Raw genomic sequence first — 72089 nt, 5'->3', positions numbered from 1 at the left:
TCTGCTGGCTGAGACCACATCATACCCCCCTCCATTCTGCTCAGCGTGAACTATTTTCTGTGTTCTCATTGCCAACTTGCCTGGTGATATGCCTAGCCTAACCACCTCTGCCTGTGAGCAAAAACAGACCTTTTCTGGTGAATTTCGAGAATATCTTCTGTTGGTAATGTGTCATTCTCCCAATATTCATGGGTTTTGACAGTCAAGCACTAATTCCAAGGCTTTCATAAAAATAGTCATCTGAGGGTAAAGAAGAGCTTAAATAGATGTGTGTGTCCTCTCTGCCATCTTGGCTCTGCCTTCCACAAATTCTGTTTTTTAAGGAATTATTTTCTTTTTCCATTTCACAAATTTTGTTTTTTAAGAAGTTATTTTCTTTATCTATTTCACAAATTCTGTTTTTCTCAGAGTTGCTTTCTTTTCCCAGTTTATCAAATCTATCTTTTAATGAATTATATACTTTTTCCATTTCACTATGTCTGTTTTGTGTTGCCTTTTCTAAACTCTCTTGCAAGGCTTTTAATTCCTTTCCACATTTTTTCCTAACTTTCTTTTAAGATCATTTTTAAGTTCTTCTAGGACAGCCTTGTGTGATGGGGACTAGGTTATTTCATCTTTTGGAACTTCATCTGGAGACAATCTGCCTTTAGTCTTCTCCAGATTTGAAATATGTTGTTCTCTTTTGCCATAAAAGCTGTCAATTGTTAGAGTCCTCTTTACTTTTTTAATAATTTATTTTAGTTAAATTAAGGTCTGTCTTTAGGATGGGAGAGGTTTCCCAAGCAACTGCAGCTGTACTGGGTCAGTGCTGATTCACTCCTGGTGCTGTCTCTGCCATGTGGAGTTGTCAGCAGTGTTCTGGGGCTCTGTGCTGCCTGCCCTGGTGTTTGTGGTTGTATTCTGCTCAGCCACCCTGAGACTGCAGTACTCTGGGACTCTGAATTGTCTTCGCTGATATTTGTGGTCAGCTGCCCTGGCCTTGTTGTCTGTCTCCCACTTCTTCTTGAAATAGACTTTTTCTGGTCTATTTCCTCCCACAAACTTTCTGCCCCACTGAGGTCTCACCACAACACTGAAACTGTTTTGCCCGAGGGCCCTGCTCTGTCTGCACTGGTGTTTGTGGTCAGCTGTTTGTGCTTTGCTGCCTCTTTCTCATTTCTGATTGAAACAGGTCTTTTCTGGGTCTGTTTCCTCCTGCGAATTTTCTGCCCCAGGACACTAAGCTATCTGCACTGCATTTGTACTGGTTGCCCTGGCTGCCTCCCTCCTGTTTCCAATTGAAACAGACCTTTTTTGACTATCTTTGAAATTATCTTCTGATGATAATTTGTTGCACTCCCAATATTTCTAGGTTCTGCCCATCCAGAGCTAATTTAGAGACTGAATTATTGTCAGGGCTGTAAAGGTCAGAGAGAAACGTGTGTTGTCTCTGCCATCTTGGCTCCACCCCCAGAAGTCCTATTCGGTACAACTTTAAAAGATGATTTGACATAAAACCATGAATTTGGACTGAATATTTTTCCATAAGTTTTTTTTTTTCTGTAAGTATGCTTCTTTACCTCAGTACTTTTCTGTCTGAAGGAGCAGCAAGCATTCTTATGTCTTTACTCTCACCTTTGATGCCTGAACTATGTATTTTCTGACCATAGGAGTTGACTGTGATCTGAAGCTTTCTAAGTATAAGCTGTTTTGGGGGGATATTGCCGGAAAAAACCCTGAGGGGTTATGGTTACATATATTCTCCAACTTTTCCACTCTCACTGCTTTTATCTTTAACCGTATCTCTCAGACTGAATTACCCAAGTTCCTAGTCTAATTTCTGAGAGTTCCTAAAGACTTTCTAAGAAGATGACCTACCCCTTAGGGCACTGTTAATGGGAAATTCAAAAAAGTCTTCACAATTCTCTTTTTTAAATTCTCATAACTCTTACAGAATGCATATTTCATCCTTTATATTATTAGTTATTGCAAGATTTGCCCCCACTCTTCTCTGCTTACTCTCCCCCTTTCTACTAACCTTTTCACAACTTCTCTATTTCCTTTCAAGACTCAGGAATGATCTCATTTATGGGTCCCAATACCTTGTGAAGAATCTCTCCTAAAACACTTCCTTGGCTTGGACTAAAACTAAAGATGTCAAAGGGATGCAGGTCAAATAAGTCATGTTTTGCACAAGGCATTGTGGAACAGGTCAGGGAGGAGGAAAAGGAAGTCAGAAATGAGTTTTTCATAAGCATATTTTCATCAAATTTTTTTAGGAACTATTTTTGGTTGGCTTTCAGTATTCCTTTTTATGGAATTTTCTCCTTTAGGTCATATTTTATTAGTTTTCTTCTATTGTAGAGTAGACTCTCATCACCCTTTTTCCCAGGATTTCCCCCCATCTCATAGTGAAACTAATACTTCTTTTCTCTCCTAATTTTAGTTAATTAATTGATTAATTAATCCTCTTTAAAGATATCTTTGTCTTCCTGATTTAGATAAGAAACTGATTGGATAGGAAGCACCTCTGAATTCCTTTCAGGACGTCTTGAACATATCAGGAACTCTGTAAGTTTAATATATATTTATGAATTCAAGTGCTTGTTTACAATAGCCAGAATGTTACAGCTCAACATAGCTTCTAAGAGAAACTAGTAGTAATAATAAACCTCAAGATAATAGACTATTATGCCTGAATTGAGTTTTACAAGTGCCTTAGAACTATGCTTAGGGTGACTCCTAACATGTTCTCTAATTTCTACGTAGCAACAATTCTTTGGTGAGACCATAATGAAAGGAGACCTAAAGTCACTTCATAGCATGACCTCTGCCTATGAATCATTGGAAATACCATTGATTAAGAAGGTCAGAGAAGAATTTAATCATACATGCTTGAATGGAGAATTAAATAGGGAAATTATTGACCTGAACAAAGCAGAAGAGCTTGGCCAGATAAAGGCAAATATAATAAAAATGTCAGAGTCTCCGTGAAACAAGAATAATTGTCAAGCAATTATGTTACTTAAATAGTAAAAGGGCAAAGCATCACTTGTCCTATAAAAGCCTACATTTTTTAAGATTGCATAATTATTTCTTCTTATTGCTTGTGTATGTTAATCACCAGGTTAGGTATAGTTTATAAAACCACATATCTAGTAATGAGAGCTCCAAAACAAGGGCATTTTAGATTCAACTATTCAAAAAATTTTATTTCACCAAATGGAAAGAAAAAGAAGGCTAGTCATGCAATACAAGTAATTCTTTGCATATAGTATGATATTGTTTTGTCAAATAAATTTCCATTATTAATAATCAGAAGTAAATAAAAAATTAGTTGCTAAATTATGACATTAGTTTTCTAGTATAGGTACCATCCTCTAAGGGTTTCAAGGGAGGGAGGACAGGAATGAGGGGGATGGAAAAAGGCAGCATTGCTACATTGTGGTTAGAACATAAAATCAGTGAGCCCTGGGTTAACATCCTCTTTTATAACATTGCAAAGAATGCAAGTCAAGGGCACAACCAAAGTGAAGTAGCAGAGGCAGCATTCCAACCTAATTCTCTCAACATTCCTCTTCAAACAATTCTAAAATAATGAGTCAAACAAAATTCTGTAGTGGATAGCCAATGAAAGGCTAGGGTGGGGTATTTTTTCAACCCAAGACAATTTATGTGATTGGAAGGAGAGTTCTTTGTGGCAAAGGGGTAGGAGCTGATTAGTCCAGGAGTGGTAGCAACAGTAGCTATAAGCCTTGGAAGAAGTGGCTGTGACAGGAACAGTAGGCAGTTTAGGAGGTCATGTTGCCCAGAGAACAATAAGGGGATTGGACAACAAGTCAGAAAGAGATGATAAGGAATCCCTGTGCTGCCACTTTTTGCAAGTTTGTGTACTTTTTGGCAATTTCATTACACTAGGATAGAAATGGAACAAAGAATTGGGAGTCCTTCTTGGAAAAGAACCAAAATCAGACTAGGGGAAGAGTGACCACATAGCCCCAGGTTATGATAACTTGAAAGCACTGCCAATTTACAGATTCCCAAAATTAACTATAAAAAGAACAACATGAAAATGCTTGGAGTTAAATATAGTGAACACCCCTCTCTCCATAAGTTAATACAACCAACTCTAAAAGAAAGTTCAAATTCCAGAAAAAGGCTATAAAATTAGTAAACAACAGCAAACAAACTTGTCCATGAAAATCTACTTTGTTGAATGGGAAGGTCAACATACAAACTTTAAAAAAATATATTGTCAAAACATCTACAAGTAAAGCCTCAAAGAAAAATGCAAATCATACATAAACCCAATAAGCATTCGTGGAAAGTTAAAAAAAAAAAAAGAAATTAAAAAAAAGCAAATAAATTATTTCACAAATCAAATATAGGTGATAGAGGAAAAATTTGGGAAAAAATAGAGAAATGCAAAAAAAGTATGAAAAGAAAATTAATAATGGTAAAACAATGAGAAAAAATCCTTAAAAATCAGAATCAAGCAAATGGAAAAAGAGAGACAAAATTATAAGTAAAGAAAATAATTTTTAGGAGCAATTAGATGGCACAGTGGCCAATGAATTACTGGTTCTGACATCAAGAAAACCTGAGTTCAAATCCATTATCTAACATGTAATACTAACTGTGATCTTGGGCAAGTCACTTAATTTCAATTGCCTCAGAAATAATAACAATAATTTCTAAAATATTGTTATTAGTTAAGTAGAAGCTAATGACTCCATGAGATATCAAGAAACAATAAAGTCAAAAGGACAGCATTTTTAAAAATATCTTATTTAAAAACACCTAGAAAATAGATTAAGGAGAAAGAAGTTAAAAATTCTAGGATAAAATGAAAGCTGTGATCAAAAAAAGAGTTTAGCCATCATATTTCAAGAAACAATAGAAGAAAACTACCCAAATATCTTTAAACCATAGGACAAAGTAGAAATGGAAAGAATTCATCAATCTCCCCTAAAAGAGATTTCAAAATGAAAACTTCTATTGTTATAGTCACATTCCAGAGTTCCAAGATCAAGAAGAAAATATTTCACAAATCTGAAAAGAAACCATTCAAATATCTGAATGTCACAGCCAAGATCACATGAGGGTTTAGTAGCTAGTACATCAAAAGAGTAGAGGTTTTGGAATATGATATTCTAGAAAGCAAAGGGTAGGATTACAACCAAGAATAGTATACCCATTGAAACTGAGCAAAGTCATTCAGTGGGGAAAATGACATTTCATGAAATAAAAGGACTCCCAAGACCAAAGCTGAAATTAAAAAAAAAGTTACATTCAAACAGAACTAAGAGAAGCTTAAAAGTGTAGGAATTAAAATTATCCTATCTACAATAAGAATGACTCAGATAGAGCTGTAACTTAATGGCACTTTCTTAAAGAGTCCATGATCCCCTCTAATAAAAATGGACCTCAGATCTTCTTCACGATCTGAGAAACCTCCTTCTTCCAGGGCCCTGTTTCTTATAAGGCTGGATGTCCAGATATTCAAGAATAGCTATAACAAATGCAGAATAATTCCATTTATTGACATGTGACAAGTGACCAATCCAGAGGTTCGAAAATATTTTGGGAGTCTTTCCATGTAGCTGTCACTTCTACATCTCTAGGCTTGGTTAACATGGTAAGGGAAACCGAGGGTGGAGGTCTTTAGCTAACTTTCTATAATAAAGCAAATGAACTTAGAATCTACAGCTCACAGCTTTGGAGTCTTATAGACAGAACTTTGATATGATTCTATCAAATTAATTAATACTGATTGGAATAAATTAAGGGTCTGAATGAATTATTTCTAAGAAAATGTAAACATAAAAGGTAATTCATAAAAAAACAAGTTTAAACTGTTCATGGGAATATAATGGGCTATTTATGACCCATAAAAGCTTTATGATTATTAGGACAGTTAGAATCTACTTAGATAATATAAATAGGAGTTGGTTTTGTCGGGATATTGACAGGGTTAAGTAAGAGGGATGCACTGGGAAAAGTTGAAAAGGAAAAGAAGAAAAAAGGAAATTATCACACACTAAAAAGGAGGAGAAAAGAGAAAGGGGAAGGTAATAAAAAAGAAGAAAGGAAAAGACAAATTAATTTAGCTTACAAGTAATTTAACTTTGCTATATTGCAGACACCTATTTAAGATTATAAACTTTAGAAGTGCTGCTTTATATAAACAGTTCTACTCTGGTAAATTCTATTCTGGAATTTCTTCATACTGATGAAATCATAAATGCTAGATCTTTCTTCCACCTTCACCCTCCAAAAGTACAAAAGAACAAGCACCCTTGAATAGTGGATAGATTGGTGGGTTTAGAGTAAAAAAAAAAACTTAGGTTTGAATACTATCTTTGATATTTATTAAATGTGTGACTCTGGGCAACTCATTTAGCCTCTAGTTGACTAAGGGAATTAATTCCCTCACACATTTAAGAAGGCACAAATGGATTCTTTGATCTGTCTTAGTGGAGGTCCTGTCACATGAAGTAGTTCCTATAAGTACATTGTGTAGCCATAATAATAATGATAGCATTTATATCCTGCTCAGACTTAGCAAAGTATTTTGCAAAAAATTACTTTATTTCATCTTTATACAAATCTTGTGAGTAGGTCCTATAATTATTCTCTCATCTTACAGACAGAAAACCTAAAACAACAATTAAGTGCTTTGTCAAGAGTTACATAGCTGGAGTATGCCAGAGGCTAGATTTGAACTTTGTTCTTCCTGCACCCAGGCAAGAGCATTATGTACTATATCATCTTATGAGAGAAGTGGAATTTGTGGGAAAAGCCTAACTGTATTACTTCATTTAGATGGAAAATAAAGTACTATGGTAATTGTAGCTATAGTAGTTGGTGATCTTTACTTGATTGTCTTCTTATAGGTGCCCACAAATGTCTTCTTTAATAATATGATCTATCCTTTTGATTTAGAAGTGTGTAACTGCAAGCTAATGTTGGCTTCCCAAATCAAATTCTAAATTATCAGTGGTAAAATTTTACACCTGAAAAAAAAGCAAATACTACAAATCAGTGTTTAATTTATTATATTGTTGATTGTCCAGATTTAAGTAAATGATAAAAGATGTTAATGATGCAGAATAAAATTTTAAAATGTCATGTACTTTTTTTGGTTCAGGGAGCTGATAAACAATTACAAGCATATCCTTATTGTAGCCTCTTTATTCATTCTCATTGCTTTCAATGAGTCTCTACTTTGTGTTCTGCATTCTTCTATTAATAGAAATCACAGTGGTCAAATTCTCTTTGAACAAATAAATAAAGGTTCATGTGGATCTCAAGGAAGAAGAAAACATAGAAAATAGCAGTCTTTATGAAAACCATTGGCTCCTCACTATTGAGTGTTGCAGTGCATCTGTCCAAGAGCCAGGCACGTGGCTGCCATTAGCTAGATTGAAGCAAATGATTAGTGCCCAAATGCATGAAAAATTAAGAAATATAACTGAGGGTGGGTTTGTATTCCATGTTCTAAGCAACTCAAACTAATTATTACCAGCAGATCCATTTGGCAAATGGCAGATTTCTTTTTTTTTTTTACTTGCCTGAAAGTTAATAGTCTCTTGTTTTTCTCCCACCCTTGAATACTAATGAGGTGTTCCAAACTAGCTACTTCTCACACCTTATTTCTCCTTTTATAAGCTTTGATTTGCTAGTAAATTATATATAAATAAAAAATAGGAATAGAGAGAAGTCAGCCCATAAAAGAACACATTCTTTTGCCTGTTCCCTGTTGTTAGCAATCCAAAAATGTCCACATGTTCACAGCATGCATTGTTTGGCAGCTGCCCTCATCTTTTCTTCTCTTACCACTGAGCTTACAGTGCTGGCAGGGTCAGGATAGCTGAATGCATTTTTCCATAATCACTCGACAATGTTTTCATAAAACCCCTGACTTTTACAAACAAGAGAAGTACCCAAGAGAATTGTCCAGACAACTGAAGGATTGATGCTCACTCAGTTTGAAGAGGTCATAGAAAGAAAAAAGTTGGAAGGATGAAAGAGTAGAATAATGCATATGTACATGTACAAATTTTGGCTAATTCTTACAACTTGGCTCTACATAAGTCACACTGGTTTTCTGTTTTTTTTTTTCCTCCTACTATATGATTAAGGTAACATTGAAAAATCTCAAGAAATCATAAATTCAGAGAATTGATTCATGTAAAGAAAAATGTTCAAGGCTTGGTGAAGGGCAGTAGATTTTTGTTTTTGCTAACATCATGAGAATGGCTATAATAGTAGGAGTCTTTTTTATAGTCTCATTTTCCCCATTTCTTAATGAGAAGTAAAAAAAAATTCATTTAATGCTTAAATTTTACAAAGAAATTTCTACAGCCCTTTATGGTAAAACAAAAACAACAACAATAACAACAAAATGCATTAATTAAACATCAATTGTCATCAGGCACTGTGTTAAGTGGTAGGTAATAAAAAGACAAAAATGAAACAATCAATCCCTGCCCTCACAGAGCTTATAATTCAAGAGAAAATATCTCTTTCTGTCCCTCTAATCTATCACCTTTTTGTCAAGAGGAAAAAGACAAAGCCCCTCATTCTGTCTCTGTATTCCAACATTACTCATATTAGTCTTGGGAAACCACTTTAGATTATTGCCATAAAGTGAATAAGAGACTATTGAGAATGACACAGGTGTCTGATTCCATATGGTACCTGCTTTACAAGGATAATGTTAATAAGATCTAAGGTAGGCCTTTGGAAATTCAAAATCCATAGTAGGGCTTTTCAGGGAAAGAAATAAGTAGATATGTCCACAACCAGCAGCACACTGAAATAAAGCCCGCTATTTAGAAATAACTCTATCATGGCCTACTTCTAGATGTTGAAAATATAGCTGAACGCATGACTGGGAGTACAAATGTTTGTTCCCACCTCTTGAAATGAAAGGCCTCAAAATATGAGAAGACTCTACCCTCTGCACTGAAGGATTCAGATTGAATTAATGATGATAGCTATTCTCACTGAGGAAGCATCTGTGAGGCTAACAAAAGAATGGCAGAGGATAATGTTGGATTGGCATGAAACAATGTTTGTTTAAAGTGAAATGTTTTGTGTACATAGTAAAAGCAGTTGTGATTTGATCAGTTGTGAGTGACTTTGCTATTCTCAGCAATAAAGTGAAGGACTTATGGTGAAAAATATTATCTATATCCAGAGAAAGAACTGTTTGTGTCTGAATATAGACTGAAGTTTTTTTTTTCTTGATTTTTTTTTTTTTGTGAGAGATGACAGCGAGATGTATGTTTTCTTTTGCAACATGACTTTTGGGGAAATATTTTGTAAAATTTTATATGGGATGTGGGGAGAAACGGGGAGAATCTAGAATTTAAAATGTTAAAAGAAAGTGTAAAAATGTTTTACATTAGCTAGGGAAAATAAAAAAATAAAATAAAATAAAATGCTTTTCTAGTGTCATACCATTCTGTATGGTATGTACATCTCCTTATCAAAGTGTCCCAAAAGAGTATAAAAAGACTCTTTTAAGTATGGAATTCAAAGGATATGGCCCTCTTCCTCTTGTAAGATTTGCACTGAGAATATCTATCACAATCATAGTTAAACAATTTGAGGGGAAAATAGATGAGACTCACTTCTATACAGTTGGACATTCTCCTCCTCCTCTTTTATTGGTATTTTTTTAAAGAAAAAACAATAAGAAGAAAATAGAAAACGAAAAGAATTCCTATCACACAAACAGGAATTCAAGTGAAGCTGGACATTGTCCATATATACCAGAAACAGAAGTGTAATCCCAGATGGATCTGATAACTGAGCCAAGCCCCAGTGTAACAGTAGGTCTCTTTTACTATAGTAAACCAAGAAATAAGAGATTTTCATGGGATTCTTTAATTTTGATTCATAGTTTATTTGCCATACAGAACAGCTCATAACTTACGATCAAGACTAATGGAAAATCTAAGATGCTTCATAATTTTAATCAGCTCTGCAGGTAAAACTAATAAAATGATCTCCAATAGAAGGTGTAACAAAGAAGTTTCAAAAAATCTATTTTCATTTTTTAAATAACTTTTTACTTTCAAAATATATGCAAAATATATGCAAAAATATAATTTTCAACATTCATGCTTGCAAAATCTTGTGTTCCAAATTTTTCTCTCTCCCTTCACTCCACACCCTCACATAAACAGCAAGTAATTCAATATATGTTAAACATATGCAATTCTTCTATATATATTTCCATATTTAAGATGCTGCACACAAAAAATCAGATCAAAAGAAAAAAAATTGAGAAAGAAAAAAGTAAGCAAACAATAACAAAAAAGATGAAACTACTATGTTGTGATCTACTTTCTGTCCCCACAGTCTTCTCTCTGGGTGTAGATGGCTCTTTCCATTACAAGTCTATTGGAATTGGTCTGAATCATCTCATTGCTGAAAAGAGCCAAGTCCATCATAATTGATCATTGCATAATCTTCTTGTTGATGTTTACACTGTATTCCTGGTTTTACTCACCTCACTTAACATTAGTTCATATAAGTCCCTTTGGACCTTTCTGAAATCATCCTGCTGGTCATTTCTTATAGAACAGTAATATTTCATAACATTCATATACTATTAATTATTCAGCCATTCTCCAACTGATAGGCATTCCCTCAGTTTCCAGTTTCTTGCCGCTACAAAAAGGTCTGCCACAAACATTTTTGTACATGTGGATCCTTTTCCCTTTTTTATAATCTCTTTACAGGCCCAGTAGAGACACTGCTGTATCAAAGGGTATCCACAGTTTTATAGCCCTTTGGACATAGTATTGGTTGGATCATTTCACAACTCCACCAACAATGTATTAGTGTACCAGTTTTCCCATATCCCTTCCAACATTTATCATTATCTTTCCTATCATCTTAACCAACCTAAGACAACTTCAGAGTTGTCTTAATTTACATTTCTCTAATCAATAATGATTCAGAGCATTTTTTCATATGACTAGAAATGGTTTTAATGTAATCATCTGAAAATTGTCTCTTCATATCCTTTGACCATTTATCAATTGGAGAATTACTTGTAATCTTATAAATCTGAGTCAATTCTCTTTGTATTTTAGAAATGAGGCCTTTATCAGAACCCTCAGATGTAATATTTTTTCTCACATTTTTCTGCTTCCCTTCTGATCTTGTCTGCTTCAGTTTTGTTTGTACAAAAACTTTTTTAATTTAATGTAATCATCATTATCCATTTTGCATTTCATAATGTTCTCTAATTCTTCTATGGCCATAAATTCCTTTCTTCTCCATAGATCTAACGGATAGGCTTGTTCTTCTAATTTCCTTATAGTATTATACTTTGTGCTCAAATCATATACACATTTTGACTTTATTTTGGTATAGGGTGTGAGATGTAGGTCAATGCCTATTTTCTGCCACACTGTTTTCCAATTTTCCCAGCAATTTTAGCAAAATGGTGACTTCTTATCCAAAAGCCGGAGTCTAGATGACTAGATTATAGTTATTGACTATTGTGCCTTGTGAACCTAACCTATTCCACCAATCAACTATTCTATTTCTTAGTCAGTACCAAGTGATTTTCATGACTGCTGCTTGCTAATATGGTTTTAGGTCTGGTACAGCTAGGCTACCTTCACTCACATTTTTTTCCATTAATTCCTTTGAAATTTTTGGCTTTTTTTTTCTTATAGATGAACTTATTATTTTTTCTAGCTCTGTAAAGTATTTTCTTGGTAGTCTGATTGGTATAACATTGTATAAATACATTAATTTAGTTAGAATTTTCATTTTTATTATATTAGCTCAGCCTACCCATGAGTACTTAATATTCTTCCAATTTTTAGATCTAATTTTATTTGAGTGGGAAGTGTTTTGTAATTGTATTCATATAGGTCTCTAGGAACCTATTTTCCTGCCTTGCTTCTCCATAACAATCACATAACAATCAGAGAGTTGCCCACAAATTACAATATGAACACTCTCGATATTCTTGATCCTATCATTGATGGGAGAAGACCCTGGGCATTGTCATAATTAGGTTAGTTTTTCACATAATAGTTACTGACTTTTTGTGGTTTCTAACTAATTTTCAGTTTTGCAAAATGGAGTTTAGAGAGCTTGATGGATTTTGGTCTTGACTAGATCTCCAACTTTATCCCTTATATGGAAAAATTCTGGGAGTCACTACATATTCTGGTTCAGTTCTTGGACATTGTCAGCTATCCTGGGTTCTGAGAACTACATTGGAATGGAGTCATCTTATGAAGTGAAGCCAGAGGACTAGATCCCAAATTCAGTATCTGCACATATCCTGGGGGGAATTACCAGCGTGAGTTAGCAATCTTTGCTCATTGGGTTTCTATTTTCCTCTTGTATTTCTTGAGCTTGACTTGACAATGGAGATCTGTTTTCTTTCTCTTGAGCCAATTTATTAATCCTCATTGGAGTGTTAAACTGGATTTGAGCAGGAGATAATCACAGTTCTTTCTGAAAGTTGCTCAGAGCATCATTTCTGACTACAGAAGCACTTTCAAGAGAATCTATAGAAATAATTTTGCTGGACATTCTGTACCTCCTGGGTTGCAGGATTATCCTGAGGATGCTCCAAAACTAAGACATGGTGCCCAATATCTCATTAGTGGTTTTGCATATAAGGTTCCAGAAGCACTTTGAAATGTATGCTGTAAGAATTTCATGGAATACCCCCTTGTTTTACCCAATTCGGCACAAAGTCTATTTCCCATTTCAATAAGCTGTTGTTTTTGTCAGTTTATGCTAGAGATTTTTCTTCCTGCTTCCTTCAATTTCTTCTGCAGTATTTATATGAAGAAAGCTACTAGAGCCTGGGCCTGATCCCTAACCCTTATTTGGTCCAACTGATTGTTTCAATCTGTGGTTCCTTATTGAGGATTTTTGGTCATCACACTTTCTTTTCCAAGCATCAAAGACTTAGGGATTTGATATTGATTCTTGTTAAAAGTCTGCCCTCCCACTTTCTCTGCAGCACTGAAATGAATCTTTAAGTGGGTTACCTGTTCCTGTAGCCCTGAAATTTCTAAATGTACTTGATTATCTGTGTGGAAAGCTGACCCTACAACTCATCCATGTCCATTGGTTTCTACTGCACTCCTTGAGTTCTGTTACCATGGAATCCAAGAGACTACTTTTGACTTGTAGCTTCTTCAAAGTCATCCCAGTAAAAAGTATATCAGCTAGTGAGGAACCAGAAATTAATGTGGCAGATTTAGCCTTTAGATCATAACATTTGAAGTATCCTTTCCAGTATTGTTAAAATGGGGTTCTTGATCATTTAGGGCCTCTATTTAGTTAGTCATATGTACTACGGCAATAAATAAGTTTGTATTTTGTTTGTGCAGCTTCTGAATCTCACTGAATAGAAAACCTTTACTTCCATTTATTCAGTTACCTATTAGGATTATCTTTATTCTCCTTTTCAGGAAGCAAACCATGCAAACTGAGAATTTGAATTGCATGATCTCTTTCAAAGATTATAGCCTTCAGAACTGTTTTCATGTCACATAACTTCTTCTCTGTCTCAAACCTGGGCAGCAACCTAGTTTCTGATTGTTTTAAGCCCTATATGAAATCTACTTTTTTTTTCACACTGCTCTGTTTCAGCATTTTCACAATAATATTTCCAGTCCAACACCACCTGAGCATTATCACATTCTAGGAACTGTTCCCGTTTCAACACTAGAGACAATTCCTGTTGTACTTTAATGTCCTGTTGAAAACTGGCCAGCTGTGGTGTGAGGTTCCCCTCATCTTCTTGTAGTGTATGGATCTGAAAGCTTCTGGAAATAGTTTCCTTGACTATTTGTGCAATTTGAGCATCCCAAGCAGATTTCATTGCTGCTATATCCTCTTGATGCTTGGCAATAACAATATTCTTCTCTTTTAAAGCATCAACTTGTCTCCACTCAGCCCTTCTCAGTTCCATCTCAAGAGTATCATGATTGGCTTGGTGTTCAAAAACCTCTGACTACTGCAGGTTCTTCATTGCGCCCTTTCATTACAGTTAGCACTGCATCTTTTTCATCTGGCAAAACTATTTAGCTCCTCATGTTTTCTCTAAAATATTTTTTTCTTTTTTTTCCTAATTAGCTATACAGCCTGTAGTTTATTCTCTGTCTTTTAACTAGACATTTTTAACAACTGTCAGATACTTAATTTCCAAGTCTTTGTGTTTTACCTCTTTATCCAGTTCCACATTAGATGAGTCTGCTAACAGAAGGAATTCTGCTGTTTTAATACCAGCCACTTTTAAAGTCTCAGGTTCTTTGGCCAATAACATTACCATGAGCTTGTGGGTCAAGATTATGTTATTCATAACATCAATCTGAAGTCAAAATTCATGCTCTTTTTTTCAGTTAAGGCTCAAATTTTGATAAAAGTTTTTGTTTCTGTAAAGCAAGTTCACCTTCCAATTCCTGGAATTTTCTTTCAAACTGTGACTTCAAATATATTGTTCTTGATGGTGGTCTATTTCACAGTTCTTGTTGCCATGTATCTGTTCCACCTCTAAGCAATGTTTCTGCAGGTGGTGCTGATAGAAATGCTACAGTTCCTCTCACTTCCTGGCTTTCTAGGCAATAGCTTGCTTTATTTTGGGCACTTCTTAACTTGATCTCACTTATTTCTGCCTTTCTGCCTTCCTCCAAGATTATGGTTTGGGCAAAGGCAGCATAATGCTCAATCTCACAGTCCCTTTCCTCTAGAACCTGCAAATAATAGTTGAAGTCCTTTTTGAATCAACTGCAGCTCTCTTTTTACTTCCTGGAGCTGCCACTGGGCATACAATAGGATTGTTTAGTGCAGTGGTGCTTAAAGGGTCGAAAGTGTTTTCCATTCTTTTTTGTTTACAAACCAACAATCCATCAAATTCTTTCTGTTTTAGCAATTTAGAGTTGTGAGCAAAATTTGAGTTCTGTGACCAATCCTTGTTTCAGACAGGCTTAGGGACCAAGCCCAATCTGAATATATTTGATTAATATTTACATCTCAAATCTAGTTGATTTCTGTGTATTTCCACCTAGTCATTTGATTCCTAGCATGCCTCCATGTTTTAAGTTATTATATAGGCATCCGTCATAAAGGAGTTTTTATGGATTAAAATTTTATGTCAAGAGTAGAACAACTTCCTAGACGCAAATTAAATCAGGATTTAGAAACAGACTAAACAGAGCAACTTTGGAACAAATGCCAACTATTTACAGTTGAAGAAAGGCAGAGGGTGGAAGAAACAATTGAAGTTCTTTATTGATTTTCTCAGTCTCTGGAAAAAGAACAAAAATTAGTTGCATCTCAGCCAGGGACTTGAAAAAATAGAGGACACTTGGCAGAGCATAAGTCCCACTAGATGGCACAATGGATAAAGTATTGGGGTTGGAATCAGGAAATCCTGAGTTCAATTCAGTCTTCAAATACTATTTGTATATGTGAAAGTTACTTGTTTGCTTCATTTGCTTTAGCTGTAAATTGGAGATAATAATACCACCAACCTCCAAAATTTGATATGAAGATCAAATGAGATAATTTTTGTAAATGCTTTACACAATGCCTGTCACATTATATAAGTCTTTATTATATAAGCTTAATAAGTGTTTGTTGTCTTCTCCCTTCTTCAGGAAGCTTCCTTTATATCAAAAACTTAGTCACCATTTAAATTGTATGAAATTTGCACCCATGATTTTCTGGTTTACTATTTACCCATAAAAGTTCCCCTTCATTTGCCTCTTGTTAAAACAAAAGCAGAAGTTTTTGAACTCCCAATGCTCACTTAGTTGCTTATTGCAGGTTATCAGAGAGACTTATAAAGGAAAATGATAAATTTTGAAAGGGAAAATAAAGTTATTGATTCACTATAGTGTACCTATGAGCAGATACAAATGTTTTTACAAAGAATTGTACCAAAAGTTATACCTAAAAAGTTACTCAATAAAGTATGTATTTTGTCCCAATCATATACATGACAGATCTATACCTCAAAAAAAGCCCAAAGAACAAGACATGATACTTTATATGCAGAAATGTTTATTGCAGATTCTTTTGACCTATCTATCAGGTAATGAATAGCTGAATACCTTTGTTTTATGAATGTAATTTAATTTTGGAAATATATGATTTTTAAAAAAAAATATAAATTAAAAGGAACATGACAAAAAACTTAAATGAACTGATGCAGGGTGAGGTAAGCAAAATCAAAAGAACAATTTACACCATATCATCAATATTATGAAAATGATCATAATAGGAAACATAAACTGATGAAGAATGAAATGAGGAGAAACAGGAGTATCATTTATACAGTAAAAAATAATTAAAAGGACAAACAGCTTTGTTTTCACTTATTTGTTTGTTTTTGTTTATTTATTTTAAACATGCTTTGTGCTTTTTGAATCATGTTAGGAGATAAAACTCAGAGCAAATCAGAAAAACTATCAGAGAGAAAAAATAAAGAAAAATAATAGAACATAGCATGTGTTGATTTATATTCAGTCTCCTTAGATCTTTTTCTGGATGCAGAAGGCATTTGTTATCCAAAGTCTTTTGGGACTGCTTTGAATCATTGAACTACTGAGAACAATGAAGTTTTTCATCACACATTCTTTCTTTATTGTGTACAATATATTCCTGATTCTGCTTGCTTCACTCAGCATCAGTTCATATAAATATTCTCAGACCTTTCTAAAGGCAACTATGTTTTTTATATTACAATAATATTCCATTAGTTTACATACCATAACTTATTCAGCCATTCCCCTATTGATGGGCATCTACAATTTTCCAATTCTTTGCTGTCACAAAAAAAAAATGCTATAAACATTTGTGCATATGTGGGTCCTTTTCCTTTCTTTATGATACCTTTGGGATACAGACCCAGTAATGGCACTTCTGGGTCAAAGGGTACATACAGTTTTATAACTCTTTGGACATAGTTTAAGGTTGCTTTCCAGAATGGTTGGATCATTTCACAACTCCACCAAAAATGCATTTGAGTCCCAGATTTCCCACATACCCTCCAACATTTTTCATTATCTTTTCCTGTCAACTTAGTCAATCTGAAAGGCCTGACTTGGTATTTAGAGGTATTTTAATTTACATTTCTCTAATCAATAATGATTTATAGCATTTTTTCATATGACCATATGTGGTTTTAATTTTGTCATCTGAAAATTGTTCATATCCTTTAACAATTTATCAATTTGACACAATTCTTTACATATTTTAGAAGTGAGACCTTTATCAGAAATTCTGCCTGTAAGATACACAAAAAAGAAATTCCATTCAAAATAACTTGGGAATCTGTCTGTCAAGGAAAAGTTAGGAACTATATGAACACAACTACAAAACACTTCCCACTTAAAGTCAGATCTAATCAGCTGGAAAAATATCAACTGCTTATGAGTAGGCTGAGCAAATATAATAAAAATGACAATACTATCTAAATTAATCTGCTTATTTAGTGCCATACCAATCAAATTCCCAAGAAACTATTTTACATATCTAGAAAAAGCACTAACAAAATTCATATGGAAGAACAAAAGGTCAAGAATTTTAAGGGAATTAATGGGGAAAAAAAGCTAATGAAAATGGCCTAGCTATGCCAGACCTAAAACTATATTATAAAGCAGAGGTCATCAAAACCATTTGTTACTGGCTAAGAAGTAGAGTAGTCGAACAGTGGAATGGGTTAGGATGACAGGACAAAATAGTCAATAACTACTGCAATCTAGTATTTGACGAATCCAAACACCTCAGCTTTTGGGAAAAGAACTCACTATTTGACAAATTTACTGGGAAAATTTGAAACTAGTATGGAAGGAATTAGGGCTCTACTTTCAGCTAACACCACATACAAAGATAAGATCTAAATGGGTTCATGATTTGCATATATAGAGTGATATAAGCAAATTAGAAGAACATAGGATAGTTTATCTCTCAGATCTGTGGAGAAGGAAGGAATTTATGTCCAAAGAAGAACTGGAACTCATAATTGAACACCAGATAAATAATTTTGATTATATTAAGTTAAAAAGTTTTTGTACAAAAGCAAAAGATAATATTAGAAGAAAAGTAATAAATTGGGAAATCATTTTTATATTTAAGAGTTCTGATAAAGGCCTCCTTTCTAAAATAGAGAATTGACTCAAATTTATAATAATTCAAGCTTTTCTCCAATTGATAAATGGTCAAAGATATGAACACAATTTTCAGATGAAGAAATTAAAATTATTTCTAATCATATAAGAAGATGCTCTAAATCACTATTGATCACAGAAATGTAAATTAAGACTACTCTGAGATAATCAAACACCTTGCAGATTGGCTAAGATGACATTAAAGACAAGAACAAATGTTGGAGGGGATGTGGGAAAATTGGGACACATACATTGTTGGTGCAACTGTAAACTCTCCCATCTAAATGGGTTCACGATTTACACATAACGAGTGATATTATAAGCAAATTAGAAAAACACAGGATAGTTTCTCTCTCAGATATGTGGAGAAGGAAGGAATTTGTGTCCTAAAGAAGAACTGGAACTCATAATTGTACACCAGATAAATAATTTGATTATATTAAGTTAAAAAGGTTTCATACAAACAAAACTAATGCAGACAAGATTGGAAGGGAAGCCATTTTGGAGAGCAGCTTGGAACTATGCTCAAAAAGTTATCAAACTGCATATACACTTTGGCCCAACATCGTTTCTATTGGGCCTATATCCCAAAGAGATCTTAAAGGAAGGAAAGCAAAAATGTTTGTGGCAGCCCTTTTTGTAGTGGCTAGAAACTGGAAACTGAGTGGGTGCCCAACAATTGGAAAATGGCTGAATAAATTAGGATATATCAATGTTATGGAATGCTGAGAGGCCTGTAGACTTGCATGATCTGATGCTAAGTGAAATGAGCAGGACCTGGAGATTATTGTACATGGTAACAACAAGACTATACAACAATCAATTCTGATGGACGTGGCTCTTTCCAACAACGAGACGATTCAGGCCAGTTCCAATGATCTTGTGATGAAGAAATCCATCTACACCCAGAGTGAGGACTGTAGGAACTGAATGTGGATCACAACATAACATTCTCACTCTTTTTGTTGTTGTTTGCTTGTATTTTGTTTTCTTATTCATTCACTTTCTTTTTTTAATCTGATTTTTCTTGTGCAGTAAGAGAATTGCATGAATATGTTTATATATATTCATTTAACATATATTTTAACATGTTTAACATATACTGGATTGCCTGCCATTTAGGGGAGGTGGTTGGGGAAAAAGAGAAAAAATCTGAAACACAACGCTATGCAAGGGTCAATGTTGTCAAATTATCCATGCATATGTTTTGAAAATAAAAAGCTTTATTTAAAAAAATACTGGCTGTAAAGATTTTTTCCCCAGCTTTGTACTTCCCTTTTAATCTTATTTCTGTTAATTTTTTTAATTTGATGTAATCAAAATTGTCCATTTTATTTTTTTTAATGTTCTCTAGTTGTTCTGTGGTCATAAATTCCTCCTTTCTCTAAAGATCTAATAGGGAAATTATCCCTTGCTCTCCTCATTTGTTTATGATATCATCCTTTATGTCCAAATCATGTATCCATTATGATCTTATTTTAGTGTGGGCTGTGAGATGTAGCTACGTCTATGCCAAGTTTTTGACATATTATTTTTTGGTTTTCCCAACAATTTTTGTCAAATAGTGGGTTCTTCTTCCATAAGCTTGAATTTGAGAGTTTAGCAAATAGTAGATTGCTATAGGCCCTGATTATTGTGTTGTGTGTATTTAATCTATTCCAATGATCTATCATTCTATTTCTTAGCCTACACTACACGATTTTGATGAATGCTGATTTATAATATAATTTTAGGTTGTTACTGCTAAGCCACTCTCCTCTGTATTTTGTTTCACTAATTCCCTTGATATTCTTGATCTTTTGTTCTTCCAGATGAATTTTGATATCTTTTTCTGTTCTAAAAAATAATATTCTGGTAGTTTGATTAGTGTGGCACTGAACAAGTAAACCAATTGAGGCAGAATTGTCACTTTTATTATATTAGCTTAGTCCAGTCATGAGCAATTGATATTTTTCCAATTGTTTAGATGTTACTTTATTTGTCTGAGAACTGTTTTATAATTGTGTTCATATAGTTTTGGGGTTTGTCTGGGCAGCTAGACCCCCAAATATTTTATTTTGTCTACCGTAATTTTAAATGGAATTTATCTTTCTATCACTTGCTAATAGGCTTTGTCAGTATAGAAATACTAATAATTTCCATGGATTTTATCCTACAACTTGGGTAAAGCTATGAATTGTTTCCAGTAGGTTTTTGGATGATTTTCTAGGATTTTCTAAGTATATCATCATATCATCTGCAAAGAGTTTTATTTTCACATTGCCTATTCTAATTCCTTTAAATTCTTTTTCTTTTCTTCTTGCTAAAGCTAACATTTCTAGTAAAATGTAGAATAATAGTGGTGATAATGGGCATCCTTGTTTCACTCCTGATATTACTGGGAATGTGTTTAACTTCTCTCCATTACTAATAATGCTTGCTATAGGTTTTAGATAGATAACTGATTATTATTTTAAGTAAAGCTCCCTTTATCCCTGTGTTCCCTAGTATTTTTAACAGAAATGGGTGCTGTATTTTGTGAAAAGCTTTTATTGTTTCTATTCAGATTATCATTTGCTTTTTTTGGTTTGTTATTTATATGGTTGATTTTGGTAATATTTTTTTCTAATATTGAACCAATGCATTTCTCAAGAGTTACTGTAGAGGGCTGGAACTCTGAAAAGTGTCTAAAACAGCAGAGCACTTAAGGCTAATTACCTACTCGACATGTGATAATGGTTCTATAAACATGGTGATGTGATGGCTCTCCTCACATTTGGTGCTTGCTAAATGTGTTGTGATGAGGTAATCATAGGCAAGGATTGGAGGGCGGAGGAAAAAAGTCAGAGCTTCTCTGCCACAGCATGCTGAGGAGAGAGGGCATCATGCTCCACACTCCAGAGTCCAGGATTCATCTTTGCTTGCCTGCCTCCTTCACTACTCCTCCTAAATACCAAGGATTTTGACTGATCCTGACTTTGACTGATCCTGAGGCCCTCCAGAGAGCTAGCCCAGATATTATAAGTTATAGATAGTGTTTTCCCATCTAGGGATATAAATAGTTTAAACTTTAAATAATATATATTTTTCTCCTGTTTACCTTTCTATGCTTCTCTTGAGTCCTGTGTTTGTAGATCATATTTTCTGTTTTGTTCTATTCATTTTAATTAAAATGATTGAAGGTCTCTTACTTTATTGTAAACAGCATATTGTAGGGTTTTGTTTTTAATACACTCTGCTTTTTGCTTCCTTTTAATGGGAGAGTTCATCCCATTCTTATAAAGGTATGATTACCAGCTTTGAATTTCCCTATATCCTCTTTTCTCTTTTGTATAGATATTTTTCTCTTTCCACCTTGTGCTTAGTCCTGCTTTTTTTTATCCTCCCCACTTACTACCTTATCTCCTACAACCCCTTTCCCTTCTCTTAGTTGTGTTTTTTTTACCCCCTACAACTACTACCTTATCTTCTGTCACAGCTTTCTCTCTTTTCTTCCCTTTTCCTTTAGTATTTCTGATTTCCTTTCTATCCTGTCCCTCCTTCCTCTTTTCCTTTTTCTCCTCCTGCTTCTTTATAGTTTTACATAAATTTCTATGCCCAACTCAATGATTAAGTTATTCCCTCTTAGAGCCAAAACTGATATCAAACTTCAGACAATGCTCATCCCCTTTCCTTCTTTCCCTCCATTGTAATAGGTCTTTTCCACTTTTTCATTTGACATAATTGTCCCATTATATCTATCCTTTCCTCTTTTTCCAATACACACCTTTTTCTATTCCTTAATGTTTTTTTTTCTTTGATGTCCATCACATCAGAATTCATTCACAATCACCCTGTTAACAGACAACCTATGTGTCCCAGTGACTGATGCAGTTTTCAAGAGTTACAGATAGTTATTTTCTCATCTAGGGAATATAAATAGCTTAACCTTTAAATAATATATATTTTTCTTCTGTTTACCTTTCTATGCTTCTCTTGAGCATTGTGTTTGTAGATTATATTTTCTTTTTAGTTCTATGTTTTCAATAGACATGATTGAAAGTCTCTTACTTTATTGAAACTCATCGTTTCACCAACAGAGAATTCTGAATCTTGCTTGGTGGTTGTAACCCCAAGTCTTTTGCCTTTGTGAATATGGTATTCTAGGTCCTCTAATCCTTTATTGTAAAAGTTTCTAGGTCCTGGGTAATCCTAACTGTTGCTCCTTAGTATTTGAATTGTTTTTGTCTGGAAGCTTGCAGTCTTTTTTTTCCTTGAGATTATAAGTTTGCACAATGTTCCTTGGAGTTTTCATTGGGGAATTTCTTTATGAAGGTGATCAATGGATTCTTTCAATCAGTATTTCCCCCCCTATGTTTATAGAAGATTGGGAAAGTTTATCTTATTGAAATCTTGAAGAATGCCATCTAGACTCCTTTTTTGATAATGAATTTCAGGTAGGCCAATAATTTTTAAATTGTTTCTTCTGGGTCTGTTTTCCAGATTGGCTGTTTTTCCAATGAAGTGTTTCACATTTTCTTCCCTTTTTTCATTCTTTTTAGGTTGTTTGATTCATTTTTGCTCTGTCTCACAAAGTCATTAGCTTCCATTTGCACTGTTCTAGTTTTTAATGTGTGATTTTCTTCCATTATCTTTTGTATCTCTTTCTATTTGTTTAATTCTACTGCTTCAAAAGTTTTTTTCTTTAGACAATTTTTTTCTTTCCTTTTCCAAGCTGTTGACTCTCTCATGCATACCTCTAATTTCCTTCCTCATTTTTTTCTTCTAACTCTCTTATTTGCCTTTTAAAGTCTTTTATTAATTCTTCCAAGAAGGCTCTTTGGGCTTGACAATAATTCATAATCAGATTTCTTCTGTGGACATTCTGTTCTTATTAGAGTTTATGTTTTGATCTGCCCTGTCACCATAGTAGCATTCCAAGGTTCCAAGTAGCAAGGTTCTTTTCTGTTTCTTCCTCATTTTCTTTCCTTTTGGTATTCTCTCCTTTTTACTTTTATGGTTGAACTCTTCTCCTGGTGTAAAGGGGGAACAGCTCTGAGCCTTGGCTTTAAGCACATTTCCCCCTTGTATTTGTAGAAAATAGATTTGTCTGCTCTGTTCAGGAAATTGCCTGGTTTCCCAGGGGGGCTGGGAATAGAAGCTGCCCCACTGCTGTACTTCTCTCCTGAGCCAGGACTGAGGGTCTTAGTTGCCGAGTTGCTGTGATTAAGACCCTCTCACTGGCTTTCCCAGAGTCTATTTGAGCAGAGCTGAACACCCTTTTCACTCCAGTGAGACTGACCTTTCTTGAAGTTTTTCCAGTCTATCCTGAGATGGAGAATGATTTCATTCCATTAGACTCTGTTGAGAGGCCTGGTTTCATGTGGTTTTCAAGGGAAACTGGGAGATTTCAGCCAGCATCCTGACTTTACTCTGCCATCTTGGCTCCACCTCTGGAACTTTCTCTCACAAACAACTTTGAAAGCTGCAACATTCTCTGCATTAACCATCCATGATTTCAGAGGACCAATGATGAAACAAACTGTCATTGCCTGAGACACGGGGAAATTCTTATGATACAGAATCACACAGAGATATGTATATATTACTTTATACTGGTAAAAAGGAAATTTGTTTGACTACATATTTATTATACAGAATTCATTTTTGTATCCTATTATTTTCTTTCAGTTATGTGGGAAAATAGGTTTCTGTTCATTTAACAGAAATTATAAAAATAGGTGGTGCTACAGATGTTGGATGTGGAACATATTTTAAGATGAGGTAATTTTATTAATTTTACTTAATTGTTTTTACTCTGTTACAAGACACTTATAGAGAATGAATGTTTTTGATATAAAAGCAAATAACATTAAGCCTTCATCTAGTCTGGTGCTCATTCTTGTATTTACAATATTAGAAGTTCTATTCTGCATGACTTCATTCCCTGTTTGTTCATAAGAGAGTACAATTAATTCTCCCATTGCCATTACATGGTTGTCATAGATTATCTTCACAAAACCACCTCAAGCCTCTGCAGTATTTTGTAAGTAGTCAAGTTGTCCTGCATTCTTCCACAATTGACTATTATCTATCTATTTCTATATTGATTTATTTCTCTATTGCTTTATCTATCTATAAGTTGATCTGCAGGTTAGTGTTTCTCACCAAAACTATTACTATATTGAAGGATTTGACAATGAATTCAGACCATATAATTTTTATTTCTTTCAAGGTACTTTGCACTTCATATGAACTGTTACTTATTATTGATTTTCCTTAGTTTCTTTAAATGTAAAATAAAGGGAAATAAAAGAACATATTTCCTAGGATTGTTGTAAGGATTATATGAAGAAATATTTATAAGATCCTCTGCAAATCTTAAAATACTATACAAGCAGAGGCTATTATTTTTATTTTTGTTGGTCATGGTAGCAGCAGCAGCAGCAACAACAACAACAGTAGTAGTATATTGACTTCCCTGAGAGGAGAAAAAGGAGAAGAAATATATTGACTCCAATAAATTTTTAAAATCTCACTTCTACATGTAATATTTTTATCAGTTTGTTATTAAAATCATCTGATAGAAACTCCCCTTGAAAATGGAGTTATTCTAAATTTCTCCAATGCTAGGTTTAAAAATATCATTTTAGAAGTGTATATTCAAAGTCCTCTAATTCCTCTGAAAGGATCTTGGCAAAAAATGCATAGATTGAAACACACTTCTCCCAAAATATCATCAACCATAGAAGTTTTCTGACTACTCATTAGGTTATTATTCATATCTTGTGAAGTCTATCATGATAACATGACATGCTTCTGCTTGTAAGAAGTCATTTTTCCAAAGTTAGAAGTCATTGATGATATGTTTGAAAGTTTTGCTAATGGATTTCATTTCCCCAAACATCGAATCTGATTTTTTAGGAGTTTTTACTTTTATATTTGTTAAGATTTTTTATTCAAGTAGAGACTATTCTGATACTCATAGCAGACATTATTAGGCTATCAATCCCTGAAATACTAGGGTAATGGTAGTCATTTTTATAAGAATGCAGAAAAGGTGGTAGATAAGGAGTCAAATGACCTTAGGGGAAGTTTGTTCTTCAATTTCATCATTTGAAAAATGAATGATTTTGACTAAATGGCCTCTAATGGCCCTTTCAGCTCAGATTCCATAACTCAAGAGAAGATGATAGAATGATCACATAGCAATGATGAAGCTATAACAGTACCCTACTTTCCCAAATATTAAAACACAATGAAAGACCTCTAGCACAGAATATACATCTTTAATGATATGTTGATTTTTAGAAAACACATTGACAGGAATTAGATATGATTAGAAGTAATAGACAACTCCTTATCTATATTTGAAAAATAGATATCTTCACGAAATTATGGTAATAGTGAAATATTCAAGTTGACAAAATACCTCATTAGCATAAAAATATGTGTATAAATCATAAAATGTGTGCATAAATCATCATCACATCATCATCATCATATCATCACCATAATCATCACCATATCATCCACATCACCATAATCACCACCATCATCATCATCACCACATCACCATAATCATCATTTTAATAAGAGGTTTTATGAAATCAACATAAGCCCCCCTAGGAGATGTTTGGAATCAACTAATCTAGATTTCAGGGCCCTGACTGTGATGTTCTCTTCTTTTGTATAATATAAGATGGTTCTCTTGGAGCAGTTTTCTTGGGGAGGTTTTCTGGAGGCAGCCTTAGTATCAGTTCAGATCAATAATCACCCCAAATGCACCCGGGTGTTAAAAGTCCATATTTTTTATTACTTTCTGCAAAATAGCCCAGTTAGTTTTCTTAGAGGCCTATCTCTCTGCTTGGTTCCAAGAACTCCCTCTTAATGTCTCCAAATCCAAAGGTTTGTCTTTCAACTCAAGCCAGCACCAAGGTGAAAGTTGGAATGAATCTGACTCCACCTCCCAGAGTAGGTTTGTGGGCTTCCTTCCAGAGTGCTCCCCTCTCTGTCAATCTTCCGAACTAACTAACCTGAAGCTCTAAGAGCTTCTTTATATATGATCTCCCAAAGTTGACTCCTCCTCTGAGGAAGGGATTAAGAGAGGTGTGAATTCACAAAGTTACAAAGTTAACTTTGTAAATTTCCCATACTTGTGAACTCCAATGAGTACTTAAATACATTAATGAGATAGATGATTTGCTAAGTACCATGCTAAATTAGATAATTATTGTCTCTATCAACTCTAATGAGTTAACACTGTAAGGATTCCAACACCTGACCACTGTGCTAGAACAATTAATGAGAAAATATGTTTCCTTAGCAATGATAAAGTAGGAGGGGGAATAGTACCTGTTATGTATCAGGCACTGTGCTATAAGGTCTACAAATTTTATCTTATTTAATTTAGATGAATCTGGCAAAACCAGCTATGTTAACATAGCTTATAGAGCACTTATAGATATTACTGCGTACCAGTTATTGAGTTGTGAGTCCATCTAAGCCTTACAGAAACCCTAAAGAGTAGGTGCTGTTATTATTCCAATTTTACAGATAAGGAAATCAAGGTAAATGAAAATTAAGTAACTTGCCCAGGGACATTTTAGAGATAATAAGTGTTTGGTGCTAGACGTGAACTCAGATCTGTCTGGTGTCAGCTACAGCACCCTACAGTAGACACTAGTCGTGGGTATTAAATTTTCTTGGTTCATAATTCCTTTAGTGTCTCAATAATTTTGTTTTGGCAACTATAGGCCAAAAGAAAAGTCTAATGGTTCCATTTATTAAGTAGGTAAGTAGAAACAATAAGTATTTATGTCTTAAAAACTTTGTAATTATTTGAAAAAATATGCAAGTTAATTGAAAGAAAAAAATAATATTTTACATTAATTCTTAAATAACCACAATAACTTGCTAATGGCATATGTTCTCCTCTTGGGCATTATGCAGTTTCTCAAAATTTAGAATTAGATGGATACTATCATCTTCACTTCTTTTATTTGTATGATGATTGCTTTTTATCACAACCATGACAAAAACTCAGTTTCATCAAGATAAAATATTTTGTAAATGAGAAATTTTGAGAAGTTAATACTATAGTCAAAAGTACAAATAAACAAAACATATCTGAACATTTGAGAATGTCATCACAGGAATATAGCAAATTTGATATCAAAGGTGAATTTCCACAAACTAGCAGTTCATAGAATTTGGCAGATACTGATTATCACTGTGTTTCCTTTGACAATATAAAGTATTTTGTAATGTCTCCACAAGTTAGCTATAGCTTTGGGATGCTAAATTATTCATTTTGCGGACTGGAATGGACAAAGGGCTTTGGATTGAAATATCTTTATTACAGCTATTTGACTATTAACTATATGATGATGCCCAGGTGAAATGGGGAGGATTTTATCCATACTTCTTGCAAATACCTTGCAGACATAAAGCTGGTTGAAAGAATGTGAACAAACTGATAAAAAGGATCTATAGAAATTTGTTCTTGTTGAGTCATTTCAGTTCTGTTTGATTCTTTCTTTGTGATCCTATTTAGAATTTTCTTGGCAAAGATACTGGAATGGTTTGTCATTTCCTTCTCCAGCTCATTTTATAGATAAGAAAACTGAGGCAAACAGTGGTTTGCTCAGGATCACACAGCCATTAAGTGTCTGAGACCAGATTTCCAAGTCCTGTGTTCTGTCCAATAAACCACCTAGCTGTCTGTATAAAAATTACTGGGTGCTAATATACTTGACTAGCGATTGATTTATCCCTGTACAGGGAGATTCCTATGTATAGAATAACTAATTTAGCTATCATTATCTAAGCAAGAAGTGCAAGATATGAAATGATTATATTTTAATACATATGAAAGGATCATAATCAGATTAGGAAACTTTCCTAATCACAATGCCCTTGAGCTAGATAAAAGAGATGGGTTTGGAATTACAGTTAGGGGATAGGTTTGTCAATCTAATAGCTGGCTGCTGCTGATGATATCTAAGACCCCTCTAACAATTGATCCAGCAACAGTAATCAGATATACAGAGGGAGAATGGGAGTTCTGGTTTCTTCAGAAGTGTTTATAACTCAGCCATCAACCCAAACCATTGCCCGTACTTGCTGAGACTGGAGAGCTGGGAAGCTGAATGTTTGTCTATTTATGACTAATAAACTACCTATCTTCTTCTGTTTGAATTCTTGAAACCTCAGTACCCCATCCAAGATCTCCTTATATCTGTGCAATAATTTATATGGTATGTAGCTTCTCTGAGTTCCATTTGGATGAAGTATCAAGGTAGCATATATAGTCTATCACTGGGCTCTTACTAATAGCCTTTTCAGCTTGGCAGGGCCCATAAAAATTATGATTATGCTGACTAGTTCTTCAGTAATCCAATGTCACTTGTGAATGGTCTAATCACTCCTGAGAGTAATTTAAAAGTAGGTCTGAAGAGCTATAAAACTGTGAATACCCTGATCTAGCAATAGCATTACTATGTCTATATTGCATTGGGCTTTTATAAAAAAAATGAAAAAAATTGTACAAAATTGTATATAAAAAGCTTTTTGTGGTGGCTAACAATTAGAAATTGAGGAGATGCCCATCAACTGGGGCTGAACAAGTTATGGTATATAGTTATAATGGAAAACGATTGTACTCTAAGAAATGGTAAACAAAATGATTTCTGAAAAACCTGAAAAGAATTATATAGACTGATAAAGAATGAAGTGTATTACCAACAAAACCCACAAGCATATTACTGATAAAGGCCATCAGCAAGAAATAGAAAGAGAAATTCCATTTAAAATTATTGTAGATGGAATAAAATATTTAAGGGTGTAGCTGTCCATAGAAACCCAAGAACTATATGAACACAATTATAAAATAATCAAATAAAATCTGATCTAAACAATAGGAAAAATATTACATGTTCTTGGGTAGGCTGAGCTAATGTAATAAAAAGGATGATTCTGCCTAACTTGGTTTACTTGTTCAGTGTCATGCTGATCAAATTGCCAAAACATTATTTTATAGAAATAGAAAAAAATAACAATTCATCTGAAAGAACAAAAGATTAAGAATATCAAGGGAATTAAGGGAAAAAATACAAAGGATGGTGGCTTAGCAGTACCAGCCTAAAATTATAAAGCAGCAGTCATCAAAACTATTTGGTATAGGCTAAGAAATAGAGTGATGTATGGAGTGATGATAGAGTAATTAGACACACATGACACCATAATCAAGATCTATAACAATCTCACCATCTGACAAAAATTGCTGGGAAAACTGGAAAATAATATGTCAGAAACTTGGCAAAGACTTACCTCTCATACCCCATGCCAAAATATCAAAATGGATGCATGATTTGAGCATAAAGGACAATACCATGAACAAATTAGGAGAATAAGGGATAATTTACCTCTTAGATCTTTGGAGAAGGGAAGAATTTATGACCAAAGCACAACTAGAGAATATTATGAAAGGCAAAATGGACAACTTTGATTCCATTAAATAAAGTTTTTGCACCAACAAAACCAACAGAAACAAGATTTTAAAGGAAGTACAGTGCTGGGAAAAAAATCTTTGCATCTAGTTTTTCTATAAAGGTTTTATTTCTTAAATATATAAAGAACATAGAATACATAAAATCAAATTTATAAGAATATAAGTTTTTCTATCAAAGGATATGAACAATTTTCAGATGATGAAATTAAAGCCATATATACTCATATGAAAAAATGTTCTAAATCACTATTCATTAGAAAAATGCAAATTAAAACAACTATGACTACCAACTCATATCTCTGCTAAGATGACAGGAAAAGGTAATGATAAATGTTGGACAGTATGTGGGAAATCTGGGACACTAAGGCATTGTTGGTGGAGTTGTCAAATGATCCTACCATTCTGGAGAGCAATCTGAAATTATGCCCAAAAGATTATAAAACTGTACATACTCTTTGACTCAGCAGTGCCATTAGTGAGTCTTATTTCAAGGAAATCATAAAGGAGGCAAAAGGACCCACATGTGCAAAAATGTTTGTAGCAGGTCTTTTTGTAATAACAAAGGAATGGAAAATTAGTAGATACCAATCAATTGGAAAATGGTTGAACAAGTTGTGGTATATGAAGTTTTTTTTTTTTTTAATTAAAATTTTTACTGAATATTTTCCAAATTCTATTTTTTTAGTGCAGTTTTTTAAATTAATTAATTAATTAATTAATTTATTTTTATTTAATAGCCTTTTATTTACAGGTTATATGTATGGGTAACTTTACAGCATTGACAATTGCCAAACCTCTTGTTCCAATTTTTCACCTCTTACCCCCCACCCCCTCCCCCAGATGGCAGGATGACCAGTAGATGTTAAATATATTAAAATATAAATTAGATACACAATAAGTATACATGACCAAACCGTTATTTTGCTGTATAAAAAGAATCAGACTCTGAAATATTGTACAATTAGCTTGTGAAGGAAATCAAAAATGCAGGTGGGCATAAATATAGGGACTAGGAATTCAATGTAATGGTTTTTAGTCATCTCCCAGAGTTCTTTTTCTGGGCATAGCTAGTTCAGTTCATTACTGCTCCATTAGAAATGATTTGGTTGATCTCATTGCTGAGGATGGCCAGGTCCATCAGAACTGGTCATCATATAGTATTGTTGTTGAAGTATATAATGATCTCCTGGTCCTGCTCATTTCACTCAGCATCAGTTCATGTAAGTCTCTCCAGGCCTTTCTGAAATCATCCTGTTGGTCATTTCTTACAGAACAATAATATTCCATAATATTCATATATGTGGTATATGAAGTTAATGGAATATTATTGTTTTGTAAAAAATATATATATAGCTGATTTTAGAAAGGCCTGGAAAGATTTCTATGATCTTATGCTGAGTGAAGCAAGCAGAACCAGGAATATATTGTAAAGAATAACAGCAAGAATGTGTGATGATAAACTCTCTCTCTCTTTCTCTATATAATATATATATATATATATATATGCATATGATAAACTATAAACAATGAAAGACTTGATTTTTTTCAGTGATCCAAAACAATCCCAATAGGCTTTGGACAGAAAATGACATATGCATCCAGAAAAGATCTAGAGATTGAATGTAAATCAGCTCATGCTATAATCACTTTCTTCTATTTTTTAAAATTATTTTTCTCATGGTTTTTCATTTTTGCTCTGATTTTTCTCTCCCAATATGATTCATAAAGTCATGTGTACTAAAAATAAACTGGGCAGGGGAAGTGTGTTTTTCTGAGCTCTCCTCACGACCCTCAAACTAATAGCAATTCCTGCCTCTGAACAGGTTTTGGAGTGACAGAACCCACAAATATTGAGAGTGTAACAAATTTCTAGCAGAAGATAATTTCTAAGATCTCCAGAAAAGGTCTTTTTTAATCGAGCATGGAGGGAGGTGGGCCAAACGCATGTAAGCCAAGCACAGGTGCCATGTGCAGGCAGTGCACAGTCTCAGGGCAGTGTGGGTTCCATGGACTGGAGAATCAACTGGGAGGAATCTACATCAGGGCTGGCTACTCTGTCTTGGTTGCAAGCCAGTAGATCAGCAGACTAGTTACAAGACATCCAATGCAAATACAAAAGGCAAATAGTGAATTTCTAAATGCCAGAATTTCCCAGGATCTGACCACACTCATCCAGCCCTGGAAGTTAGTCAACACTGACCCAGTGCAGCCACTGTTGTCTATAGAGGAAGCTTAGACAATCTCCCCTTTGACCTAAAGGCAGACCTCAACTTTTTAAAAATAAATCAGCAAAAAACCAAAAATAACTCAGGCCATAGATAGTTTTTATAAAGAGAAAAAGAGATTTCAAATGCTAAGGACACTAAAAGCAGATCATTTCCTGATGAAGCCCCAAAAGGTGTTATAAATTGGTCCCCATCTCAAGACTCTTGGTAGAACTCAAAAAACATCTTAAAAGTGAGCTAGGAAAAAAATGGAAAAATGAAATGAAAACTTTGCAAGAGGATTTGGAATAAGAAACACAGAAATCATCTGAAGAAAGCTTCTTACAAAATAGGTTTAGTGAAATGGAAAAAGCATATAACTCCTTACAAAATGGATTTAAAAAAATGAAAAAAACACTCCCTAAAAAAAGAATTTGTGAAATGGAAAAAGTAAACAACTTCTTAAAAAACAAAATTTATGAAATGGAAAAAAAAATCCATAGAACAAAACAATTCATTGTAAATTTCAATTGGATAAATAAAAAAAGAATTTAAAAAAGATAAAAAAAATATTTCACTAAAAATTAGAACTGAACAAATGGAAATGACTCGATGAGACATCAGGAATCAGTTAAGCAAAACCAAAAAAAAAAAAAATGTAAAAAGCTTCCTTGTAAAAACAAAGTGACCTCGAAAATAGATTTAGCAGAAATAATCTAAGGATTATTGGACTTCCTGAAAACTATTTTTAAAAAAGAGCCTAGACATTATCTTTCAGGAAATCATCAGGGAAAACTGCCCTGATGTCCTAGAATCAGAAGGTAAAATAGCCATTGAAATAATTCACAGATCACCTCCTGAAAGAGTCCCCAAAAAGAAAACTCCAAGGAATATCATGGCTAAATTTCATAACTATTGGACTAAGGAAAAATACTGCAAGCAGCCAGAAAGAAATAATTTATAAAACAAAGAGCCACAGTCTGGATTGCCGAGGAACTAGAAGCTTCCACCTTAAAGGATTGAAGGGCCTGATATCAGATATTCTAGAAATCAAAGGAAATTGTAATGCAGCCAAAAATAAACTATGCAGCTAAATTGAACCTTATTTTTCAGGAAAGAAGATGCACATACAATGATACAAGTGAATTTTTTTTTTTTTTTCTTTTGCTGAGGTAATTGGGGTTAAGTGACTTGCCCAGGGTCACACAGCTAGGAAGTGTTGTGTCTGAGGCCAGATTTGAACTCAGGTCCTGTTGATTTCAGGGCTGATGCTTTAACCACTGGGCCACCTAGCTGTCCCGAATTTCATTTATTTTTGATGAAAAGACCAGAGCTGCAAAAAAAAAAAAAAAAATCACTTCCAAATATATAACTCAAAAGAAACATGAAAAGATAAAAAAGAAAGAACCCTTGAGAACTATATCTCCATTTTGGGTATACATAGAGAGTGCAAGTATAATTTGATTTTACTGTCATAATATAAAAAAGATACTAGAGGTGGAAAGGGGATTGTACTGGAAAAGAGGAAGATGGAGGTAAAATGAAGGAAATTAAATTTCATGAAGAAGCAAAGAAAACCTATTATAATTGAGGAAAAGAAGGGAGGAGGAACATTGTGTGAATCTTATTTATCATATTTGACTCAAAGAGAGAATATTAGACATATATGGTTTCACAAAGAAACTTATCTCACTTAAAAGGGAAGTGGGAGGGAAAGGGGAAAGTAAAGGGGGAGGCTAATAAAAGTGAAAACAGAAGTAGGTGTACAGGGCCACAGATAGTGGAGAAATTTGGGCAAGGTATAATACTCTTTAGTTCAGTAAGAAACCCTGCTGACCGTGTATGATTTGGCTTCTATCCCCTCTAAGGGTGTCTCAGGCTTCCTGAGAAGTCAGGGGGCATGACAACCTTTGTTGTACTTGAAGCAGAGTTATGCTGACGTAGCAAGGAAACATTTGCACACAACAGCAAGTTGTTTATGTGGTCCTGCATGCACTGTATCCTATAGTTATGTAAGTGTATTCCATAAGCATAGAGTGTATAAGGCTGAGCATTTTTTTTAATAAATGGACTCCTACTTGACCATCCTCATGAGTTTTGTCTCATCACTCTTCTCTCATGATCAGTACCCAGACTAGTACCAAAGCCCTCTTGTGAGGAGGTCTATGCAGTAGGGAAAAAGTTTCAGAAAAATGGATGGGCTAAAAAAGAGGGAGGGCTCCTTGAGGGCAGTAGTGTTCAGAAGCAAAATACTGGGGAGGAAAGAAAGGGGGAAAGGTAAGAGAAAAATATAATTTGGATAAATAAGACAGGACAAAATAGTTGACTATAGCAATCTAGTGTTTTACAAACCCAAAATCTAGCTTTTGGGATAAGAACTCATTATTTCACAAAAAAAACTGCTGGGAAAATTGAAAACTACTATGGGTCAATATCCACACCTAACATCATATACCAAGATAAAGTCAAAATAGGTTCATGATCTACACATAAAGAGTGATAATATAAGTAAATCAGAAGACCATAGGATAGTTTACCCCACAGATCTGTGGAGGAAGAAGGGATTTGTGACCAAAGAAGAACTGGAAATCATTACTGATCACAAAATAGATAATTTTGATTATAGCTAGTTAAAAAAATTTTGTACAAACAAAACTAATGTAGACAAGATTGGAAGGGAAGCAATAAACTGGTAAAATATTTTTACATTCAAAGGCTCTGATAAAGGCCTCATTTCTAAAATATATAGAGAACTGACTCAAATTTATAAGAATTCAAGCCATTCATTAATTGATAAATGGTCAAAGTATATGAACAGACAATTTTTATATGAAGAAATTAAAACCATGTTTAGTTATATGAAAAGGATACTGTTAAGTCACTGTTAATCAGAAAAATACAAATTAAGACATCTCTGAGGTACAACTACACACCTCTCAGATTGGCCAAGATGACAGAAAAAAAATAATGATGAATGTTGGAGGAGATGTCATAAAACTGGATCATTAATACATTGTTGGTGGAATTCCAACCATTCTGGAAAGCAATTTGGAACTATCCCTAAAGAGTTATCAAACTGTACATACCCTTTGATCCAGCCGTGTTTCTATTGGGTTTGTATCCCACAGACATCTTAATAGAAGGAAAGGGACCCATATGTGCAAAAATGTTTGTGGAAGCCCTTTTTGTAGTAACAAGAAACTGGAAACTGAATAGATGCCCTTCAGTTGGAAAATGGCTGAAGATGTTATAGTATATGAATGTTATGGAATATTATTGTTCTGTAAGAAATGATCAGCAGGATGAATTCTGAGAGTCCTGAAGAGACCTATATGAACTGATGCTAAATGAAATGAGCAGAACCAGGGGATCATTTATACATGACAACAACAAGATTATATAATGATCAGTTCTGATGGACATGTCTCTCTTCAATTCAGACCAGTTCCAATGATCTTGTGATGAAGAGAGCCATTTACACCCAGAGGGGAAGACTGTGGGAACTGAGTGTGGATCACAAAATAGCATTTTCACTCTTTTTGTTGTTGTTTGCTTGCATTTTTTCCTGTTTGATTTGATTTTTCTTGTGCAGCAAGATAATTGTGTAAATATATATCAATATATTGGATTTAACATATATTTCTACCATGTTTAACATACATTGGATTACTTGCCATCTAGGGGAGGGGCTGTCATAAGGGGTGAATTGAAATGCAAGGTTTTGCAACGTTTTATATTTATAAATTATCCATGCATATGCTCTGAAAATAAAAACTTTAATAAAAATAAAAGTAAATAATTTTACTACAAATAAAAAAAGGAGATTTATTTTTAAAAAAACCCTTATATACAGAGTAGCTATTTAATACATATTTTTTTTCCCTTCAGGTGCCTTAGAAGTTTTCAAAAATAAATAAAATGAGCATAACCAGAAGAACATTTTACAAAGTAACAGCAGTATTGTATGATGAAGAGCTGTATAAAACTTGCAATTCTTTGCAATACAATGATCCTAAGACAATCTCATAAGTACTTGTGAAGGAAAAAAAATAACCACTTCAGTAAAATGAATAAATTCTGAATACAGAACAAAACATATTATTTTCATTTTCTTTGTTTTCTTCCTTCTTCCAATTTTTCTTTCATACAATGACTGAAATGGAAAATTTTTACATGATTGTATAGATTATATATATCAGATTATTTGCCATTTCAGGGAGAAAGAAAAGAAATGAAGGAGGAATAGAATTTGGAACTCAAAACCTAAAAAAAAAGTTTAAATTGTTTTTATATATAATTTAAGATAAATATTTTTAAAGACAAAAAAAAAAATACAATGTCACTTCCACAATACTTTAAAGCATTAGAAACAGGCATTAGTGGAGTATGTGCATAAACTAGATGTTTCAAAATTCTTAATGCAGCTGGTGACATCTTGAACAGATGCATCTACACAAATTGTTTGAAGGAACACTAAACTTGTCAGAATAACTTAATCATGGATTCTGCTTCAAACATTTGTAGCCAAATTCTTTATTATTATGAATAATGAATTTTGAGATATGCTTTCATAAATTAAAACTTTCAATATATTCAAAATTAAAATTATGTAAAATATGGTCATTGCTTCTAGTCCAGTGGAAATATACATAATGTGAAATATATGACTGTCATAGGATTCTTTATTCACACAAATTGGGATCTGAATGTATTGAGTATGTGATCTTATGTAAGTCATTTAACTATTATCTTCATTAGTGTCCTGCTCTGTAAAATATCATCTACCTTCCAATATAGTTGTAAGAATAAAATGAGATGGTAAATTATTTTTTAAAACTTTAAGTACTAATGAAATATAATACACCACCTTTGCTTTTTCTATAGTTGAATATGATATATTTTATAAATAATGTTCCTGAATAAATGCAATCATGTCAGTTTATGTTATTCTCATAGTAACTATGTACAATAAGTGGAAAGTATTATTATGATTACTTTACAATATGGATAATTTTAATTCCAAAGGGATAAATTCTATTGCCTTCCCATTGACTCTAGGAGCAAAAGCAAATTCATCTATTTGTCACTTAAAATCCTTTTCATCCTGGCTCCAATTGATCTTTTGAATATTATTATTTATTGTTTGATTTACTCAATCTGTAATCTAGCCAAATTGTCCTACTTACTGTACCTCACATATGACATTCTCATAACCTGATGACCTTTTAAAGGCTGTCCTTCATGATTTCAATGTATTCTCTTATTATTTGTGCTAAGATGGAATTAGTTTCTTTTAAAACTCAAAAAAACTACCTCCTATGGGAGAACTTTTCTAATCTATTTATCTGTCTGTGTTTCTATCTATATTTATTATATGCAACACATATAGATGATGTGGTATGAATGTCTCATTCTCTCTGATTTTGTCTCTTTGCCTCTCTCTCTATCTTTCTCTGTCCTACTGTTTCTTTGTCTCTCTCTCTCTTTGTTTTTTCTATCTCTCTGTCTCTGTCTCCCTCTTTCTCTCTATCTCTTTCTGAATCTCTCTGTGTCTCTGTCTCTTTGCTCCCTTTCTGTTTCTGTGTCTCTGTCTCTATCTGTCCCCCCACCTCTCTCTTCTTCTCTGTCTTGCTCTTTCTTTCTCTCTTTCCCCTTCCCCCTTCTTCCTGTCTCCTCTCTCCCTCTTGCTTGCTCTTTTTCTCTCCTTTTCTCTCCCTCTCTCTCTCTCTCTCTCTCTCTCTCTCTCTTTAATTTTAACTAAGAAGTATCAAGCCTAAGCTCTGAATAAGTCTGCTTCTTTGGTTTGGCACTAAAGCAGTGTGACACTTTCAGTAAAAAGCAGTTCCTTTTAACCCTGGGATCTGCAAAAGCATTTAGGTTTTATTTTCTATAAGCTTTGAGTTTTCCCTGTTCATTCTTACAATGTAGTAAAGGGGAATGTGGGAAAGAATGTTGGGAGTTTCTCCTATTTCAAGTTAAATGAAAACACTAGGATAAGGCAGTCTCTTCCCTTAGGAAGCTCTTCATTCATAGGAACTATCTCTACTTTTTTCCAATCACAACAGTTCCCCTACCAACACCAGAGTCATGGTACCAACTGTTCTTAGTTTCTGTCATCTTTGCTCAGTCAATTTCTCAGTTTTTGTGGCTTCTGTGTTTTTGCTTTTGATATAGTGACTTCTTAAAGCAGATTCTCTAACAATTTATCTTTCTTCTCTGACTTCTCTGATTTCTCTCCTGCATCCACTTTTTGTATCATTAACTTCTGATCCTCAAATTTTCATGCCTTAAGTGAGGGCCTCCTTGTAAATTATCTATGTATGTCTTATGTTGAGATACAAAAAATCTACCTTTCTATAAGTTCGTGAAAGAAATATTCCATATTTTATTGTCTCATAGCTCTACATCATTCTTTTTTTTTTTATTCAGAGATTCCCACCAATAACGTTATGAGTCAGAAAAGAGTAACACTAGTTATTTGCTGCTTTAAAAAATACACAGCAAGTCTCTTTATCATTAGTCAATAACTTTGCCTTTGAAGAGATATTTTCTTCCAGAACTTTATGTGGGTAGGCACTATTTCTCTGAAGTTCACTCAGCAGTTTCATGCTTCTCCTCAAGCTACTTTTTCTAAATTTTATACAAAATAGCACTTTTCTTTCCTCCAAGAAAATAAAATATCTACATAAGAGGGAGCCTATAATATGGATATGCATATATACATACATATACATATATACATAAATACTTATATGCATATATATGTATGGTACATACACACTTATTCTTTCTCCTATGCTATATACCTACACATATATGTGTATATATGCCTTCTTCTTTGTCATATAGCATATAGTTAGCCCTTCCATATCATGGAGATTAGGAAACAGCAACCGCACAGTCTGGAAAATCCATATAAAAGATTTTGGCTTTCCTTTCATACCAGAGAAGTCTAAATTAGTGTGGTATTAAAAATAAACATGTTAAGGTTATATAATACTATACATATATTTTATGTATTTCTGGGTTTCTGAATTTTTTGTTGTCATTCACTGGCCATTATATGTCATTTGCAGTTTCCATAAAACTCTCCCCAAAATATTAATTCAATTTCTTATGCCAACCTGCAATATATCAAAACTGTGATGGGAAAAATTGTGATATGGAATGGATAACTGCACCCACACACATACATACGTTCACACATGCTATCTCCTTTCTTATATGATTATGCATATCTATATATACACACTCATCTTTCTCAACTGCTATATGTGTGTGCATATGTGTATGTGTATATAACATGTCTCTCCATATATGTACTCCTACTTTCTAATATGCTATATATATATATGTGTATATATGTGAGTGAGCATATACATAACATATATATATATAATATGTATTGTTCATATACATATATGATACACATATACATTGTGTGTATGTGTTTCTTCAGATTGAATATATTGTTTGTTTTTAACTTTTATATCCTCAGAACTGAACACAGTGCCTAATGTAGAGCACTTGCTTAGATTAGTAGTTGCTTACTTTATACTGACTGATTGGTTGCTTGGTTAATAGAGTGACATATGAAAGTTGCTTGCCAAAGGTTGAAACACTTACGAGTGACAGAAACAGGGTTCATTTTGATTTGCATCTAGCGATTATTGTACCATATTATGATCTCAAAACTTTTCATAGCCAGACCAGAAGATAAGTCTAACAATCCCCCATTCTTGAATATTTTAACCTTAGTATTATAAAGGAAATAAAAATTAAAGTAAAAAAAATTGGGTATATTAATAACCAAATTAACAGAAATGATATGATTATCTCAATAGATGCAGAAAAAAACTTTTGAGAAAATCCAACATTCATCTATTAAAAACACTATAGGAATAAATGAAATTTTCCTTAAAATGATCAGTTGCATCTATTTCAAATCATTAGCAAGTATAATATTTAATGGAGACAAGCTAGAACCATTATCAATAAGATCAGGGGATAAACAAGGTTGCCCACTATCATCATTACTATTCAATATTGTATTAGAAATGTTAATTAGCAATAAGAGAAGAAAAAGAAATTAAAGGAATTAGAGTAGGTAATAAGGAAACCAACTTATCATTATTTGCAGATGGTAATATACTTAGAGAATCTGAGAGAATCAATTAAAAAGTTCTAGAATAATTGGCAACTTTGGCAAAGTTGCAGTATACAAAATAAATCCACAGAAATCATCAGCATTTCTATGTTACCAACAAAGTCCAGAACCAAAAGATACAAAGAGAAATTCAATTTAAATTACTATAGATAATATAAAACATTTGGGAATCTACATGTCAAGGCAATGTATATTATTAAAAAAAAAAAAAACTTTCCACACAAATAAAGTCAGATCTAATCAACTGGAAGAATATCAAGTGCTCATAGGTAGCCCAAGGTAATATAATAAAAAAATGACAATTCTATAAATTTATCTACTTATTTAGTGCCATATCAATCAAACTGCCAAGAAATTATTTTACAGAGCTAGAAAAATAATAACAAAGTTCATCTGGAAGAACAAAGATCAAGAATTTCAAGGGAATTAATTGGAAAAAATGCAAATGAATGTGGCCCAGCTGTACCAAACCTAAAACAGAGGTCACCAAAACCATTTGCTACTGGCTAAGAAAAAGAGTAGCCAACCACTGGAATAGATTAGGTTCACAAGATATAATAGTCAATGACTATAGTAATGTAGTGTTAGATAAATTCAGACCCTAGTTTCAGTGATAAGAACTCATTATTTGACAAAAATTGCTGGAAAATTGGAAATCAATGGAAATTAGAAAATAGGCATTGATTCATACTTAAAAATCTATACCAAAATAAGCTTGAAATGGGTTCCTGATTTAGACATAAAGAGTAATATAACCAAATTAGAAGAGCGAAAGATAGTCTGCTTCTCAGATATGTGGAGAAAGAAGGAATTTGTGGCCAAAGAAGAACTAGAATACATTATGGAATGCAAAATGGATAATTTTGATTCCATTGAAGTTAATTTTTTTTGTACAAATAAAATCAATGCAGACAAGATTAGAAGGGAAATTACATCCAAGAGTTCTGATAAAGGTCTCATTCCTAAAATATGTAGAGAAATGACTCAGATTTATAAGAATACAAGCCATTCGCCAAATGATAAGTGGTCAAAGGACAAAAACAGACAATTTTCAGACAAAGAAATTGAAACCATTTCTAGCCATATTGAAAAAAAAATGCTCTAAATCATTATTGATCAGAGAAATGAAAATTGAAAAAATTCTAAGGTAACATTACACACTTCTCAGATTGGCTAAGATGACAGAGAAATATAATGATGAATTTTGGAGGGATGTAAAAAAAAAAAAACTGGGACACTACTACAATGTTGAACTGATCCAACCATTCTAGAAAGCCAATAAGGAACTATGGCCAAAGGGCTATTCACTGTACATCCAGTTTAAACTTTGATCCAGCAGTATCTCTACTGGGCCTATATTACAAAAAGATTATAAAAAAGGGAAAAGGACCCCTGTGCAAAAATGCTTATATACATCCTTTTTTTTTGTAGTTACTAAGAACTGGAAACTGAGTGAATACCCATCAGTTGGAGAATGGCTGAATAAGTCATGGCATATGAATGTTATGCAATATTATTATCCTATAAGAAATGATCAGCAGGATGATTTTACAATGTCCTGGAGAGACTTATATGAACTCATACTAAATGAAGTGAATAGAATCAAGAGAACATTGTACACAACAACAAAATTATATGGTGATCAATTTTAATGGACATAGATAACTCTTTTGAACAGCAAGTTGATTCAGGCCACTTCCAATTATCTTGTGATGAAGAGATGCATTTGCACTCAGAGTGAAGACTGTGGGAAGTGAGTGTAGATCACATGGTATTTTCACTTTTTTTGTTGTTGTTTGCTTGCATTTGGTTTTCTTACTCTTTTTTTCCTTTTTGATCTGATTTTTCTTGTGCTGAATAATTGTGGAAATAAGTATAGAAGAATTGAATGTTTAACATATATTTGATTACTTGATATCTAGGAGAGGGGCTGGGGAAAGGGGATGAGAAAAAGAAATGGAACACAGGGTTTTGCATGGGTGAATGTTGAAAACTATCCTAACGTTTTGAAAATAAAAAAAAAGTTTTAAAAACTAAAAATCAAATAGAAAAAAGATCATTTTTTAATCCTATCTTTATTTGGCATGACTTATTCATGAACCATTAAATATAAACAAATTTAGAAAAGAAAATTTACTAACAAATACAGAAATATTTTCTGTCCTAATCTCTTTATATTCCTCATTTTTAGTGAAGTAACTAGGAACCTACATACCAAATTCATTGTTTCTTTAAGTGGAATAGGAATTAAAAAAAAAACAAAACTTTCTTGACATGTCTTTTTATTGGTGAGAAAAAAAAGATAATTTTAGACACATCTCCACAAAGTAAATGACCAATCATTTGAACTACTGATATGACTAACAGTCCGGTTTATGTCCATTATTCTCAGAATTGGCCAAGATAGCTGATATGAGGAGAAATTCTTCAGTACAGTTTCAATGAGTATAGCTTCTGCATTTTTCAGTCAGTTATATTATTATTACACAATTATTGGTAATGCTTCATTGATCAAGAAATGGACATACTCTTAAAACATTAAGCCTCAAAACAGCTGGAAACAAGGGGAAAAGGAAAATATAGTATAGTGGTTAGAGCACTATATCTTCTTTGTGAAAGGCCTGCATTCAATTCAGTCAAATGGAAATAATAAATATCTGTTAATTGCCTAATATGTACTAGCCACTGTCCTAAGCACCAGAGACCGAATAAAATTCAATAACCAGCTGATGCTCTCTAGGAGATCTCATTCTATTTAAACATGTTTTTACCTTAGTTATGCTGGGCAAATCACTTAAGTTCTCTGAGCCTAAGTTTTCTTATTTGTAAAATGAAAGGGATTGTACTTAATAACTTTCCTTCCAACTTTAATATTATGATCCTAAGATTTGAATCACTTTTAAACATTTGAAGGCAAGTTAAAATTTTTCAATGAACCGATTTATTTTATCTGTTTTAACAACATGCTATATTTGGGGAAATTGATTGTTTAGAATAGAATAGAATTGGATTGTTTAGATTAGTCTCCATTTATGTCATGTCCAGAAACATTGCCTTGACTTTATAACAAGTGACTGAAATTTCAAAGTTGGAAAAGGACTTAGAGGTCACTTAGTCCAAACATCACTCAGAGCTATTCTATATTATTACCAACAAATGAACTTCTAACCTTAATTTGAAGAAAACTAAAAAGAAAAACTCCCCTTTCTCCTTAGACTATTCTAATTTTATAAAACTCTATTTCTTAGTAAGTTATTCCTTAAATTGAGTTTAACTCTACCTCACTATAACTTCACTAGTTCATTTTCTGCCTGCCTAATTTAAGAGAAAGTAATCTATAACCTGCTTAGTATTTTGAGGAAACTATGATATTGATATAAGCATTCTCTCTATAAATACAAATTGTTTTCTGTGAATTTCTTTTATTCCTATGTCATTATTATCCATCCCTCCAAAGATACTTCATTGTTATGGTTTATTCATTTTCAGTTATGTCCAAGTCTTCATATTCCAATTTGAGGATTTGTTTGTTTGTTTGTTTGTTGGATTGTTTTCCTTTTCCAGGTCATTTGACAAATGAGGAAACAGAGACAAACAGGGTTTAGTAATTTGCTCAGGGTCACACAGCTGTCTGAGGTCAGATTTGGAATTAGGTTTTCCTGACTCTAGGCCTTGTGCTCAATTCACTGCACCACTTTGTTCACTACTGAACAAAAGTTCTATCCAATTTCCTTATTCTATATCAAGGGTTCAAAACAAGGCATCAATTAAAACCTTTAAGGTTTTATTTTATTTTGAGGGTCCAGAGTAGAATTTATGAGATTACACTATCATTTCTTATTTGTTTTATATAACTAATATATCTCCTTTTAGATCCTACATTTCTTTAGGGAATTCCCTTCTTGATATCATATATTCAAATACCTGAAAGTAATTATCTTGTACCTTCTGAATCTCTATTACTGGCTTAAATATCTATGGCTATTTTTATTGTCTTGTTTTTTATGGCTCTGAATCCTTCACCATCCTGATCATTTTATCTAAAATGTGTTCTGACTTGTCAAAGCCCATTGTAAAATATGTTATATATTTATGAGTTATCCTGATAAAAAGATTAATAATCTAATAGCTTTTTCACCTATGGCTTGTTTTATAATCTAGAAAAAAATTATTCATTAGTTTTATTCTTGAAGCCTTTCCTGCTTTGGCAGAACATTCTAGAGCTTGTGCTCCAACACAGCTTTGAAATAATCTTCTCACCTTATAGCATTGGATAGAACCTTTGTAGAGTATTATATAAAATACATAGATTGCATAATAAACTATTTTTCTCAATCAATTAAAACAGTTTTAAATTTCCATTTAGCATGTGAAATCCTTTTAGAATTAAACAAAAATCAGAGGGAGGAAGTTACTTTTCCTGAAATGTGCAAAAGGATTAAAGAAAACAAAACAGAAGAGCTTCTTTATTGAATGATGAAAATTGCTCCAGGATCATTCTGGTTATGGAATCAAATAACCTTTTAAGTCTGAGAGATCTATGGGTAGATATTGAACAAACTGCACAGTAATATGACTTTAATGCCCTATGAAAGAGTCATTTGGATACTCTTGTAGGACTCCTAAGATCAATTTCTTGGGCAAAGAGAGCAGTTTATAATGAAGGCAGAAATACAAGTTGACATATATATTCAAAACCAGGGCACAATCTTGTCATCAGCATTTGAGAGAAGACAGCATATGTGTTTCAAAGATTTTGATCAAGTACTTTCAATTTTCATTGGTGTTCCAAAGGGAGTCTGTGGGAGGAAGGGGAGAAAATGGATTAATTTGTTTACTTAGAAAAATAAACATTATCATTTTGTGGGGGTGATCCATACACCAAACTGATAATTCAGAATGTTTTTTGCCCACACTTAGCAATTAGGTTCTAGAAATGTAGCCAATATCAACACTTCCAGTGAGTGTCAGGGATACTTTGATGTCTAGCCTAGCAGACAAAACTGAAGTTTTCTCATCTGATCCAAAAGACCACACAGAACAAAAAGCTTACCGTTGGCAATTACATGCTCGGCTTCTCAGACGCAAAAAGTAAACATAGTATGTTATGCTTAAATTATGTTATAGACCAAACAAAGCACTTGACATAGATGTTTTTAAATGAATATTTATTATCTTCCTGACTCATCCTTTTCAGGTATAAAACAAGATAACAAAAAGTCTGATTTTAATTGCTGTGGCTTATTTAATTGTTCATTTATTTGTTTGACAGGTAAATTCCATCAAAAAAAGAGAAATTTGTATGACAACCCCCAAATCATATGATGTTTATAAGAAAATATCATGCTTCTTGAACAACCTCTTTACCATTTATAAACAGCCTTACTATTGAGAAATTGGAAAGTCTCCAGAAGAAAGAGAGTAAAATGGTGAAAGATTTCAAGATCATGTACTGAGAGAATCAATTAAAGAGCTGGGAATTTTTAGTTTGGAACAGAGAACACTTGGGAAGGGGTGGGAAACAAACATAACTGTCTTCATGTATTTGAAGTTCTGCCATTGAAAGAGACATGTTTTGCTTAGTTCAAAGAGCAGAATTTAGGAGCATAATATGGACATTCCCAAAAGGAAATTTTTAGCTTAATTTGGGGGAGGGAGGGAGAGGAGGAGTGGGGAGCACAACTGCTGAAAAATGAGAGAACCATATAAAAGTAAAATAATCTGCCCCAGAATGGAGTAGGTTCCCTTTTTCTAGAGGTATTCAAACAAAAGTTTTCATAGAGTACATTGTTGTTAAGATATAGGTTAAAGTGAAACCTGAAGAGAAAGGCACACCACGCTCTGAGCTGCATCCAATCAGAGCTGCAGCAGTGAGCGCATCATCCTGTTCTTCCCCAGTGATTTGCTTGCTGGCGCCATTGAGAGCAGTGCCGTGGAGGAGAGCTGAGGCAGGACAACATAAAAACCCGGTATGTAAGCGGGAGTGAGGGGGCATGATGGAGGATAAAAGGGGCATGATGGAGGATAAAAGAAGAACTCAGGAGGCATCATGGAGGATACAAGGAACACTCAGGGAGTATGATGGGGTTAAAACACTATTGAGGGGCATGATGGAGTGAAAAGAAGGACTGATGGTGATAATTTTATTATTCTGTCTGTTTTGACCCCCCAGACATGAGTACAAAAAGGAAGAGCTATACTGCTGAGTACAAGAAAGCAATTGTAGAAGAGTCACATGGTAAGAATCTTGCAGTTTTCTGTAAAGAAAAACTTTGGATCTTCAAATGGTCAGAAAATGGAGACCAGATTATAATAATTTCAATCAATAGGTGGATGAGGGAAAAGGGAAAAAGTGCAGGTCTGGATCAGGTCGGTAACCCTTATATCCTGACTTGGAGATCCTCATTGGTGAATGAATTGCTGACAGGAGAGCAAAGGCCTTGGTTGTGCTGTCAATGTTCATTAAAATAAACCCTCCCCCGAAAATAAGCCCTCTGGTGTTTTTCTATCCAAAAATAATAATAAGACAGTGTCTTATTATCGGGGAAACAGGGTAGATTAATCATGGCAACAAATTAAACAAAAACGTAAGTTAAGGTTGGTACAATGTAATGGATATGATAAAGATAGCTATATAAAGGAGAAAACTAAGAGAAGAGCCCTCTTTGTAGTCTCTTTACCTAGATTGATAATAACAGCCAATATTCATAAAGACCTTTGTAATGCACCTTAAATATATTGTCGCATTCATTTTCACAATAATCTTGAGATGTGAGTACTATTATTTTCTTGATTTTCAAGACTACATTAATTACCATCATGCAACTAATAAATTTCTGAGTCAGGATTCCTTCTGACTATAAGTACAGTACTCTATATCAATGATACTACAAGGCTTTCTTTTGATCACAGAAGATTTTTAGAAACCATCTTGTATATGTGCTTTCAGTCCAGATTTTTTTAAGATAAACTTTTCTAAAAAATAATTTTCTCCTATCCCCATAATGAAACATTCTTTTTTCACTATTCTCAGCAGTAAATCTGTAAGGAAAAGCTGGCTATCAGATTGTTTTAAAGCCTAAAAAACAATTTATTTTCAAATATTTTTCCTTGAAAATGTTTACAAAAGAAATGACTTCAATTGACTTGTTAATGATTGACCAAAAAACATAGGTCTTTCCTGAAGAACATGTTTTATTGGGTAGAAAAGCATTATAAAAGAGAAATAAAAGTAAACATTAGTTTGATTCTCTTTTCTGGACACAGAATTGTTCTGAGATAGAATTTTAAGCCTAGAAGCAACTTTAAAAATTTCCTAGTTTATCCCCTAATTTTCCAGATGAAAAAAACCGAAAGCCAAAAAGAGGAAGTGTTTTACCCCTAACAGCACAGCTTATTAGTTGTTGGCTAAGATTAGAATCTGATTACCAGACTTGGTTTTTTGCTATTATCAGTCACCGTAATAAGGAAAGAGGTTAAAGGGACCTGTATACAAATGTTTCTCCCTCTATTTTCCCATTTATTTTTATAACTAACATTGGAAGCACATACTCTGTACAGTTGAAAGACATGCTTGGAACATGGCTCCCTTGGGACACCATTGTTGTTGTCCATCTTTTGTTTTTGAAGAGAACCAATTACATCATGGAGTAATGTTTTGACTTCTGAGTAAATTAGTTTAATCAAAGCAGAGTTGCACAAAATTGTCAATCTCATTCTCTCTGCCAATGTCATTGAATTCAAATAGAAACACAAAATTCAAGACTACTTATGATGGCCTGGGATGCATTATCTTCAGTGCTTTCAAAATCTGACCAAACTCTCAGGACTTCACAGTGTCTGCTTCAGCAATTTTCATGGCCATTGAAACAAATTGTTCTCATTCACCTATTCCTCCTGGGAGAAGTTTTCCCATCTTGTGATAAATGTTCCCCTAACACACCAAAAAGTTGGAGATCCATTGGTTATCCTTAATCTGGTTTAGCCCAACTGCTGAGATGATTGTTCAGATGCAACTGTCGCACATGCTACAGCTTCTTGGAGCTATAGGTGAGAGTTGAGTGACAGGTAGACAGCAAAGGTGGTTGGAAAGGCCTGAAAAATTCTTGACAACCTCTGACACCAGAAGTGCTAATCCTCCTTGGACACCTCATATACCTTCTTATGATACTGGCATTTTTGCAGGTATGCCAATATGAATGGAAAAGAAGCACTGGGACACAATGGATAGAGTGCTAGATTTGCAGTATCTTCATTTGCTACCTCAGGCATCCAAATGTAAAATGAGGAAATTGTTATTAGGTAATCTTTAATGTTTTTTTTTTTAAATTTTGAACTCTATAATACCAAAATATCTCTTCATGCAAACTTAGCAATTCATATGATTTAGTTTGGAAGTTTTAACCTTTTTTTTATTCTTTTCTAGGAACTCATAGGTAAGACAGTCTACTCTAGTAAGGTCTAGTTTACATTAGTGCTAAGGTCTAGAGTAACCAGTCTGCCTAAAAGTAAGGAAAATTAGAAAAAAAAAAAACTTAGCTATTCTCCTTAACATATTTTTACTTCACTGTGATAAAGTCACTTTAAATTTGTTTGAAAATAGTTACAAGCCAATGGATGTAAGTAGACTAAATGTTAACAAAATGTTAATTAAGGAAGAGTACAAAAAAAGTGGAGTAGGAAAGAAGGAACCTAGTTCTCTATCCTTTATGATTAAAGGAAAAAGTAAACCAATTCTATCATTGGTATTTTTGTAGCACTTTAAAATCAGCAAAGCATTTTATAAACTTTATTTAATTTGAGTCTCATAGCAACCTTGTAAAGGAAACTGTTAATGGTATGATAATTTTGAAGATGAAGAAATTGAAGATCACAAAATTTATGTGAATTCTACTTAATATAACTCAATCCAACAAACATTTATTATGTGCCTATTGTGCATAAGGTACTTTTTCGGGTGCTAGGGCTATACTGATACAATTTAAAATAGTTTTTGCTCTCAAGGAGCTTATATACCATTGGAGAATTATCACACAACTGGTGTCAGATGTAAAATTTACTAAAGATTACATGACTTTAAATCCAACAACCTATATATTATGCCATGATTTGGTGCAACAAATTCCAAACTGAATATTCTACTTTTTCCTTTTAGTAAATTCATTTAGAGCATGAATAATAGGGTAAACATTTGGTTATAATGACCACACATTGGAAATAGTCCTTTTTAATCAAAACAGATGACTAAAAGGTGCAAGAGATTGTGGTCATGTCTGTAAATCCCAAGGAACCATGAATCTTTACAATGAGGCATCTCTGATCTTGTTCATTACATGTCATCCTGACCAACTCAAAGGCATATAGAACTCAAAGGCATTTTTTAAATGAGGTAAACATACCTCTGGGAATTCATAAATATACATAAATACATATATACAAAATAATGTGTATATATATATGTACATACATATGTATATAGTATGTATGCAAATGACCTCACACATATATCCACATATATTGTGATTAAATTATATTGTATTCTTATATATAAATGTGCATATATGCGTACGTATTTGTAGATGTAGCTTAAGAAATATCTTATCTGTGTCTAACAATCAACTTGATGAGATTATAGGCTATTGACTATTATCAGAAAGGATCATCTTTCAATGAGAGGGATAACTGCCCTTAACTAAAGCTAAAAGGACACAGTGAACTCTATTCATCTCAATGACAATTAACTTCTGTTGAATGATTGCCTGAGGCCTTTCCTGTTGGAAAAGTCTTTCTAACTCTAAGTTCAGAAAAGGTGAAGAGAAATAGCTATTTTTGAACCCTTCTCTATTTCCATAGACTTTTGTTCCCTCAGCTTTATAAAAAGTGGTGTGGGAAAGAATTTCAAGGTAACACAAAGGAGAGTAAGAGACATGCTTCTTCAGGTGAGATCACTCAATTGGCTGCTGTTTCTATCTTTTTGTTTCTTTTTTATGAGATTAGTTCTGTGACCAGCAAACCTGAGAAATGAACTTTCTGGTTTTGGGAGTTACTTCATGAGTTTGAAAGATCCTAACTTTCAGAGTTGGATGTCAAGAAAAAATTTCCTTAAAGGAAAAAGACATACAATGCTTCTTCAGGTGAGATCACTCAATTGACTGCTGTTTCTGTCTTTTTGTTTCTTTTTTATGAGATTAGTTCTGTGACCAGCAAACCTGAGAAATGGACTTTCTGGTCTTGGTAGTTACTTCATGAGTTTGAAAGATCCTAACTTTCAGAGCTGGATGTCAAGAAAAAATTTCCTTAATAGCACAATTTTTTAAAATGAAAAAGACATACAATAGGATCACCCTACAGATGGCAGACTAAAACCATGTGATGAGCGGCCAGAAGAACTGATAATTACTGTTTATTGCTCAAATTGTAGGTCAAAGGTAAATGCAAAATATCTGTTCAGCAATCTCATGAATGACCTTTAGTTTATAAGGACAGTATAATGATTTTAATTAAGTATTTTATTTTTCCTGTCTTTGTTCACATAGTTCTGAGTTTTTTATATCTAATATAGTTTCTTTTTTGGGGAAAATAAAAATAAAGCTATATTATATCTGATACTACTTATACCTGGTGTACCTTTGTGGGAGGAGACCTTTTAAAATGACATTTCAAGATATTTTAGAACCCTTTTAAAGCTAACTTTCTGTTTAGATTTTTGGAGATAATTAGGGAAGGAATAAAGAAAGCTTGATTCCTTTGAAATCAATGGTCCTAGTACAGACTCATGTTTATGCAAGCTCACAGTCACTCACAAAGGGAAATCTAGACCATAGGGTACATTTTTTAAAAAAAATTAATCCAAACTTTATTTCTGAGACATTTGACAAAAGGTTACACTAAAGAATTATATGTTTAAGTTCAGATCAAGTATTTTGTTTCATACTCAGTCTATCAATTCTAAAAAACCATTTTAAAAATGTGTTTAATTTGAATGTGAGCATTCTTGAACTACTGAGACAATAGAAAGAAAAAGAAATACTAATTTGGAAAAATTACAATTTCAAAAATAGGACCAGATGAGCTATGAGAAGTTTAAACAAGTCTATTATTAAAGGAAATGGTTTAATTCCAAAACACATTATATCACATTAACTAGAATTTTTTCCCCTTTTTAAACAAATCTTTAGTAAATCCACAAGAACCACTTTTTGAGTTGCATTATTAAAGCATTTTTGATTTATAAATACAGTGCAAAGAATAAAAACAACAGATAATATCCTATGAAAAGAAAGTCTAATTGTTGAAATGCCCTTTTGGTTCATTCAACAGAATTTGAAATCTCTGCCAAGCATCTGTGCTTGTGTCAGTTACACCTTTCAACACAGTTGTCAGATACCCTGCATCTGTATTCCTATAATTCAGACTTTTCTGTGTCCAGTTAAGTCTGAAATCAAAGAGGTAGGGGTTCATTTCATGGAATGATTACCAGAGGGACCAAAGCTCCATCTCATCTTTAGAAATGCTAATGATGGAATGAGATTGTTATGTTTATCCTTTCAATTACTCACAACCTAATTCCCACTTTGTTTTCCTAGCACTTTCTCCCCTTTATTTGAATGGCAAGAATATTAGCTAAGTTTGTCAGTTTAGCCGCATGTCCCCTGGAGAAAACTAAGTTCACAGTGACCTCATACTTGCAGCATGTATGGCCCTCCTCTGGATAGTGTTCTCTATCAATAAATAAGGGGCTAAAAAAGGCCAAATTTTGTCTCAGCTGCCTCTATGACAGAGCTTTATGATAAAATTTATCCTACAGGGAGGGAGAATCTTAATCATAGTTGAATTCCATGGCTTATATTGAGAGTGAACTTTTTGACTTCTTGTGACTGCCATGGCAAGTTAAGCAGAATAAAGTCGGCTGTTTGCCTGATTATTTATAACATCACAGGAAACTTGGAATGACTTATTAAAGATGGAAATAGTTCTCTTCCCTCAGAAATTAGGCCTGACTTTGCCAAGATATACAGCAACTGACTGTGTGAGAGAATAGTGTAAAATGCCTCACAGTTCCAAGGTTATTAAAACATACCTGGCCTTATTTAAAAGCACTAACGAGCTACACAGAGCCAAAAGCAAGTACCCAGAAGAAAATCCCAAGGGAATGCACATCATGGCACATGGAGCTGTTTTGACTGGCCTTGGTTCATAAATATAAAAATAAAAATCATGTGAATATTATTCTGCTGATAGGATTTTGCTGACCATAGGATTTGGTTGAGTGTGTTTATCATCTTACTAGGCAAAGGGGATCTGAGCTTAAGAGGTGACTTTGAACAGTTTGATTTTTTTTCCTTCTTTTTTTTTTTTTATTTTAGCATTTGGGCTTACTTACTTCTTAACTCTGTCAAGAGATACTATTAGGGAATGGTAAAGCATTTTTTCAAAATAAATATTTCTTGAATAAGGATTGTCATAACTTCACACCAAGATATCAGATGACCCTATTCTCTGGAGCACTGAAAAGAGGAGGGATTTCCCCCAGTATAATTTTTCTTATGCCAGCACAACTTAGTTAGCAAATATGATGATAAATATGGTATCTTACCTTATTGAGGCCTGTGTAAAGTTTTACCAAGAAATTTCCAATATTTTTAGTAATATTAACAAATGTTCTAAATGTGTTTTCTTGTACATCACTTTCCAACCTTTTGCTTTTGTTTGCTTAAAAAAATTTGACAGTAAATAACCATTTTAGTATTTCTTTTATATGATTAATTAGAATTCTAATTTGTTTTTTAAAAGGATTTCTGCAATTTTTTTCAAAAATAGGTAAATAAAATTAATTATATGGTTTAGGATGTAACTGGTCATGATTGAATGTAAACATTTAAATGTAAAAATATAGAGAGATCCTATGTTCTTTTTTCTAAGTCCTATGTCTAGGTCCGTTGTCAAGATGATGAACACTTTCATTATCAGGAAATGATATTTAGAGGGTCAATTAATGCTTCTGAATAAAAAGTCAAGAAAATGGAAGAAGTTTTGGTGAAAGGAAGAATAAAAAGAGCATTAAAAAAAAAGGAGTGGGAGAAAAGGAAGAAACAAAATGGGAAAGAAGGAAACAAGGAAGCAAGGATGGAAAGGAAAGAAGGATGGAAAGAGGGATGAAAGGAAGGAAGAAAAAGGGAATTATATAATGTTGCTGAGAATGTTATTATTTATCTAGTTCTGAATTCTAATCCTGGAGCCATCTTGGTCAAGCTCTTCAATGTTCTGTGCCTCATGGCCTTATAAATGAAATGGAGATGATAATTATATATAATGATAAATTAATAGGATCCAAGTGTTTGGAACACTTTAAAAAAATACCATGTAAAAGCCAGGCATATAGTTATATATAGTTCTATAAATATAGTTACTTTCAATCTTTTCAAGGAAATGATAAGAGGGGAAAAAAAAAGAATGACTAGAACATAAATAGGGAGGATAACTATTGCTATAGTTATTTTTCATTAAGATTTGTGCCTTTTATACTGCAAGGGAATAAAAAAACATAAAGACCTGGTGCATGCCAGAATATCCTTATCAATACCTTTTCTGGCATAAAATATCTGGAAATAATGTGGATACAGATTGATAAGGAGGATGGCTAAACATATTATAATAGATGGAGGCAATTGAAAATTATTGAGCAATAAGAATCAACAAACTTAATAAAGTTAAAGAATCAGAGAAAGAAAATGAAACAAGGAATATGAATTTTTAAAAAAAGATTAGAAGAAATTAAATGAAAATAGCAATAATAGCAATTAAATAGCAAATAAATTCTGATTAATTGCCATAACAAAATAATCACAGTCCTGGAGAAGAACTAATTGTACATGCATTCTTACTTTTTATAAGGAAATGGTAAACTACAAGCAGGGAATGTTGCATTTTATGAGGAAAAATCTGGATGAGCTGGCTTTATTTTGTTTTGACTTTGTTCTTAATGTTGTTTCAAACATAAAATAAGGAAGGGGCAGACTAAGAAAATTTTTTTGTGCTGCAAAAAACAAAATGCACCCACAACACTAGATATATATATAATTTATACTAACTCCATTAGTTAAAATGTTTTTGCATTTCCTCACACCAGAACAAACAAAAGATAACAGAACAGATATATTTCTTTATCATTTTTGTCACAATGGGAGCAGTTCAAAGGAAAAATATTCTCATAGAGAATGACTCATATTACTTTGGAATTGACTCATTCTATTGTTTACACATACAAAAATATGACACAGATATTTTTACCTAATAAAATTTGATAATGAATTTTTGGTTGAAATATCCCCCAATGAATATTTGCACATATAATAGTCTTTCTTTTAAGTGTCACACAAACTCATAAAATAATATCTTCTTTAAAGACTTTTTCCATATCTTTTCTCCCCAAAATATCTTGATTGTCTGGAAAACATTTTAATTTTTTAAAAATATTACTATAAAGTTAATATGAGTTCTGCTTTCTCTGTGTTTTGATAAATAATTGAGAACAACAATCTCTCACTTTTCAAAGAACCTGACAATTTCATTCTTGCCAACAAACATAGTTTAAAGTTGGCTTGTGTCTTTTCCTTTAACCTCTTTAATTACCTAATCTCTTGAAATGAAGTGAAAATATAAAAATCAACCTTTTCAACAATAATTATTTATTTACAAATATCTACAATTATTATTGTAGATTGTATATGTGGAGTTATACAATCTTTTTTATTCTATTAAAAATCTTGTCTAATTTTTCTTTATTTTGACTCCTTAGCTAAATTGTTTGAAAGGCAAAATGGCAAAATGAATAGAAAGCCAGCCTTAAGCCCAGGAATTTGTAGTTTCAAGTTTCTCTTCTGACTATATAGCCCATGCATACCAAGGCAAGTCACTAGATTTCTTGATGCACTCAGCAACTCTAAGAATTGGCAGTAGCTGACTGTGGTCATGCAAAGCTGTTTTCCCTATTACAAGAATGGGGTGAGACCAGAGTAGTGTTTGATCTCAGGAATTCTGAGGTACAATATGTCAGTTGGGTATCTACATTAAGTCTGGAATCAGTATGGGTCACCAGCCTTCTAAAAATCCCATATCCTACCCCACTCATCCACAAAAAAAAAGAAATAGAAGAGAAAATTATGACCTGCTTCAAGAAGTTTCTTTAAAGAGGAGTCCTATACCTCTATGAAATCAAGATCTACTTTTTCCATTATTCTGTAACAAACATTTTGCAAAAGATGAATTTTTCTTTTTTCCATTTTTCCTCATAGGTTAAAACATATAATGTGAATCGTATGCTAAAAATCTAAAAAAATGATGGAGTATCTTACTGATTATATTGATTTACTTCTTTTTCTTTGAGACATTTGTTTTACTTTTGAAAAATAAATTATAACAAACAAGAAAGAAAGTTGATGGTTCCCTTTCTATAGAACATTCATTCATTTTATAATTGCAAGACATGCCTACTCTGTTCCAAACTCTGTGCTTGGGGCTAAGGATACAAAAATGAGAACAAAATAAATCCTGGCCTTAAATATTTTACAAAATATTGGGAAAGAGAGAGGAAGGAGACAATACACAGGCAAGAAAAGTAAAAACAAAATACACAAATTAAATTCAAAATAATTTCAAACAGAGCTTTGAAAAAAAGTGATTCACAGAACTTAAGTTAAAGAGACTATGGACTCTATTATATGGTTCTGAAGTCTCCTGATAGACATGTAATAAAGAAAACAAAAAAGATTATTTGAGAAGATAATCTAATTTTTAAATACCCATAATCAATTAAACTTGAAGATTCCATTTTATGTTTTTTCTCCCTCCCTCCATCTTTTCTACTCATAAAGGTAGAAGTTTGATTTCCACATTGCCTTTGGTTATGCAGTCATTAAAACTAAGGCTAAAAGTATAGCTAGGGAATTTCCAGAGATAGTCTATTAACTGCCTGGAAAATTTTAAATAATTTCACTATTATGAATCAATCCTAGACCCAAGATACTTTAGGTTTTCCTGGATTTATTAAGGTATTTCCTGTATTTTAAAAAATATACCCAGAAGCTGATTTGAGTTAAAAATAACACATTCTTTGGAATGTAAGTGGATCTACTTTTTGGCTCGGAAGATTTTGACCTTTGAAATGAGGACATTATTTCTTATTTAAACCTAAATCAAAACATCACTTTCTGTGTCAACATCTGGTTCATGCACACAGAGGCTTGAATAGAGATACACTAAGAAAGTGATTTGCTTGGAACCTCAGTTGTAGAAAATAAGAGCCAAATAATAGTTACAGAAAGATAAATTGGGAAAGTCAAGAAAATGTCTCAAAAACATGAAACAAATCAGAGTTTTTATTTTATTTTATTTTATTTATTTAATATTTCCTCAGTTATGTTTAAAACATGTTTGCATTTGTTTTTAAAATTTTTGAGTTCCAGATTCTCTCCCTTATCCCCAATCCCAACCCCCATTAAGAAACCATATGTGAAGTTATGAAAAAACATTTCCATAAAAGTAATGTTGTGAAAGAAAACATAGATTTCTTGCCCTAAATTTTTTTTTATTTTTTATTAATTTAATTAAAACTCAAGAAAGATAAAGAGAGACAGAAACAGAGACACACAGAGAGAAAGTGAGAGAAAGAGAGAGAGAAGAAGAAGAAGAAGAAGAAGAAGAAGAAGAAGAAGAAGAAGAAGGAGGAAGAAGAAGGAAGAAGGAAGAAGAAGGAAGAAGAAGAAGGAAGAAGAAGGAAAAAGAAGAAGGAAGAAGAAGGAAGAAGGAAAAAGAAGAAGAAGGGAGAAAGAGAGAGGGACACCGGAAGGAAGGGAGGGAGAGGGAAATAAGAGAAAAATTAATGCTTGCATTTGGTTAGGATTTTTCATCTTAAATTCATCAGAGTAATTGTGGTTCACTATTGCTGAGAACAGCAAAGTCGTTTATAAACTGGTCATCTCAGAACATTACTGTTACTTTGTATACAGTACATTTCACTTTATTTGCATTCATGGAGGACTTTCCAGGACTTTTTCTGAGAATATCCTGTTCAACTTTCCCACAGAACAATAATATTCCACGACAATCATACACCACAACTCATTCAACCATTACCCAATTGATGGGCATTCCCTCAATTTTCAATTTTTTTTTCTCTGAGAAGATAGCTGCTACAAATAGTTTTGCACTTATAGATCCTTTTCCTTTTTTAAATTTTTTTTTAATATTAATTGTAATGTTCTGGTTAGCTTTCTGGAGTGACCAGCCTTCATTTCATCAGAGTAATCACCACGAAAATAGCCAGGAATAAAGTCCAAATTCTTTATTATCTCCTTCAAAGTCTGCCTCCTTTACCTGGGATCTGGCTAGCTTTCTGGAGGGTCTTCAGATGGAACTTGGTCTCAGTGGAGAAATGAAGGAGGACAGGCCAGCCATCAAAATGGTGGGAGATGGAATGTCTCTATCTTGAAATCTGTGTGAGTCTGAGAGCTTGAGCTCCAGCCTCCAGTCCTCTGTCTTCTTCCTCTCTGGCTGAGTTTGTCAGTTTATATATTCTATTACAATTACATCATTGTTATACTGAGTATAAACCAATCATTGTAACACTAGGGAACCATTATTTGTTGTAAGATTAAATCAATCATACTAGACTAGAGAACTTACATGCTAAACTAAATAATTATTGTCTTATCAATTCCACTGAGTTAATACCTTGTTTAAATCAATCATACTGAGCCTTAAGTATATTTCTCCAAAGTTCCTGCCCTTTACAATTCATGTTTAGTAATGTTAGAGCAAGGGGTATGCTTTAATTTCTAATCCTTTGGGCATAAATAATTCTTTTGATCATTTGTCATTTGGGGCATGGCTTTTATTTTTTATAAATTTGACTCAGTTTCCTCTATGAAAAATAAGATTTTATCAGAGAAACTTATTTCAAAATTCTTACAATTGCTATCTCAATTTGTATTTCCACCCATTTATCTTTCTGTCTCTCTGTCTGTCTCTCTCTTCCCCCCTTTCATCCCATCTCTCATCAAAGTATGTTGCTACTGACCACTCCTTCTTCCAATATGCCCTCTCTTTTATCACCCTTTCCCCTTTCAATTCCCCTTCTATCTTCTTGCAGAGTAAAATAGAGTTCTATACTTATATTGAATGTGTATGTTTTCTCTTTGAGCCAATTCTGATGAGACCACTCATTCTCTCTCTTCCCCCTCTTCCCTTATATTATAAAAGCTTTTACTTGCATCTTTTTATGACAGATAATTTACACCATTCCATTTCTCCTTTTCTTTTCCCCAAGTACATTATTCACTAATCCCTTAATTTCATCATTTTTGAAGATATCCCTTCATATTCAACTGATACTTGTGCCCTCTGTCTACATACACACCTTTTAACTGACATAATAAGAAAGTTCTAATGAGTTCAGCTATGATTTTCCATGTTGGAATGCTAACAGATAAATCTTATTAAGTTCCTGACTATAACCCTTATGCATCTCAGGAGTAGTCATGTATTTGAAAATCAAATTTGTCATTCAGTTCTGGTCTTTTCTTCAAGAATGCTTGACAGACTTCTATTTCATTGAATGTCCACCTTTCTCCAAAGGGGCAACTTTTGTTCTGACCTTCCAAGCCCTCTTTGATGTCTCTGGACTGAGAAGTCTGGAAGCCATCAGTATTGCCACTGATTCAGAAGTCCTACTTTGCTGACACTGGGATTGGGACTGGGGCTAGGATTAAGACTGTGCTGGCAGGGCATTGTATGCTACCCTCCCACTCTGGTGTCACAGGCTGAGCTTCTAAATTGCCTTCAGCTGGAAAATATTCTACTCTGTCTTTTTGGATGTTTGATGCTTTAAAATCTGTTTAGAGTCATTATTTAAAGGAATTTGGAACATTTTGGGCAAATTCCTGCTTTTACTCTGACATCTTGGCTCTATCTCACAAATCAGAATTTTAGCAGAATTGGTGACTTATTAATAAAATGTAAGGGAGAAGTGGACTGACTGAGATACCCCAAAGAAAAAAAAAGAGGAATAAGACAGAAAATAGTTTGTTAGCCAAAAAGGAACATGAAGCCATTTAATGTCTGAAGAGTGAAGGGGTAGCACTAGAAAGTAGGCTAAAGTTAGAGTAGGGTTATGTAAAACATGTCACTATGTTGCTTACTTTATAAATTTTACCTTCTCATGATCCAAGCTGATATACTTTCATTCAGCACCCTAAAATTTTGGTTCTAGATCATCTGGATCATTGAGGATTGTCATAATCAAGTATTTGGAGTTATGTCTTTGTCCAATTTCTCCTAGTATTAATGCCTTGAAATTATAAAGCACCCAATAAGAATGATCAAGAAAAAAAAAAAAAAAACAAAGACATAATAAAATGTAGTTATGCTTCATTTTAGCCTATCATGTTTAATCATTCTTTTGACCTCAGAATAGAAGGGGAGACATTTGTACCCTATGTTTATATTTTGATAGGAAGAAATGACCTGCTTAAAGCTATTACAAAAATGGGTATATTACCCTCTCTCTCTTATACTCTCTCCATTATTTTTCACTGTGATAGAAAGTCATAGAATGAGATAAGAAAACCAGTTTTCAATTATATATCCTCTCTAATACATGTCTAATGACAGAATTAATGATACCTATAAACAGAAGGAAGAAAAAAACTATCTAAATAGCTAGAGGAGAAATTCGTCACATTACCAAAAAAATAATAATAATAATAACTTAGGCTCTTAACTAGTTGTTTAGAGGAAATGATACAAGCAGAAATCCTTGAATATTTGCAACAATAAGATCAAACAACCACTCTAGGAAGTTGCCAGAGATGACTTGTGGAATGACATAAGGTCTTTAAAAAATACACATTACTCATCCCTACAGGACGTTCTATTAATAAATTCTTTCACTGCTAAGGCCAATCAAATCAGTATTTGTAAAGTATTTTAAATGCCACCAATAAGATGCTGATTTCTTGCTTTTCCTAAGTTTTACCCACAAGAAAAATAGAGTGTGACCATCAGCTGAAATAGAATTATTGGTTGAATTGAAATTCTTAAAGCTGATAGTAGAACTACTTAGCAAGCAGTACATGAAACTTTATTTAAAAATTGTTTTTTTACTCACGGCTTGTTCTCAGCAGTTAATGTTGTTACAGAGTAGTAATGGTTTGCTTACAGGCAAATAATTAAGCACCTACAGTCACTCCACAGGACATAGATTTTATATGACTAACTCTTTCATAAATAAATAAATAGAACAATGAAATGATTGCTTTTCCCTTATAAATATATATTTATCAGGTTTAAAAAGGCAAATCCATTTTAAGTGAAAATTAATTGTCATTATAGAACAATTACAATATTTTAATCTCAGTTCACTTATTTTAATATATTTGATAATATGAAGTTATTTTATGATTATATTCAGTATATCTTTATTTTGCTTAGTTTGCATTTAACAAGCATTAATAACTGATCTTAACAAAATTCTGACTTAAAATAATTGACATTTAAAGTCAGGGATTACTTTTTGCAACAGATGTAGAATGTAATATGATGGATATAAAAGGAGATTTTTGTTTGATAACCATCAAAAGGGTGAAGGGCCTTGCATCTGTATCATATGAGAACTTCATGAAGGAATCATGTATGTTTTATCTAGAGAAGGTAAGATTAAAAGGCAGCATGATCAATATTTTTGAGTATTTGAAAACCCACCATGTAGAAGAAATATTAAACTTTCCCAGTCTGGCTACTGGGGAAAACCCAGGAAAATCATAAAACTTGCAAGAAAATTTACTTTATAAATTTTGCCTTCTCATTTTGACTTGATTCCAGGGAAATGAAAATAACAACATTTCAGTCACATAGAACTGCCCAATGCAAAATGTGATGCCTCAAAATAGCAGTGGATTTCTTCATTTAGTCTTTATGCAAAAGTTGATGACTACTAGTTGGATCTATTATTTCTTTCAGATTGCAATTAGATTATATACCTACCAAGGTCGCTTCTAATTCTGAGACTCGAAGAGTCTTGAACTCATTATTATAATTTTTTGATCTGTCCAACAAGGCAGGTCACAATTCAACCCATGAAACTTTAGTCAATTTTTTTATTTGTTTTTTTTTTTAACTGGATTTCCCTATTTTGTCTAGATTTGGTATGCAGTGGACACTCACAGACTATCCCACTGTATAAATTCTTATTTATAGGAATTTTTACCTCGACTATTTCTGACTTGTACCAGTTAACATCTTCTTTGACAAACTGGTAACTCTAATTCAAGTGCCTCACTATATCAGAGGCAGACTTAATCAGGATATTCAATGGGCTTTAACCCTACTGGAAATCAGAACTTCTGAGTGTTAGAAGTCCACCAGCCTCAGTTTTCCAGTAGGCATTATAAGTATGGGTAATCTCCACAGATTCATTCATCTCATCTTGTGTTCCAGAATGGAACCAAATGTATCACACAGATTTATCTATCCATTCTTCCTCATCATTACTATGCAACTACTATATAGTTTTCCTCTTATTATGTTTCTCTGTATACCTTCCTTTCTGTGTCTTTCTTACTCTACATTCATTCCTTGTGGCCTTATTTATACTGCTTCCTCATTGAAGTTCCTTTTTTATAATGTGCTTTAGTCTTGTCATACCAACCATGTAGTTCTCCACTGCTTTTTGCAAGATATTCAACAGTAATTCCTCAAAAATAGTTAATGTTTCATGACACATAGCTATGCATCATCCCTCAAAGAATATTATAAATCTGTCAAGAAAGTCATAATATTCTTGTGACTTAATTCTTCAGCTTTCAGAATAAAAATATTGGCTATTTCAATTTTCCCTTTTTTCTAACTAATCCTGAGTAGAAATATAAATTACCTTAAAGTCCACATTAAAGGAATTCAACAGTAACCCACTGAAAATTTGAAAAATTGTATTTTAGAAGTCACATTTGCAAATATTTCTTTTCAAGTTGTGTTGTCTAGATGTTGATATTGGGTTTACAATAACATAAAATCTGAGATAGAAGACAACTGTATTTCCAATAAAATTCTTTCTGCACAAATCTACATATCACATGTTTCTCTCTATTTATATATTCACTACATGCAAATACATGCATATACATGTATATGTATGCATGTGCATATATATGTGCACATACATGCACACACTTATATATCTCCCATTAGATGATACTTCTTAAATTAGCCTAACCCTCAAACTCACTTCTCTCCACATTTTCTTTCAAGCTTTAAAAACAAGCACCTTCATATTCCTTTTAGAAAGTAAATGAATTAAAATTCTTCAAATATCATTAAAAATTCACACTCCTAAGTGAATTTAATTATCTCATTGATTTGTGTCAATAAAGGATCCATGATATTATATCACCTTTGTGAAACTGCCTGTGTACTGATACATAGCATAGTCTCTCTATAATTAGTCGAACTACTTTGCATTACATGATATACAAAGAGTAGTTGTTTAGCCTGTAAGAATGTTAAAATAAGGAAATTGAAATGAACTTAAAACAGCTACAGTGCAATCCATAAAACAATAAGGCAGATTCACCACATGGGGGGAACATTTCATGAATTAACAGTGGAGATACTAAATAGTTAAAGCTCTGGTCCAACTTCTACAACTTTGCAGGGCAGATGAAACCAACACATGCATGTATGTATGTATAAAGATAGACATATTTATAGAACATTCAGTTGGTCAAGTGGAAAGAGTGCTGGCTCTTAAGTCAAAGAATCTGAGTTTAGAACCTGCTTGTGGCAGTTGCTAACAATATGATTTTAAGTAATTCACTTGATCTCTTTGTACCAGTTTTTATAAATCTATGAAGAAGTAAACTGTTAAGGATGGGTGGACCGGAAAGCAAAGAGTTTGGGAAGAAGACAAGGGAGAGATCCATGGGTGGGGCAAGTTTAAGTAACAACAAGGAAAGTTAAGGAACAGAATTACAGCAAAAAGTCAGCAGGAATAGGAAAGATATATATATGTGTGTGTGTTTGGTGGGGTGTCTATGTATGTGGGAGGGATAAACTATCTTGGCATATATGTATGTGTATGCATATAATCTACATATGTCTACATAAATATTTCTTTTCTTAAATATAGCCTGTTCCCACCCTGAGATGGGGAAAAGAATGAAGGGAGGGGGAGAATAAAATAAAAAGATCTGCAACAGAGAACAAAAAACAATTTGCAAGGAAGTAAAGTTGGATACTCCTGAAATAATTTCTTGTGTGTGTGTATGTGTGTATATGTATGTATACATGTTTGGATGTATGTTTGTATGTATAAACTTTTTTGGATTGGTAAATCATGGTTGATTATTTTGAATCCCCCCTGATGTTCTGCTGGGCACATGACAATGATTTTTTTTAAATAAAATAAAATGGAAATAGTAAACATAAAAACTAAATAGGAAAAGAAAGAATTCAGAATAGAAGTGGATAGAAATAAAAGGAAATATCAAATCCCCACCTTCATACTCTTACTACCATTCATTCAAAATTAAATAAATAAATAAAAACAAAAAATGTTTGTAATAGAGAAAATTCTCCAAGGCTTTTCCTGGTTCTAAATTTTGAAAAAAACAATTGGGAAACACATAGACTTTCTTCTTTTACTTGTTTGAAGGAAATTTCATTCAACTCAATTGAATTCTATATTTTGCATTAGGATGTTTGATTAGATCATCTTCAATCTCTTCCAACTCTAACATGCTCCCAACATGCATGTTGGGAAGGAAAATGTATGTAGGCTACTAATCAAATAAAGTGCTCTGTTTCTAAAAATGAAGTGTTTTATTTAGCCTGTGTAGAAACAATGCATGGTGGTATCTACATGACTCAAAAAATTGGGATGAAAAATTTTAGCTATCATCTAGATGACTTATCTATCATCTCTATGACCCCAAATGTAAGCATATTTAAAACAATGAAATGGATAGTTGATTTTTTTATCTGTTGACCTGGCTAAAACTCTTCTCATCACTACCCATGCCAATAATATACTACAGTATGTTAATGGAATCAACCTAAGAGACAATTTTGTCCAATGCTCTCATTTTATAGCTAAGAAACAAATGAAACAGAAAATTTTATTTTTTGTTTGCTTGTTCCCCCCTTCATGGAATGCACCTAGAGACTTTATATATTTCATTTTATTCCATAGGAAAACTAACAAATTGTTTTCATTTTAAATTGAATTAAAACTAATCTGACAAATTGATTAATTCCCCATTCAATGTGATAAAATTAGAGATTTTTCAGATCACGATGCAATATTCATCGTGATATATAATTCAATCGTGATAAATACATTCAAAAAAAAAGTTAGGGGTAAATATATCAAAAAGCAATTGGGAACTAAATAATCTCATCTTAAAGAATGATTGGTTGAAGCAGCAAATTATAGACGCAATAATTTCACTCAAGATAATGACAACGATGAGATATCATACCAAAATCTGTGGGATGCAGCCAAAGTGATAATAAGGGAAAACTTTATTTCTTTAGAGGATTACTTGAATAAAATAAAGAGATCAATGAATTGGGCTTGCAACTTAAAAAGCTAGAAAAAGACCAAATTAAAAACCCCCAATTAAACACTAAACTTGAAATTCTAAAACTAAAAGGAGAAATTAATAATATTGAAAGTAAAAAAAAAATAACCTGTTGAATTAAAAAATAAACCTAAGAGTTGGTTTTATGGCAAAACCAATAAAATAGATAAAGCTTTGGTAAATCTGATTAGAAAAAGAAGAGAGGAAAATCAAATTGGTCTTCTTAAAAATGAAAAGGGGGAACTTTCCACTAATGCGGAGGAAATTAGAGCAATACTTAGGAGTTACATTGCCCAACTTTATGGCAATAAATTTGATAACCTAAGTGAAATGGATGACTATCTACAAAAATATAGGCTTCCCAGATTAACAGAGGAGGAAGAAAATTGCTTAAAAAGTTCTATTTCAGAAAAATAAATAGAACAAGCTATTAATCAACTCCGTAAGAAAAAATCCCTAGGACCAGATGGATGTATATATGAATTCTACCAAACATTTAAAGAACAGTTAGCCCCAATGCTATATAAACTATTTGAAAAAATAGGGAATGAAGGAGTCCTACCAAATTCTTTTTTATGACACAGACATGGTACTGATACCTAAACCAGGTAGGTAGAAAACAAAGAAAGAAAATTATAGACCAATCTTCCTAATGAATATTGATGCTGAAATTTTAAATAAAATATTAGCTAAAAGATTACAAAAATCATCCCCAGGATAATACACTATGACCAAGTAGGATTTATACCAGGAATGCAGGGCTAGTTCAATATTAGGAAAACTATTAGCATAATTGACTTTATCAATAACCAAACTAACAAAAACCATATGATCATCTCAATAGATGCAGAAAAAGCATTTGATAAAATCCAACATCCATTCCTATTAAAAACACTTGAGAGTATAGGAATAAATGGACTTTTCCTTAAAATAATCAGTAGCATGCATTTAAATCCATCAGTAAGCATGATATGTAATGGGGATAAACTGGAACCATTTCCAATAAGATCAGAAGTGAAACAAGGTTGCTCACTATCACCATTACTATTCACTATTGTATTAGAAATGCTAGCTTTGGCAATAAAAATTGAGAAAGAGATTAAAGGAACTGGAGTAGGTAATGGCAAACTATCACTCTTTGCAGATGATATGATGGTATACTTAGAGAACCCGAGATCCTACTATAAAGCTATTAGAAATAATCCACACCTTTAGCAAAGTTGCAGGATACAAAATAAACCCACATAAGTCATCAGCATTTTTATATGTCACTAACAAAATCCAACAGTTAGTTACAAAGAGAAATTCCATTTAAAGTAATTACCGATAGTATAAAATATTTAGGAATTGATCTGCCTAGGGAAAATCAGGAACTGTATGAGCAAAACTACAAAACACTTTCCACATAAATAAAGTGAGATCTAAACAATTGGAAAAATATTAAATGCTCTTGGATAGGGCAAGCAAATATAATAAAGATGATAATACTACCTAAACTAATCTATTTATTTAGTGCTATACCAATCAGACTCCCAAAAAACTATATTAATGACCTAGAAAAAATAACAACAAAGTTCATATGGAAAAACAAAAAGTCAAGAATTTCAAGGGAACTAATGAAAAAAAAATCAAATGCAGGTGGCCTAGCTGTACTAGATCTATAAAGCAGCAGTTACCAAAACCATTTGGTATTGGCTAAGAAATAGACTAGTTGATCAGTGGAATAGGTTAGGTTAAAAGGACAAAACTGTCAATAACTTTAATAATCTAGTGTTTGACAAACCCAGACCCCAGCTTTTGGGATAATAACTCACTGTTTGACAAAAACTGCTGGGAAAATTGGAAATTAGTATGGCAGAAACTAGGCATTAACCCACGCTTAACACATACACCAAGATAAGGTCAGAATGGGCATAAAGAATGAGAATATAAAAAAAAATTAGAAGAACATAGAATAATTTATCTCTCAGATGTATGGAAGAAAAAGGAATTTATGACCAAAGAAGAACTAACGATCATTATTGATCACAAAACAGAAAATTTTGATTATATCAAATTGAAAACTTTTTATACAAATAAAACTAATGCAGACAAGATTAGAAGGGAAGCAATAAACTGGGAAAACATTTTTACAGTCAAAGATTCTGATAAAGGCTTCATTTCCAAAATAGATAGAGAATTGACTCTAATTTACCAGAAATCAAGCCATTCTCCAATTGATAAATGGTCAAAGGATATGAACAGACAATTCTCAGATGAGGAAATTGAAACTATTTCTAGCCATATGAAAAGATGCTCAAAGTCATTACTAATTAGAGAAATGCAAATTAAGACAACTCTGAGATACCACTATACACTTGACAGATTGGCTATATTGGCAGGGAAATATAATGTGGAATGCTGGAGGGGATGTGGGAAAACAGGGACACTAATACATTATTGGGGGAATTGTGAATACATGCAGCCATTCTGGAGAGCAATTTGGAACTATGCTCACAAAGTTATTAAACTGTGCATACCCTTTGATCCAGCAGTGTTAGTACTGGGCTTATATCCCAAAGATATTTTATTTATTTTATTTTATTATTTTTTTTTATTTAATAGCCTTTAATTTACAGGATATATACATGGGTAACTTTACAGCATTAACAATTGCCAAACCTCTTGTTCCAATTTTTCACCTCCTACCCCCCCTAAATGGCAGGATGACCAGTAGATGTTAAATATATTAAAATATAACTTAGATACACAATAAGTATACATGACCAAAACATTATTTTGCTGTTACAAAAGAATCAGACTCTAAATTATTGTACAATTAGCTTTGAAGGAAATCAAAGATGCAGGTGTTGCATAAATATAGGGACTGAAATTAAATGTAATGGTTTTTAGTCATCTCCCAGAAGTTCTTTTCTGGGTATAGCTAGTTCATTCATTACTGCTCCATTAGAAATGATTTGGTTTGATCTCGTTGCTGAGGATGGCCTGATCTATCAGGACTGGTCATCATCTAGTATTGTGTTGAAGTATATAATGATCTCCTGTCCTGCTCATTTCACATAGCATCAGTTCGTGTAAAGTCTCTCCAGGCCTTTCTGAAAATCATCCTGTTGGTCATTTCTTACAGAACAGTAATATTCCATAATTTTCCTATCCACAATTTATTCAGCCATTCTCCAACTGATGGACATCCATTCAGTTTTCAGTTTCTAGCCACCACAAAGGGCTGCCACAAACATTCGTGCACATACAGGTCCCTTTCCTCTTTATAATCTCTTTGGGATATAATCCAGCAGTAACACTGCTGGATCAAAAGGTATGCACAGTTTGATAACTTTTTGAGCATAGTTCCAAACTACTTCTCAAAAATGGTTGGATCGTTCACAACTCCACCAACAATGAATCAATGTCCCAGTTTTCCCATCCCCTCCAACTAATCATCATTTTTTTTCCTGTCATCTTAGCCAATCTGACAGGTGTGTAGTGTATCTTAGAGTTGTCTTAATTTGCATTTCTCTGATTAATAATGACTTGGAGCATCTTTTCATATGACTAGAAATAGTTTCAATTTCTTCATCTGAGAATTGTCTGTTCATATCCTTTGACCATTTTTCAATTGGAGAATGGCTTGATTTTTATAAATTAGAGTTAATTCTCATATATTTTGGAAATGAGGGCCTTTATCAGAACACTTTGACTGTAAAAATATTTCCCAGTTTATTGCTTCCTTCTAATCTTGTCTGCATTAGTTTTGTTTGTACAAAACTTTTCAGTTTGGTATAATCAGAAATTTTCTATTTTGTGATCAGTAATGATCTCTAGTTCTCTTTGGTCATAAAACCTTCCCTTCCACAGGTCTGAGAGGTAAACTATCCTATGTTCCTCCAATTTATTAATAATTTCATTCTTTTATGCCTGAGTCATGAACCCATTTTGACCTTATCTTGGTGTCTGGTTAAGTATGGATCAATGCCTAGTTTCTGCCATATTAGTTTCCAATTTTCCCAGCAATTTTTATCAAACAGTAAGTTCTTATCCCAAAAGCTGGGATCTTTGGGTTTGTCAAAGACTAGGTTGCTATATTTGTTGAGTGTTTTATCCCTTGAACCTAATCTATTCCACTGATCAACTAATCTATTCCTTAGCCAATACCAAATAGTTTTGGTAACTGCTGCTCTATAGTATAGGTTTAGATCTGGTACAGCTAAGCCACCATCATTTGATTTTTTTTTCATTAATTCCCTTGAAATTTTGACCTTTTGTTTTTCATATGAACTTTTTTTATTTTTTCTAGGTCATTAAAATAGTTTTTGGGAGTCTGATTGGTATAGCGCTAAATAAATAGATTAGTTTAGGTAATATTGTCATCTTTATTATATTTGCTCGCCCTATCCAAGAGCATTTAATATTTTTCCAATTGTTAGATCAGACTTAATTTGTGGAAAAGTGGTCTGTAATTTTGCTCATAAAGTTTCTGATTTTCCCTTGGCAGATAGATTCCTAAATATTTTATATTATCAGTAGTTACTTTAAATGGAATTTCTCTTTGTAACTCTGACTGTTGGATTTTGTTAGTGATATATAAGAATGCTGATGACTTATGTGGGTTTATTTTATAACCAGCAACTTTGCTAAAGCTGTGGATTATTTCTAATAACTTTTTAGCAGAATTCTGGGTTCTCTAAGTATACCATCATGTCATCGCTAAAGAGTGATAATTTGGCTTCCTCATTGCCTATTCTTATTCCTTTAATCTCTTTACTCAGCTCTTATTCTATAGCTAGTGTTTCTAATACAATATTAAATAGTAACGGTGATAGTGGGCAACCTTGTTTCCTCCAGATCTTATTAGGAATGGTTGAGTTTGTCTCCATTACATATGATGCTTACTGATGGTTTTAAATAGATGCTGCTGATTATTTTAAGGAAAAGTCCATTTATTCCTATACTCTCAAGTGTTTTTAATAGGAATGGATGTTGGATTTTATCAAATGCTTTTTCTGCATCTATTGAGATGATCATATGGTTTTGTTAATTTGGTTATTGACATGGCCAATTATATTGATAGTTTTCCTAATTTGAACCAGCCCTGCATTCCTGGTATAAATCCTACTTGATCATAGTGTATTATCTTTGGAGATGATTTTCTGTAGTCTTTTGCTAATATCTTATTTAAGATTTTAGCATCAATATTCATTAGGGAGATTGGTCTATAATTTTCTTCTCTGTTTTCAGCCTACCTGGTTTAGATATCAGTACCATGTCTGTGTCATAGAAGGAATTTGGTAGGACTCCTTCATTCCCTATTTTATCAAATAATTTATAGCATTAGGACAATTGTTCTTTAAATGTTTGGTAAAATTCACATGTAAATCCATCTGGTCCTGGGATTTTTTCTTAGCGAGTTGTTTAATTGCCTGTTCTATTTCTTTTTTCTGAAATGGGACTATTCAAGCAATTTACTTCTTCCTCTGTTAGTCTGGAAGTCTGTATTTTTGGAGGTAGTCATCCATTTCACTTAGGTTATCAAATTTATTGGCATAAAGTTGAGCAAAATAACTCCTTATTATTTCTCTAATTTCCTCTTCATTGGTGGAAAGTTCCCCTTTTCATTTTTAAGACTACTAATTTCATTTTCCTCCCTCCTTTTTCTAATCAGATTTACCAAAGGCTTATCTATTTTATTGGCTTTTTCATAGAACCAACTCTTAGATTTTATTAATTAGTTCAATAGTTTTTACTTTCAATATTTTAATTTCTCCTTTTAATTTTAGAATTTCCAATTTAGTATTTGATTGGGGTTTTAATTTGGTCTTTTTTAGTTTTTTTAGTTGCAAGCCCAATTCATTAATCTTTTCTTTCTCTGTTTTATTCAAGTAAGCTCTAAGGATATAAAATTCCTCTTATTACCCTTTGGCTGCATCCCACAAATTTTGGTATGATGTCTTCATCATTGTCATTATCTTGAGTGAAATTATTAATTGTATCTATAATTTGCTGCTTCACCCAATCATTCTTTAAGATGAGATTGTTTAGTTTCAATTACTTTTTGTCTATTTCCCTAACTTTTTGTTGAATGTAGTTTTATTGCATCATGATCTGAAAAGAAAGCATTTACTATTTCTGCTTTCTTGCATTTAATTTTAGAGGTCTTTATGTCCTAAATATGGTCAATTTTGAATAGGTTCCATGAACTGCTGGAAGAAAGTTATTCCTTCTATCTCCATTCAATTTTCTCCAAAGATCCAACATACCTAATTTTTCTAATATTATATTTACTTCTTTAATTTCTTTCTTATTTGTTTTGTGGTTTGATTTGTCTAATTCTGAGAGTGCAAGGTTGAGATCTCCTACTATTACAGTTTTGTTGTCTATTTCTTCTGCAACTCTTAACTTCTCCTTTAGGAAGTTGAGTGCCATACCACTTGGTGCATATATGTTTATATTGATATTGCTTCGTTGTTTATGTACCCTTTAGCAGGATGTAGTTTCCTTCCTTATCTCTTTTAATTAGATCAATTTTGCTTTGCTGATCTGAGATAAGGATGGCTACCTTTTTTGACTTCACCTGAAGCATAATAGATTTTGCTCCAGCCTTTTACTTTTACTCATTGCATCCCCTGCTTTAAATGTGTTTCTTGTAAACACTATATTGTAGGGTTCTGACTTTTGATCCAGTCTGCTTATCTGCCTCTTTATGGGGAGTTCATCCCATTTACATTTACGGTTAGAATTACTAAATCTGTATTTCCTGCCATCCTAATAACCCCAGATTGTGCTTTTACTTATTCTTTGCCTCCCCCAACCCTCTTTCCCTTTTAAACTTATGTACCCCTCTTGTATCACGATACTTATCCTCTTTATAATCCCTCCCTCCCTCCTTTGAGTCTTTCCCCTTCCTTCCCTTATTACTCTTTTCTTTTCCTTTTCCTCTCCGTTTTTAATGAGGCGAGAGAGAATTTTCTCTAAAACAAATGTCAATTATTTTTTTCTTTGAGCTAACTCTGATGAGGTAGATTCACACAATGTTCCTCCCCTCTCTAGAATTCCCTCAGATATGATAAGTTTCCTTAGCCTCTTTGTGGGATGTGGTTTCCCTCTTTTTATCCCTCCTTCCCACCTTATTCTGCATCATCCCTTTTCCATATCTACTTCCTTTTTCATGTTATATCAGTACAATCAAATTATACATGTATTCTTTTGTATATCCACAACAGAAATACAATTCTCAAGAGTTATTTTACCTTTTCTGCATCTCTTGAGTTCTATTCTTGGAGATCAAATTTTTGTTTAGTTCTGGTTTTTCTTCAGAAACAAATGGAATTCATTTGTTTCATTAAATGTCCATCTTCTTCCCTGGAAGAAAATGCTCACTTAGCTGGGTAGTTTATTCTTGGCTGCATCTCAAGTTCTGTGCTTTCGAATATCATATTCCAGGCCCTTCTTTCCTTTAATGTAGAG

General features: G+C 33.1%; 1 protein-coding gene across 1 annotated transcript; it reads right to left on the bottom strand.

The window, feature by feature from the left end:
* Positions 1-13062: 13062 nt before the first annotated feature.
* On the bottom strand, positions 13063-46012 carry CCDC57 (coiled-coil domain containing 57). The gene is given in 11 exon segments (XM_031949293.1): positions 13063-13242; positions 13335-13383; positions 13421-13552; positions 13554-14006; positions 14008-14051; positions 14053-14143; positions 14145-14381; positions 14383-14476; positions 14479-14623; positions 14625-14756; positions 45830-46012. Coding segments are annotated over 11 exon segments (1740 nt in total).
* Between the last annotated feature and the right edge of the window lie 26077 nt (positions 46013-72089).

Source organism: Sarcophilus harrisii, chromosome 2 (genome assembly GCF_902635505.1).
Source record: "Sarcophilus harrisii chromosome 2, mSarHar1.11, whole genome shotgun sequence".
NCBI classification, from domain to species: domain Eukaryota; kingdom Metazoa; phylum Chordata; class Mammalia; order Dasyuromorphia; family Dasyuridae; genus Sarcophilus; species Sarcophilus harrisii.
The sequence above is the reverse complement of the archived record's forward strand: the minus strand, read 5'-3'. Positions and strand labels throughout refer to the sequence as shown.